We start from the raw sequence: 72,089 nt of genomic DNA, 5'->3' as shown, positions 1-72,089 counted from the left end.
AAGCAACTAAAATGAATTCTCCAAATGAAAAACGCTGCACCCCTAAGTGAATGAAATACTGCTTGCTTTGTTCTTCCAGTCAAAATAAAAATGAATCACGCATCTTTTTTCCAAAATGTGTACCACCAACAGCTTAAAATGAAATGCACAGTGCAACTCCATTTTCCAAGCAATGAATCTAAAAGAAAGAAAAGATGTGGATGCAACCCGTGACCGTGAGCAGCTCCCAAGAGAATTGGAAATTAAAAATGCTTCTAAAATGAAACCCTCTGGCCGTGACACACTTGCCTTCTTCAAGTAAAAACCCAAAACTTCTTCTCTCAAAGTCAACCATCGTACACAATACACCTACTCCCATCTAATCACCTCTTCATTCTCAAGTAAATAAAGGAAATGAGTGTTACATATTCGGCTGCCAACTCTCTTGGCACATCCCATCATCCTAGACTCTCACCTAATCTACTTCTCATTCCATGAAAGCAAAAGAAAATCTAGCACGTTCCTTTCAGCAGTTGTGACACCAAGTGCTTTTCTTTCTATCAATCCACGCCCATGTGCATAAAGGTAAGTGTAGTAGAAAATGAAAGAAAGAAATGAATCACCCCTTCGTGAATCAGCACTTCATTCTTTCTAGCGTAACAACCTTCCACCATCTCAGAATTCTCAAAGAAAAGAAACATCAAAGATAATGAAGTCCGCACATCCTCTCAAATTGAAAAAAAATGAAAATCAATGTAATAGCAGCTGAATAAAGCGTGTGCACACCAACGCTGGAATCAAAATGAAATAAAGAACCAATGCCAAAAATAAATGCTGGCCAAAAATAGCGTGCTTCTCTCCAATTCATCCCATGTCTCAAAACATTCAAGAAAGCTAAGGCTTTTTTCTAAGGTGGCGCTTGTTGCTTTCTCCAAGGTCGTGAGTTTTCTTTAATGAGGGTGGGTCCACACAAAAAACCCTAGGGTGCCAAGTCATTCATCCCCACTTTTGGGCCTAGTTCATTTTGCCAAAATTTTGCTCAATCTACAAAAGTTAATTCAAAAACATTCGACACTATTAAATTACAATTTAATTAATTCTAAAATGTGTATGTGGAGAGTCTTGAATTTATTTGGCATTCTTCCTGATGTTCCAAAATGTATCTCCAAAATTTTTCCTGCAATCAATGATGAAAATAATTAGCTCAGATAATTCAAATTAATTAAAATAAGAATTTCTGGTCAAATTAAGCACAGTTACCAAAAATGGAAAAATACCGGACATTTAAGCGCAATTCCTTGATTAATTCTAGAACAATAAACTAAGTGAAGTCAAGAAAATATTGACTCATCAAAATAGACCACACTTAGTCTTTTGCACTCTTGGGCAAAATCAAGATGCAAATCAAGGAATAGTTCAAAGGACATCAGGGAAGTGACACAAACTCAGCACACAGAAAACAAAGACTAACAAGGACAGAAACAAAATTACACAGTTCTCAAGGAATATGGACCAAGAAAGGAAGTAGACAATACGCAACACAGAATCAAAGAAAGCAGATACTCACAGAAATCATCCAAGCAATTCCAATCATGAAAAAATGATCAATCAGCTCAAAAGGTGAATCAAAAGTAACAAAACCTCACAAATGCACTATCACTGTATCTCTCAAGTGTCTAGGATAAACAGTTTCAACTCAATGTACTCAAGAAAGCAGGCAACAACAGACTTGGCAAGTCTCTAACCTCAACACTCAAAACATATGCATGTTCACATCAAAAGGTCTTTTCATGGTTGTAATACGGCCAAGGACAAGGGAGGATAACATATGGATGAGAAGCTATAAACCAAAAGAAATAGAGGAGCAATGGGGAATAAGTGTAAACATAGTCAAATCACACCCAAAACCTTTAATTCAATCCTCTTCTTGACTCCATTATTTACAATTTTTTTTTCTCATTTTTCTCTATTTTTTTTCTTTTCTCATCCTGTCTCTTTTCTTTTCTCTCTTTAGCACACAACTGTAAGAGACAAGATATAAATCATATTTCCAAAACCAAAACAAAAAGAGGAACCAACTAGCTCATTCATCAGAATCCCCAAGGAGACCACACTTGTTCCCAAGACACTTCCAAAGCTCCAAAATTCCATAAGGTTAAGGTAATCATGGTTTTTCACTTAGGGCTAGGTTATGAGCTTCAAAACAAAGAAATGGGGAAAGTATAGGCTCAAAAGGGGTTATCAAAGGATTAGAACAAGGTAGGCTTATTTGGCTAGAGAGGCTCAAGAACAAAACTGCCTTTATCACTTCCAAACATGCATATCAATCAAGAATTATCAACAAAAGTCAAGCCAAGGCATATGTTCAAGCAATCAAGAGACATATCACACACAAGAAAGAACATAAAGTGGCTCAAATCTCACATAGGGTATTTGTCACAATCAAATCAACCTCTCAAACATCATAATCATCTTTCCAAACAAAGAAAAGCAAAGGATTTCAAACCAATAAGTATCAATCAAGTGAAGGAAATGACAAGTCTATAACCCAAACAAAGTCCAAAAAGCAAGAGAAATAGGCAAAACTGTACACAAGACACAACAAAAACTACCTAGAAAACAAGACCTAAACAAAGAAAAATCTCCCCTAATACACCACACTTAAACTACACAATGTCCTCAATGTGTCACAATCATCAGATTAACAAACAGAACAGTCAAAAGATATAGATAAGTGCAATAAAAGTGAGGGAAGGAGAAAAGAGAACTCCCTGAGTCAGAGGGGAAAAGAGGCGGGGTCGACCAAAGACGTCTCCTCCAGCACTGCATCCAACAAAGAAGGATTGTTGAGGAAAGGCTTCAGTCTGTGCCCATTAACTTTGAAGCTTTCAGCTGCGGATGGACCTTGGATCTCAACTGTACTATAAGGATAAACATTAGTCACAACAAAAGGTCCAGTCCACTTTGATCTCAGCTTAACCCCCATGAGTCCGAGCCTAAAGTTATACAATAAAACCTGTTGGCCAACCTCGAAGTCCTTTCTAACAATTGAACTATCATAGAACTTCTTTGTTTTTTCCTTATAAAACTTCGAGTTCGCATAGGCCTCCAACCGGATCTCATCCAATTCATTCAGTTGCAACTTTCTTTCCTCTCCAGCTTGGTCCATGGAGAAGTTGCAAGACTTCACAGCCCAATATGTCCGATGCTCAATCTCAATTGGTAAATGACATGCCTTTCCAAAGACAACCCGATAAGGAGACATCCCTATAGGTGCTTTGTAGGCAGTCCTATGGGCCCAGAGAGCATCGTCCAACCTATTACTCCAATCTTTCCTATTGGGCTGGACAATCTTCTCCAAAATCCTCTTTATCTCCCTGTTTAAGATCTCAGCTTGCCCATTTGTTTGGGGGTGGTATGGTGTAGAGACTCTATGCACCACGCCATATTTCTTAAGCAAAGCTTGCATGGATCTGTTGCAGAAATGGGTTCCTTGGTCACTAACAATTGCTCTGGGAACTCCAAACCTACAAAAGAGGTGAGATCTAAAAAAATCTACAACAACCCGAGCATCACACTTCTCCTGGCAGAGTTGTTCTCTTGGCAAAAATTAAATGACTTGTCCAATTAGTCCAATTAGTTGGCAAGCTGAGCCAATAAGAGACTGCCACATGTCATTCCCCTTTTCACTCAAAAGCTTTATCACACTTCTTCATCTTCTTTCATCACTATAATCATCGTCACCATTAACCAATTACACTTCTTCATCTCCTTCCATCTTCTTCGGTTTCTTTGTTGCTTGAATCAAGGGTTGACGCTAATTGAGAAGAAGAATTTAATGTTCTCCGCTGTGAAATCCATAATGGCACGCTGCTTCCCAAGCCCCAATACCCTTTTCCCCTTTTTGTGTTCAACGTTGAGGTTTTGAGATCAAAGAAATGAACTTTGCTTGGGTTTTTTAAGCTTTATATGTAGCTTCAGTTCAGAAATAATTTAACCGATTTTTATTTGTTTACTCAATTGTGTTTTACTAGGATAAAAAACCTCACTATCTTCCAATCCTAGTGTCTCACCCTTGCCGTAAACCAACATCGTCGCCGTCACGTGCGCCTCCGCTCTCTCCACTATTGTGTCGCGCCCCATCTTCCTGCCCTTCCGCACAATCGCCACACAACCGCTCACGTTCACTCCCATCGCACCGGCGCCCGGTAGAGGAGTGTGGTGTAGGTCGCCGTGTGGGTGAGGGCACCAAAACAGTTTCAATCAATACAATCTCTACGCATATACGAGAAAGAGCAGAGTATTACAAGATATGGAAATATACAGTGGCACAAGATCTGAGGAAATACAGTATTACAAGATCTGGAAATATACAATGACACAAGTTCCTTTTTCCAAATTTAAATTCAATCTCAACCTCGCTTTAATCATGCGCCACTAAGATGAACTGAAACTATATCAGAAGAACAAAAATGGAAAGTCGGGGAGGACTACTTCCACTCTAGCAATTGCAGCTCTACCTATGTTTATGTCTCTCTCCTCCCTCAACACTTCCTTGTGCCTCTTCTCTTTCACGTGTTTGTCTCATAATACCTTTTAACTAAATTTGAAAATTAAGTAAATAATTTCCTTTTAAAACACAATTTTTTTCCGGCGAGGTGAGGGTGCAAGGTGAGGGCGTAGAGGTAGGAAGAAATGGTGGAGTTTGAGGAAGTGGAGAGAAAAAGGTTTTCCACCAGAGAGAGGTTTTCAGAGGAGGAGGAGGAGGAAGGTGTAGAAGAGTGAGGGAAATGCAAAGCAATGCCACACAATAAGAAATTGTACAACTCATTAAGGTTTTGCTGGATAGGCAACTCTGCTGTTAATTTTTTTAACGTCGTAAGAAAAAAGAACTAACGTGAACCGTTTTTGCAAAATATAAGACAGTTGTGAACTTTTGAAAAAAAGGAGGATAACTTTGAATACACCTTACAAACTGATGGACCAAAATAGGTATTAAACCTTTTTTTTATTTAAGATCAAAAGTGTTTTTACTTGGACATCAATGTTATATTTATAGGCCTTATAGCAATCAAGCCCATTAACTAATCATTAATACCGTATATTCATATTTAATATGACAATCAAATCATTAATGTGTATATTCAAATTTGATATGACAATCAAACCATTAATCATTAATACCGTATATTCATATTTAATATGACAATCAAATCATTAATGTCGTATATTCATATTTGATATGACAATCAAACCATTAATGTTCTATATTTATATTTGATATGGCAATCAAACCATTAATTAATCATTAATATCTGCTAATATACCTATTAACTGCCCATAAATGACCGTTGCTCTCTTAATTAGACTTTAATTACCTAAAGTTGTTGCCTTGACCGATCGGCTACCCCCTATCGGTAAGTTGATTCTCATTGTAACGTCGACCAATATTTTCATATAGTACAATTGTATTGAATCAAATACTTTGTAATTTTTCTTTTTATACACTAAATGAAATTATATTTTTTTTACAAAGATTCAAGAATCATGTACCAATGCGCACGAGAAGTCTATACAACATTTCAGAACAACTTATGCAAAATATATAACAGAAATGTTCAACATGTGAAACATTTATTTGTAAATTGTTTAAAGTGTAATGATATATAATTGTAATTTATATACTATTGTATATAGATTATGGCTAATTCTCATTGTCATTTATATAATATGTTAGTTCTTGCTATGTATAAATTTTGTCTAGATTTGATATTTAAACAGAAAAAAAATAATTCAAAAAACATTTACACTAGATTTCACCTATTACTAAAACTAAAGCATAAGGATTAGACTTCGATTATGATAATAATTAAAGTTTAATCCCTTTTTAATTTTAAAAGTAATTTAAGTTTAAGGATATTATATTTCTTTTATATAAAAAACTGAAACTTAATATACCTTTAAAATTAAATTATTTTTAAAATAAAAGAAGTATTAAGTTTCCATTATTAAAATAATCAAAATCTAATTTTTTTTGTCATTATTTAATTATAATGTCATGTTTCGGTTTCTTCCAAAATCAAAGTCTATAAAAATTTAGAATTCGATTCAAAAATCTACATGTTTCTACTTCCCGTAAATATGCTTTAGTTGTTATAACGAAGTACAATGTCCGAACTCATAATTTTTTCTCCAATGTATATTCATTACCTGGTTAAGTGGTTCCAATTAGTAAGAATGAAAAGTTGTTCACACCATGCAAAACGTCCCCACTCCTAAATGCAATAATTCATTGCTGAACCTTATATTAATGAAAAGAAAAATATGATTCTGTAACTACAATAGGTTATTATATATATATATATATATATATATATATATATATATATATATATATATATATATATATATATATATATATATATATATATATAAATATATATATATATATATATATAACGATAGATTATGGAGCCCACGTTTTTTATATTCATATAATCGCAAGAGTCTATCTTTACACATTGAAATGCACCAGAATCAAGATGGTTCTGCTTCATAAGTGTTCAGATAAACGCAAATATCCATTTTTTTTATTTCAGTGGTGAAAGTGCTTAACTGATAGGGAAAAAAATTGAGGAATGAAAAAAGAAATTATATGTAAAAGCAAAAAAAAATTAAAAAAATTATAAGCTAAGAGTAGATTACACTATTTGTAAAACATGAGCAATGTTTGCAAAAGGGGACAGTTAATTTGAACTATTGAATTAAATTTATGCCCTGTAAATCAATAATCACATCAGTAAAGACCATGCGACAACCTAGCTGTTCTTTCCTGAATGAATACCACCATGCCATGCTTAACTTGTTCATAACCTAATAATAACCTAAATAATGGGTATAAGTGGTAGTTGCTTAAAATAAGGTTATAAACAACCAAAGGCTCCTTCAACCTCTGACAAAACTGTAAGCCTCCCGAAGATCATACAAAAACTAGGAGATAATGGATACAATGAGAGAGGAAAAGAAAACAAAAAACCATGTGGCTGTGGCTTCTAATGGTGCTCTAGAACTGTCAGGGAATGGAGTGCTCATTCCAGGAGTTAGTCCACCGCTATTGCCCCCTCCGTAGAGTGGTGTTGTTGTTGTAGATGATGGCACATTAGGGTTGTTCATAGGAGGTGTTGTTATTGGTGTATTTGGTCCTCCCGCAGTACTGAAAATCAAATAATAAATTTCTTTTGTTAAAAGTTTTGACTAACATATTCAGCTATCAATGCAAAGCATTTTCATGGCTTAACACAAAATTCAGTTCCCTAAATCTAGTTTGGAGTTAACCTTTCCCACTATGGAAAACTGTTTTAATTAACATTTCAACTTATCATTTGAAGGAAAGTTGTGATGCATCTAACTTCTACATTGTAATAACCATGTGGGTGTGATCCCTCTACAAAGAAAATAAAGATTCATCATGACACGTGAGAGGACAAAAGAACTAGACCAGCATGCCATATAGTTGTCCCTGGTCTTGATCAGCAGTTTTTTACGCGTTGAAACATGAGAAATCAACACAAAAGGGGTCAAACACATCCCAAGCAATGATTAGATCACACCCGGCATCTTCATGTGATCCCCTATTGTGTACAACAGGCATGATTCCCTTTTTGCTCTGTCTAGGTGAATACGTTTTACCACATCAATTAATTAAACTTGCTAATCAAATAAACATTTAATTGATTATTCACATAGTTCATAATAAATCACCCGTTATGTATCTAAATGTGATTATTCATCTAAATATTCCTTTCATGTAATGTAAGTCACCTTACTACCAAACTTTACCTAACTGTGTCATGTCAAATCCTACTAGGTGCTCTATCTTCTTTTAGGCTTTCTTTCTTTCTTTTATCAGTTAAATTTTGATGGGCTTAATTTTACGTTATCAAAAGGTATATGGAAATTAATCTCAGACACATTTGTTTTTATTAAATTGCGTTTCAATAAAGTTGATGTTTTTACAATCAATATTTTTTATTTCAATTGGATCTGTGACTCCACTACACAGTCCTGATTTCTAGTAAAAAAAAAAGTCAATTATATCTTTTCTTATCATACGCAAATGGATTGATGCTATAGTTGCTATAAAGACAAAAACCTGAGCAACTAGAATCAAATATATGAAAAGTGTTGGTGAGTTCATTTCACCCATTGATGCAAAGTACTCATCTAACAATGTCCATAGAATCATGTGTGGATGAGTCAATTTCAGGATCGAGAAATAACATCCGAACAAGGTACTGGTATGGTATACCATTTTCCTTAAATTATTTATTAATGTCCGAAAACAACATCTGACATAAAAATCAATTACTGAAACACTAAAATGTTGCATCAGATACACTCACTTTACCATACCACACCATAAAGCAAATACGCATTCTTTTTTAAAAGCAAATACCATAGATAATGCATGATTCATGATTATGAAGCTCAACAGCGTACGATAATGGTGAACCTGAGCCGTTGGATGAAGTGGGCCACGCAGAAGACTTATCCAACGGTCCAATGACAAAATGGAGAAAAAGTAACCAACACATTCTGGGAGCACACAGTGTGTCAGTAAAATAGTACCATCAATAATATTGTGCAGCCCAAGATTTTGAAAATTTGAAGAAGCAAGAGCACAGATGCCGTTTGGTTCCAAAATTAAAATTAATTCGACGCTTTTTTTTGAAAGCTTTTACACAGTAATATATATATATATATAATATTAAATTATTTTTAGTGGTGAATTTTAATACAAAATTAAATTTTTGATAAAATTTCATTTAAAAATTTAGAAAGTAAATAAACATAATATTTTAATTTAATTATATTAAACTTCTTTAAATAACAAATACATTTTATACCAAAAAAAACAGATTTAATATATACCCACATTTTCAAGATTCAATTTGAGTACTAGAAGAAAATTATTGTTAATAATCAAATTTCAATTAAAATGGTTTTTAAAATAGATAATTATAATTGTATAAAATTTTGCTTTTTAGTCGCATGCTTTAAAATAAGTTCTTTTAGACCTTATTTATAATAATAAGGTTAAATAAGAAATAGCATGATAGAGAACAAAATGTTGATATGCATGGCTGTTAAAATAAATAATTTTTAAATAAATGAACCCAAATGTAGAGTTTACAAAATAAAATTATAGCTAATAAAATATGTCTAAAATAATTTAGTTTGAAATTTCATATAAAATTGATTGAAATATGAAAACTTCAAAAAGGATATTTTTATTCTTAAATATGAATTTATCTTTTATTTCTAAAAGAATTCAACAATCATGCTACTTTTCTCACCGAGAAACTGTTAGTTAAAAAAACACTGGGATGCAGCACAGATACAACAAATTTTGAACAGAAAAGAGGAAAATTAGGCTACCATACGACAGGAGTCACAGACCCATCTTCCTCAATCCACTCATTCATTCCCATTCAATCCACTCATTCATTCCCACTCAAACAAACAAATCCTCTCTCTCTCTCTCAAAACAGCCATTTTCTCCACCACCATTACGTGTTCCATGTCCTCTCTATCGTATCAGACACGCCATATCAACCAGACAGACGAAAAGGTACCAAAGAGAATGAATGAATGAATGAAAGAAAGAAAGGTGAAAATAAACCGCAAAAAATACTGACAACAAGAATGAGAATCCACTTACTTCAATGTCAAGAAACACAAACGGCTCCACTTTCACCAATTGTAAATAAATACACTCTCCAAACCATAATAAAGTAAAACTCTTCGTATCATATAATAATATCAGCAGTAGACACATTTTTTATTAACATATCTTTAATATTAATATAATATTAGTAACACAGTGAATTTAAACCATACAGAAAAGGCCATACCTTGCAGTAGAAGGATACACACAAGATCCATAACCTGCAAACACCGAAACAAATCCGAGAAACAAATGAAACTATTAAAAAAAACAGCTTAAGAGTAAAAACATGTAAAATCTCATCGATGTGAGATGCCCTTGTCAAACTCAGGAGTAATCGATGTGGGATTCCAACCCAAAATAGAATGACTGAGTAATAGAAAAGAATGTAAATGAGAACAAGAGAGGAGAGATACTGGGATCACTGGTGGCGATGGTGGCAGTGCCAGCAAAATCACAGGACCCAGGAGCTCTGGCTCTGCGCTGATAGTAGCTGTTGAAGGCATAAGAAGCGTGGGCCTGAATGGTGTTAGGGAGAAAACAGAGTCCCTCAGCCTGAAGAGGAAGACAATCAGCACCAGCCCCACATGCATAGTCCAACGCCGTTTGCAGTGCATCATTGCTAGCATCACTCCTGGCCACACACCAACTCGCTGTACCTTGACCAACCACATTCTGGACTCCCACCATCGTGGTTAATAATAGCAGATAAACAAACTTTGCTACTGCCATTGGAGAAAGTTATAGCTGAGTGTTTTGCTTTGCTTAGTTGGTAAAGGTTGAGAGAGAGAGAAAGAAGAGGGAAGTCTTTGGAGAAAAAGAAGAGATTATATTATGGTGAGTGAGAGAATGGGGAGATGAGAATAGAAGCCACTTTCGATTTCTTTTTCGACTCTCTTTTTCTTATTATCACTACACAACGCATCATAGTGCATCTCGGGTTTCTGTGTTCTAACGTTAATGTCTGCCCCCATCATCAAAATCAAACCTCGCTTCGTATCTTGTGAAACCACTATCAGCTAGTCTTTTTCTTTTCTCTTTATTCAGGAGAAAAAACAAATGTCATTTACCCGAAACCTGTTTCCTAATAAATACTGTCAGCTTTTATATTTTTTTCTCTTTGGTGCAATCGCTCTATGGAATTATGTTTTTATAAATTTTGACATAATTATGAACATTTCAAAAATTAATTGTATATTAATATTTATTATTAGACAATATTTAAGATAAAAGTAAATAAATATTTATAATAATCTGATTATTAGTGATGAAATGAAATGATTTTAAAAGTTTACAAGATGTCTCAAAAATAGTGTCTTTAGTTTTCCTTAATTTGTAGGTTTAAATTACGTTTGAAATTAAAGTAACATGCGATTTAGCTTTAAAATTAAAATGTTTAAATTAAATAAAACCAAATCAAGTTGTATACTTCAATTTGAATTGGTTTTGCATTTTTATTTTATAACTTTTATTTCAATTTTATCATTTTTTTTTATGATAAATAGTTTTAGTTTTAATTAGTTTTTTTTATCCTAATATTTTTTATATTTATTTAATGTGATTTTTTTTAATTCAATCTTCATAAGTATAAAAAAAATATTAATGTAGTCGTTATATATATATATATATATATATATATATATATATATATATAAAAAGTGAAATTAATTTTTAATATTTGTTTTCATAAGTCAAGTTAGTGTAAACTCAGAGACGAGGATTAGACTTGACACCAAACAAGTAGGATGTGTATGGTGATCATGAAGAGTTGACATTCTCTTATAATAGGTGCATAAGAATGTTAGGAGATCAAGTTAGGGTTTTCTCCTTTTCAAGACATCTCATTTTGATTTAGTTTCTAGAATCTTACTTGTGCTTTTGCTTTTGCTTATATACCCTTTAGCTTTGTGGTTTTGCTAAGAGATCATTTATCATCACCTATAGAAGAGACTATTTTATGTAGAGGTTGAATATTTGGAGCAAGATTACCTTATATTTGACTATCTTTGTGAGTATGCCCTCTAACATCCCTTTAGAATGCTACTAAAAACTTAAATATTTTACATGCATATACTAAAAGTAATTATTTTTTTATCATTAAAAAAATATTAAAACATTCATTTATTTGATAAAATAAATGTTTTACTCATTAAAGTTTATTCCAATAATAAGAAAAAATTTAAGAATACTCAATCATTAACGTTTGTCTAGACACTAGTGCAAGAAAATGTGCTTCCAAAGCAATTCCCACGCTTCTCACTATTGTGCATCTGAACTACCATCTACAACACTATCTACTTGCGAATAACACAAGTCATACAATTATCACTGGTGGAAACCACAACCATAAACATACAAGGATGAACTAACTTAAAAGAAACATAATAATTAAAGCTTATAAATAAATAATAATAACATGTCCTAACACAACTTATTTAATCTTTCGTTAATTTATAAATAGCACATTATCAAATATCATCCAACAAAAATGAATCCATGCATAGACTCGGCCCAAGAGGTTCAATTATCAACCTAGTCCTCGCTCGTAGCTTACCATCCAAAATCAGTTTAAGTGTGATTTCCCATCACTCTTCTAGAGAGCTTCCCTAAGCAAGTACACCTTTAGAACTACTATGTCGAGTCCACCACTCCCTACTACTTGTTTAGAGACCACAATTGGAGTCATCAAGGTCAGGTCCCAAAGCCTCCTCACCTCTAGCAGAGACACATGTTTCTCATATGCCTCATCACATCACATATGCAGGCAATATGTTCATAATAACACATATTTTATATCATATTATCAAACAACTACATAATTTATACCTACATTATTACTACATGCAATATAGAAATCAAATCATATCCTTCAACATATTTTAACTTGTTAAAAAATGAGTGCTTAGTTTCTCACACCAAGAGGGGGTGAATTGGTGATGCGTAAAAACGTTCGCTTTCAAAATCTTTTTCGCAAAGAAGGATGTCTTTGAACTTTGCTTGAAACGCAAGCAAGTTTGTATGTAATGCAACAATAAGCTTAATCAAATACAATGACAAATTAATCGATTATATGCAAAGATAGGGATCAGAGAAATCAAACACTGATTTTTATACTAGTTCGGCCAAGCCTATATCTAGTGTCCTTCCAATCAACCTGAGTTAGAAGTTAATGCACTATAAAGATCTATATTTTTACAACAAGGTTTTTACAGCGACCTCACGTAAAAATGTAAAACACCTCTCTAACCCACTAATCTAAATATAGGCAGTAAACAATACAAACACGCAACAAGAACACCCTCTTCTATTATCAAACCCTTTGAGTTACCCTCAAAGTCAAAAACACAGTTCTTCTTCCTGTAATCACAACAGGGAACACCAGCCAATCTTCATGATTGCAGATTAATTGATCATGCAGTGCACACCTCTTTGTGTAGATAGATCAGACGTTCAAATCCAGTAAACCTTGCTTCGCAAGAAACCTTCAAGTCTTTAATCACCATGGTCAATCTTTGGTTCTTGGAGCTTTTCTTTCCTCTTTAAGATCACATAGAATTTTCTGAAATATATGAAAGTGTTAACTGCCAAAAGTTCTTACAGAATTCAAATCAACGTCAATTTATAGTATTACACACATCAGACGCATTTTAATCGATTTAGCTATTAATGTAGTCGAATACATTTGACAGTTGTAACAAAATAATAGTAATCAAAAACATTAATTGAATACACATTTAATATAATCGATTTGTCATAAATGCTTGGTCAACATATTCAAAAATATGATCGTTGTTACAATTATGTCAGGCATTTAAGCAATTTTCAAATCAACAAGAAACTTAGTTGAATACACATTGCATGCAATCGATTAAGTGAAAAAACTTAGCACACTTTTTGAAAACTTTTTGATAGAAGCGTCCTCCACCTTCAAGAATGGAGTGGCTTCTCGGTCCAGAAGTAGCAGCGGAATTAAGAATGGATGGAGATATTCTGGTGCTTGCAAGGTGTTCGATGGAATGTCTGGCAGTGTTTGGATGTGGTGTGGTGAGGAATTCTAACTCAGACGGCCTTCCAAACGGGAAGGGAGCTAGAGGGAGACAAGCTAAATCAACTATCAGCAATGAACTTGAGAGAATAGCTGGATTTCAGCAGCATTTCATTATCAAACTCAAGTTATCTTTTACAATGAATCAAGCTCTCTTTTATAGAAGAAGAAAAGCTTGGAGAAGTACAAGGAAAGCTACATATTGAACACGTGCATGAATCTAAAAGAAGTATGCAGGAGAAGTGTCACGGTTGGGTTGCATGTTTCATGTGCAAAGCATTCAAAACATGTTCAAGGTGATGAAGTTGGTCTACTGTCGCTGAGCGGTAGGTGCGCTGTGCGCTATTCGGTGGCAGCAGATGCACTCTTCATTGCTTCCTTTGTTATCCTTTGCTTGGCTAGCCTCTCAAGGTGTATAGGCATGGTTCTCCACCTTTATTGGTAACCTACAAAACAAGGTAAAGATATTTAGTTTAAAGAAGAACATGCTAAGACTTAGAAAGAAAAGATCCTTTTGTTTATTGAACTCCCCTTTCTTAATCTTAAGTTGATACTTCTTTGGATGGGAAGTCCCTAAAGGGGTTGCCATCATTCCCTCCCTCTTTAAAAACGATTTGTCCTCAAATCGGGAAGAAAAAAAGAAGCACAACTGTGGTTTTTATTTTCCACCTGGGTCAAAAATATATCTACAAAATATAACAACAATTAGTATGATTAAAAGGATGTATGCAAAGATGAAAGAGAAAATGAAGGCCTTTTGACAAAAATTTTATTAGAAGTCTTGGCCTTTAATATAGTTTTGGTTTCACTTTGTTTTGAACATTCGCCATGAGAAAATGAAGAAACAAAGTGATGTTTTTTAGAAGAAGAGTCAAGGTATTTACTTATTAATGAAGAAGTTAACAACATGCATACCTTTGTCTCCTTCTTCTTTTCTTGAGAAGGTTGCTTGTCCAACCTATTTTCTTGTATTCTTTCTTTTTCAATTTTTTCTTTGATTTTTATCTCATCCTCTTTCACTTGTTCAGGTGTTAGAGGAATCAATGTGATTTTATTTCCTTTATGGAGGAAAGTTATTTTGTTGGTATAGCCATCATGAGTGGAGTTATGATCATATAGTCACGGCCTACCAAGTAATACATGCCCAGCATTCATTGGAACAACATCACATAAAACATTTTCTTCATAGTTGCCAATGGATATTGGTATGGTTACCTGTGTATTCACTACTATTTCTTCATCCTCTGTTATCCACTGAAGCTTATAAGGCTTGGGATGAGAAATAGTAGGTAAGGCCAATTTGTTCACCACTCTAGAACTACAATAATTGCAAGAGGAACCACTATCCACAATCAATGAACGAGTGTTTTCAAAGATTTTGCATCTTGTTCTGAATAGGTTTTCCCTTTGTGATTGTTCTAGTTTTTGGGATTGACTTCCAAGAAGTCTTCTTACCAATAATAACTCACCTTCACAAGGTAAGGCTTCTTCCTCAAATATAGAAGTATCTGAGTCACTAGAAGAATTTTCACTTTCATTTTGATGGTCTAAGAGATAAGTAGACCGTTTATGAGGACACTTAGAAGAATAATGTCCTCTTTCTCCACACTCAAAGCATCTAGTCTCTCTACCCCTTGTTTCTTTTGAAGATTCTTTGTGAAAGGTATTTCTTTCTCGCTCTCTCTCTTTTTCTTTACCTCTCACTTTCTCTTTCTCTTTTTCTTGAGGCTTTTCATATCTCATTGAACTACCCTTCCTCTTAAGATCTTTCCTATACTCGGAGGTGGTAGGATAATTCCTTTTAGTGGAAGTTTTTCTTCTAATTTGTTCTTCCACTCTCACACATTGCTGCACAAAGTCATTGAGATCTAAATAAGGTAAAAGCTCTACCTTATCTCTGATCTCATAGTTAAGACCGCTTTGGAACCTAGCTATGGTGAATCTCTCTTCCTCTTTGATTCCAGCTCTTAACATGAGTAATTCCAACTTTTGTCTATATTCCTCAACACTCATGTTTCTTTGTTGAAGTCTATGGAGCTTGTCCATGACCTCTCTAGCATAGTAGGCTACAACATGCCTCCGATGTAAGGCTGCCTTTGACTAATTCCAGTATTGGATGGTATAGCCGCCATGCATCATTTGATCTCTAATTATGGAGGTCCACCAATATAGGGTTGCACCTTGAAAAGTCAAGGTGGCTAGGGTCACTCTCCTCCTATCATCTATGTGGTAACACTCAAATATTTGTTCAACCTTCATCTCTCACTCAAAATATTCATCCACATTGTCTCTGCCATAGAATGTGGGAAGGTCTAATTTGGGTTCCACATGATGGTCTCTATGATGGTGGTGTCTCCTAGGAGGGTGTTGATAGTGATCATAAGGATGAAAACTATTGTGATCACTATGTTGGGAATGATCACCATGATCATGGTGTTGCCTATGAGAGTGTTCCTCATGATTTTGTCCTCTCTGATTGAGAGTGAGGTTATTAACCATCTGTTTGAGTTCATTTAACTCAGCTTTAGTTCTATTAAGTTCCTCTCTCAATTGCATATTGTCTTGATCATGATGAAAGGTACCTTGAACACTAGAGTTACTCATACTTGTGAAGTAGAGAAAAGATTTTCAAAAGAGTTTTGAAAGGCTTCACAAGTGTTGAGTCAAAAACTTTTAAAAGATTTGTTTTTGTATTTTTGGTGAATTACTTCTAGAGAGATTCTAAAGGTGAAGAAACCGAATAGCTTCCAGGAAGGAGAGGTGAGTCTCCATGGACAAGCTTAAAAACCTTGTCCTTCCTTAGCCAGAGTTTCTCCTGTTTCTTACCCAAGTTCCAATGGAGAAGTCTTTCAAAAACTTTTGGAATGCAACAATGAGATGTGCCTAGAAACCAAAAGAAGGTTTATCTATATGAGCGCGCACCTAGATATCACGGAGACTTAAAATAGAAATTAAACATCAAGCAAAATTATAAGAAAGAATGCAAGTGGAAAGAAGGAATGAGACACGGCCCTAAGTGAAAGTGCAAGTGACACTTGGAGCCACTTGACACACTTTCACACTAAGATGCGTGTACTAAACTATTACAATTTTTAATGGAGTACTTGGAATTGCTAACTAAGCATTTTTCCAAGCCACTCAAGTTTTAAAAGTAAAAGAAAGTTGAACTCAAATGTTCCGTGATATAAAGCAAAGTACAATTAAAAAGTGTTTGCAAATGAAGAACCAAATGTGGCTACTGTTTCAGGGTGCAAGAATGGCCAATTTGCTGTGTTTTGCTGCAAAAGAATGGGTGCTGGAACTGGCTGTTGGACAGCAAAAGAATGTGCTCTTTGGAGTCCAAGCTTGTAGCCACTTTAACAAGTCTTCCACTCCCTAATATGCTACCCCTTTAGAGAAGCCATCTGGATGTTTAAGACTTCACCACAACATCACACCAAACATACAAAACCAGCAAAACAGTGAGCATCAACACACTTTAATGCACCAGAGTTTTTCAGTGAAAACCAATTTTATAGCACAATGGAAAGCCAAGAAAGTTGAATTCTAATAAATTTGGGGCTGGAAAAAGAGATAGCACTCAAAGGAAACCTAGGAGAGGATCTATAACAGATTATAAAAGCAATAAAAACTCAAAAACAGTGATGGAGTTGTGTGCTTCAAAACTGTTTGATAAAACTCAAAACTGTTTGATAAAATGCCACAAAGAATAGCAGACTATTGTGTTTTCTGGTTTGTACTTTCAAAACTGGATTGCAGGGAGTAATTGGCTTTTTATATCATTTATTTTCATTGGTATAAGCAGTGAAAAGTATATGGAAACAGAATCCCAGCTCTTGCCAATCCAGAAATGTAAATCAAACAAATGGACAATATAAAACAACAAAGAATTTTTTGATTGCACCAGAAACAAAGGCTGGAAGAAATTTGAAACAATAGCGGTCAACTTGAATGCTACTGTGGTTAATGCTTAATTGATAGTTCCAGCAAGTGTAATATGATGAAATTGAATGTGTGCAATCACTTAGGCAGGAAAGAAAGTAACCACAACAAAATATCACTTGTTCACTTTCAATTTTAGTCAAAATTGATGGTTTAAGAAGTGATTTTGCATATTGTCTGGAAAAGGACCAAATGAACAGTTCACACAAGTTTAAAATGGTAAAATAAACTTGCACAAATGGTAAGAATGCATTGAAACAATCCTATTCATCAAATCACATCAGTTGTAGCCAAAAATGCAGCAAAATTTGGTGGTTTAAAGGTGAATTCTGCATATAGGCATCTTAATGACCATTTGACCAGTGCACACAAGTTTCAAATGACAAAATACACTTGTTCAATTGTTCATAATGCATAGAAACAGCCAGTAGCTTCGTATGACAGTAGCAGTTGCCAAAATTCAAGAAAATTGGACCAAAACTGTATCAGATTTGAAAACTAAGTGGAATCAAAGCTGGAAAGCACAAACAAAGGTTATGGAAGTCCTAATTGACTAGATCTAGCTTTAGAATATGAGCTAGCAGAGATTAGGTGACCTATAACACAGCAAGGAAATAAAGTACGGTGCATAACTTGGATGAAACAGTAACAACACTTTGTTGCAGCATTTTGAACGACTCAACCATACTTTTTGCAATACAATGATTAATATGAGTTGCTACACCTTTATCAATGCTTAACAACACCAAAGAGACTTGCACAAGGCTTAAGAAGAAAGAAATTTGCACTGTAACAGATTCAAACTAGTGCACTAGAGTTGGAAAGTTATGCAGAATTTGTAAAACAAAATCAACTTGTTGTCAATGCTTTAGCTCATGTGATCAAAGCTATACAATGTCTCATTGCTTTATATGATCCATGTATAACTATCAATGCACTGAACTAATTTAAAACGAAAAAAATTAAAGGCTGAAAAGAATCAAACATTTGACATAATGAAAACTGCAACACTTTTGCACATGACAGTGGACAAATTGGAAAATTACAATGCAGGCTGAATTGAACCAAACACAAATGATTTGCACCGATTAAAATGATTGACAAACTCTAAGGAACAGTGAACGAAAACAATTATTCACTGAAACATAAAATCAAATCACAGAATATCAGAAAAAAAATCAAACAGTTGGTGATAGAGAACAGCAAACATGGACAAAACTGGAAATGAATGAAAGAGAAACTTAGCTCATTGAAGCACAGCGTGGAACCTGGATCTGGATGCCAAATGATAGAAGCGTCCTCCACCTTCAAGAATGGAGTGGCTTCTCGGTCCAGAAGTGGCAGCGGAATGAAGAATGGATGGAGATATTCTGGTGCTTGCAAGGGGTTCGATGGAATGTCTGGCAGTGTTTGGATGTGGTGTGGTGAGGAATTCTAACTCAGACAGCCTTCCAAAGGGGAAGGGAGCTAGAGGGAGACAAGCTAAATCAGCTATCAACAATGAACTTGAGAGAATGGTTGGATTTTAGCAGCATTTCATTATCAAAATCAAGTTATGTTTTACAATGAATCAAGCTCTCTTTTATAGAAGAAGAGAAGCTTGGAGAAGTACAAGGAAAGCTACATATTGAACACGTGCATGAATCTAGAAGAAGTATGCAGGAGAAGTGTCATGGCTGGGTTGCAAGTTTCATGTGCAAAGCACTCAAAACGTGTTCAAGGTGATGAAGCTGGTCTGCTGCGGCATGTGCGCTGTGCGCTATGCGGTGGCAGCAAATGCATTCTTCATTGCTTCCTTTGTTCTCCTTTGCTTGGCTAGCTTCTCAAGGTGTATAGGCATGGTTCTCCACCTTTATTGGTAACCTACAAAACAAGGTAAAGATATTTAGTTTAAAGAAGAACATGCTAAGACTTAGAAAGAAAAGATCCTTTTATTTATTGAACTTTCCTTTCTTAATCTTAAGTTGATACTTCTCTGGATGGGAAGTCCCTAAAGGGGTTTCCATCACTTTGCTTCTCAAAATATCTCACAACACACTTGTAAAGTATTTGTGCAAACCCACGAGTTTTAATCGATTTCACCCATAATATAATCGACTTAAAAACTGTTGTTTTGCCACACTTTAAAGTTAAACCAAAGTGCTTGTGGTTTTTCATATCTGAAAACATATGTTATGCATACGCAGATAAAATCACATATCAATCACAGTGGTATGCTTTAATCAATACAATAATGTTCACATATATGCTTTTAACATATATAACACAGTAATCAAAAGCATATTACATGTATAACACTACATACATGTGTTATTATTAATTATGTGTTGTCATCATCAAAAACACAGTTATCACTGAGATTGTGGGTTCAGCTAAACTTGCGCTTCCCCTATCAACAATCTCTCCCTTTTTTGATGATGCACAACCATGATTAATAAAACCATGTTGCACAAGCACAATCAAAGATTGTTCACAATTACAATTCTCCAATTTCATCAAAATTCTCTCCCTTTGGGCATTATCAAAAAAGGTATACAGAGTAATTGAAACACAAATAACCAAACATATAGAGATGCATGAGTTAAGATAACAAAATTAATTTGATACCCCCTATCAATGATATTCACATGAACTAAATATTTTCTCCCCCTTAATGGAAACATGTGAAGAACTTAGCAATATGCAATGCTCCCCCTGTCATTATGCATTGTTTCAACTTCAATTCACAGATGCACAATGCAGTACAATTAGAGTATGTATTAGAGCATATAATAGCATATTCAAGTAATGTATCAAAGCAGATATGCAACAGTAATATCAAAGCATAATCGATACATTTTCAATGACCAAAACAGTTTTAACACTTAATATCTCATGAACATATTCACTGCAGATAAACACAAAGATATAAAATGCATAAACATTCAATAGATAGTAAAAGGTTAGAAGATATAAGATAATAGCAGTTTGGAATCTTCAAACTCAGTTACGAAACACAGTCGATTAGATTTCTATCGTAATTGATTTCTTTGTTACCGAGTCTTGTAGATTTCCCATTCTAGCTCAGTCAGCAAACAATGTTCCTGCATAAACTTTTAGGCTTAACTAGATCAAGTATTTTATTAACAATGCAGTACAATAATCAGCAGAGATAATGTATGAGTATGCAATGATGTAAATGTAATAGTGAAATATATCAAGTTGCATATATACACAGTGTAATCGATTTTGTTATTGATTAATTCATCATTTGCAACAAGTCATCCACACACAGATTGAAAAATAAAAAAATTTGATTTCATTCATGATCAAACAATTATTACAATCAGATTTAACCCAAAACTATGTGGCATATAATGTCAATCATTACAAGTAGAACAAAGCAAAAAATCACAAAACAAAATTATGGCCTTAAACAATCCTAATCTGAGTTAGACATGTCCATGGAATCCTCTTCAGAATTTTGAGTTGATGATTCCTTCCTATCCTTCTTCTCAAGCTTTGTAACTCTTTCAGATATATTTTTGAATTGTTCTACAACAAATCTTTCAAAATTTGTTTCCAGAATGAAGGTTGTGCGATCCTCAATGAAGGCAGGTGTGCTTCTAGAACTTTGAACCAAATTTTCTTCATCTTTGAATCACCATCCCTTCATGGTCTTCACTAAGCCTATGGAGGTAAGGGTATTTTTGTTAATCACATTAGAACCATTACAGGAGCACTTATTTTCCCATTTATATCCACACCTTGAAGAGTCAGGATTTTGTTGATTAACACAACATATGGTATATATCTTGCATGTTTGGTTCCTGCTTCAATCATATGATCCTTTATTACTTCCACCCAATTTGTAGGAACATCATTCTTGATGGCATATAGCAGGAAGACATCTTAAGTCGTCATTCTGTCTTGCAACAGCCTTCCCAGTAGAATCACCTATGCAAACATGTGAACTGTCATCCTCTCTTCCTTGTTTAATCCTTCATGTACATACAATCTTTCAATCGTGTATCTACCTGGAAATCTTAACCATTTTCTGTAAACATCTTTCTTTTTCAACCACATATTAGTCTCAGAGTTGCATAGGTGGGAGAATAAACCTTCATCTTTCAACCAAGCTACTTGCAACCAGACACTATTGTTAATGTAGATATTGACCCCTTTCACTCTAGACGGAATAACTCCATTTACGCTTTTCAGATTATTGTAAAATACCCTCACCATGTCAGGGTACTAGTCACCCTTCATATATACCAGTGTGGAAAGCCCCTGTGTTTCGATCCATTTTGTATAGTGGAAGCCCTCTTTTTCAAATAGTTTGAGGTTCAGATATTTGTGATGAACAATATGTTTAAACTTCGTCCATCTCAGAAATTCTTGACGAGTCTCTTCACCACTGATCCATCCAGCGAGATCAGCATTTCTTGCAGTCACAACAACCGTTCCTCTATTTCTTGAAGGATGAGATGAAGAAGCCATTTGATTTTTGGATTCCACTGACAGAACACACTAAATTGTGTACAGGACTTTCAAATATAACACTTATAAAGGCAGGAAGAAGAATCTTACAAAATCAGTCTCATTTAAATCTTCCAAAATATAAATCCCATAGTAGAGAATTTTAATCGATTTTATAAAGTCATAGTCGACTTTGTGTATGACAGAGTTATCAAAAAACAGAGAAACACATACACAGAACATAATCAACTCTATACATAACACAATCGATTAAAAATCATGCAATCAGACTTTCATACAAATAGATCAATCAATTAACACACTCATCAAAAATGCATATAACAATCATTCATACAAATACTTATGATGCATGAGTGCATGAAAAAGATCAGTTACCACATTCAGAGACTCATCCTTGAGCACTGTTTTTGCTTTAGCAACAACTTATTTACCTACAAAACAATTAAACTGTTTGTAGCTGGTACCCAGATGAACTTGGGTCCTTTCTTGTCAGTTGCTGAGGGTTGTTCCTTAGGAATCCACTTATATTTTCCCTTTGGAACCCCAACCTTTCTGTAGTAGCAATTTCTAACATTATGGCCAATAGTATTGCAGTAAAAACAAGAATTTGTAATAGGCTTACTAAGATCAATAAACTTCTTTGAATTAATCCTATTACTCTTTGCTTTGTAGCCAATACCTTATATTTTAATTGCTCTTCCAGGTTATCTTAACACAACATCTAGATTTTATTTTCCTTGAGTGAATTTAGCTAAAGTGTTGGTTAAGTAATCAATTTTTTCTATGTCCACAGGACAATTATCACAATTCTTTTCAACAATCTTTATTTCAGTTTTAACATTTTTTTTAGCAGATTGTAATGCAGCTTCTAATTTACTTTCTAGCTTTTCATTATCCTTTATAAGGTTATCAATTTTATATTCATAATCTTTCCTTTCAGAAGATAATCGATTCACCTTGCATTGGAGTCGCATGGCCTTTACATGTATTTCTTGAAATGCATCCAATAGCAAGTGGTACTTGTCTTCGATCAGTTCATTCTCGAAATCATTATCACTGTCATCATCAGAATGTGTAGAGCCTACCATGAAACATAAATTTGACTCCTCTTCAACACTACAATCATCATCACTTGAAGAATCTCCATCACTATTTTCCCAGGCTATGTAGGCTTTCCTTTGCTTGCTCTTTTTGTCCTGAGGATACTTGGTGGTTGCTTTCTGCTTATTCTTTAAGTCTGGACAGTCAGGCTTTATGTGGCCATCCTTTCCGCATTCATAACACGGCCCAATGTTGCTTCTTGAACTTTTCTTTCCTCCTCTTGAAAAACCTGCATTGTCAGTCACAAAATTTCTATTCTTCATGAATCTATTAAATTTTCTCATCATCATATTCATGATTTCCTTTTCTGATACTTCTGCATCTGATTCAACTTCAGATTCAGCCTTCTTGAAGGATATCTTGCTTGTGCTTTGAGGGAATCGATTTATTTTCTTCAATTTCTTTTTCCTCTATCAGCCTTCCGAGTTCTAATTCATGCTCGCTAAGCTTGCCAAAAAGGGTTGCCATATTCATGTTAGTTAAATCTCTATATTCTGATATAGTAGTTACCTTTGGCTGCTAGCTTCTGTTTAAACTCTTCAGGATTTTGATGTTAATCTCTTCTTTCTCAAAATATTTCCCGAGAGCCATTAGATGGTTGAAAATGTGTGTAAACCTCTTCTGCACATCATAGATGGTCTCCCCGACCTTCATCCTGAAAAACTCATATTCCTGCACAAGAAAGTTCTTTCTAGCATGTTTTACCTCGTCAGTACCTTCATGTGTCACTTCAAGAACTTCCCACATTTCTTTGGTAGTCTTGCATTGGGAAATCTTGAAAAACTCATCCATAGTTAGTGCATAAGCAATTACATTTCTAGCTTTAACATCGTACTGTGCTCTCCGGTTCTCATCTTAAGTCCACTTAGAAAAAAATTTCAAAACAGTTTTTCCATTTACAATATGAGTGGGTTCAAATTTCACAGATTCAAGAAAAAATTTCATCCTAATTTTCCATAATGCATAGTTTTCACCAATAAATAGAGGTGGTCTATTTGTTGATGCACCTTCACCAAAAGTTTGAGAAACAAAAGTAATTTTTCCCGATCGAATCGATTAGACAAAAATCTTAATTGATTTCTTTTTCAAATATCTTATGAAAACCAGCTCTGATGCCACTTGTTAAATAAGGAGTGCTTAGTTTCTCACACTAAGAGGGGGTGAATTGGTGATGCATAAAAACGTTCACTTTCAAAATCTTTTTTGCAAAGAAGAATGTCTTTGTACTTTTCTTGAAACGCAAGCAAGTTTGTATGTAATGCAACAATAAGCTTAATCGAATGCAATGATAGATTAATTGATTATATGCAAGGATAGGGATAAGAGACATCAAACATTGATTTTTATACTGGTTCGGCCAAGCCTACATCTAGTGTCCTTCCAATCAACCTGAGTTAGAAGCCAATGCACTATAAAGATCTAGGTTTTTACAACAAGGTTTTTACAGCGACCTCACGTCAAAATGTAAAACACCTCTCTAACCCACTAATTTAAATATACACAATAAACAATACAGACATGCAGCAAGAACATCGTCTTCTGCTGCAAACACTTTGAGCCACCCTCAAAGTCAAGAACACAGTTCTTCTTCCTATAATCACAAAAGGGAACACCAACCAATCTTCACGATTGTAGATTTCCTGATCATGCAGTATACACCTCTTTGTGTAGATAGGTGAGACGTTCAAACCCAGTAAACCTTGCTTCGCAAGAAACCTTCAAGACTTTGATCACCACGGTCAATCTTTGGTTCTTGGAGCTTTTGTTTCCTTTGTAAGATCACACAGCATATTCTGAAAGATATGAAAGTTTTAATTCCCAAAAGTTCTTACAGAATTCAAATCAGCGTCAATTTATGGTATTACTGATGGACAAATTTATGAACACCAAAATATGATGTCACAAACTTGTTTTTCAATCGGCAAGTATGACCGAATCGTTCAAGTAATAAACTTGGTAAGACCAAGTATCGTTCTTCCCAAAGGACTCACGGCCTAGTTTAGTTGTGTGGTTTATTGATTAACTAAGACTTAAAGACGAAATATTTGGACTTTATATGCAAAAGACGAAAATTAAATATGTATGCATGAAGTTTTGATCAATGGCAAAAGCAAAAGATAAACACTTTCAATGAAATATATGATGAATATGTTGTTGGGGGTCAATTTCATCTTATCCACTCTCATATATTTTAGGAATTCAACATTCAAATCATCAAAGTTAATGCCACTCTCTAAAGTACCTTTCAAGAAGGCTTCTCCCTAATCACGAGTTCATACAATTCCTAGCATTCCTAATGATCAGTTCATAAGTGCAGAAGCTTAACGACAACCAATATAATATTGGGAGAAATTCCCCGGATCTAGACTTTCCCGTACGCGCCCGTATCGACAAAACCAATAATCATGCATCGAATGAGTTAAACAATGCAAGCATTAAGCAAAGAGGAAAAACCCTAACTAATGATGAAAGAAAGCATAAGTCTTAATTAAAAGATGTAAAAACAGATTCCATATATGAGAGCTTCAAAAGATTACACTGATTCCCCAACAAACATACAGCGTTTAGTTCACCATATTCATGGTGAACCTAGATGAATTACAATGAAAGAATGAAAGATAAAACCCTAAAAAGGTGAAGAGGAAGCCTCAGCATCCAAGATCCTCCTTCAAAGGGGTGGAAGAGAGAGTGTTTTCTTCGTTCCAGCCAAAGATACAAACCCTAGGAAACCCTAAAGCTTATATATTATTCGTAAATTACAGAAAATTAGGTCCAAGCCCATTAAAGTGCCGCTCAGCGGTAAAATACCGCTCAGCGGTAAGTGCCCCTCAGCGGCCATTAAAGTCACGTTTCTTCCCCTCAGCGGCCATTTTGCCCCTCAGCGGTCCTCCCGTGAGCTCCTGAGTTCAGCGGTAAACTGCCGCTGAGCGGTGACTTCGGCTTCTCCTTTTGCACTTTTTGATGTCTTTTTTGATTTCATCTCTCTCCTTCTTCACTTCTTTCACCAAATTCACCTTAAAACCTGCACAAAAACACTGAAATCAAGCATAAACCTGTCCAGCTCTCTTATTTCTAAAAATATGAAGAAAAACATGATTTCAAGCTAGTTTCTAAGTGTAAAGGTTGCTTTTAGTGTCAATTTTAATCATGAAAATAACAGTTTTTCAACTATTATCAATTACACACATCAGACACATTTTAATCGATTTAGCTATTAACGTAGTCGAATACATTTGACATTTGTAACAGAATAATAGCAGTCAAATGCATTATTTGAATACGCATTTAATATAATCGATTTGTCATAAATGCTTGGTCACCATATTCAAAAATATGACCGTTGTTACAGTTATGTCAAGCATTTAAACAGTTTTCAAATCAACAACAAACTTAGTTGAATACACATTGCATGCAATCGATTAAGTGAAAACACTTAAAACACTTTTTTAAAACTTTTCTTCTCAAAATATCTCACAACACACTTGTAAAGTATTTGTGCAAACCCACGAGTTTTAATCAATTTCACCCCTAATGTAATCGACTTAAAAACTGTTGTTTTGCCACACTTTAAAGTTCAACAAAAGTGCTTGTGGTTTTTCATATCTGAAAATATATGTTATGCATACGCAAATAAAATCACATATCAATCACAGTGGTATGCTTTAATCAACACAATAATGTTCACATATATGCTTTTAACAGATATAACACAGTAATCAATAGCATATTACATGTATAACACAGTAGATACATGTGTTATTATTAATTATGTGTTGTCATCATCAAAAACATAGTTATCACTAAGATTGTGGGTTCAACTAAACCTATGCTCCTCTTATCAATAATCTCAACATAACTCAAAACATGTTATCAAACCAACAACACAATCAGGCATTGTTTCACACCCTAGTTCATCACCACATCGTTCAAACTAACAATTGCAATCCATAAACCAAGGCCACATATATGTGAATAACCAAGTCATATTACCACAATGTAATAATCCAATCAGTATGCCTTTCTCACATAACTTCCTATCAGACATGGTTTCACACCCTATTTCATCACCCACATCGTTCAAACAAACAATTGTAATCCATAAACTAATGCTAAATTCATGAGAATAACCAAGTCATATTATCACAATGTAATAATCCAATCAGTATGCCTTTCCCACATAAACTTCCTATCACCTTGCCTGTTCACCAAAGCCTTATAGACATGGCCCTTTCCCTTGCTTTCCAAAAGCCTTATGATTAAAAACTTTATATGTTCACCAAAGCCTTATGGTCAAAGAACACTTACTCAACTTTTCCAAGACCCTACGAGAAAAAATTATGTCTCCTCACCAAAGCTTTATGGATAAAACACATTTACTTAGCTAACACTAAGAGCCTTACAAGTAATACTCTATCTGCTCACCAAAGCCTTACGGATAGAGCGCATTTACTTAGCTTAACAAAACTACTACAAAATTATGAATAAATAACATTTTTTTTTTCTAACAGACAATGTTTTTCAAGCGTTGTTTATTGGCATGTTATCTATTAATATATAACGCTTCCAAAAATGTGTTATCCAATGGTTACTTATAGAAAGTACTTTTTACAAAAAGCATTCTTTTTTAGGCCACCAATAAAAAATGCTTTTTCGAACAAGTGTTGTCTATTGGTTCAATTATTTTTAATAATTTATTTAAGGTTAAAACTCTCGGATGATCATCATATGTGTATTAGAATCTTAATTCAGTCTTATTGTTTTAATTTGTCCCAATTAGGTCCTCATTTTTTAAAATGTGATGCAATTTAACCATTTTCGTTAGTATAGTATTAACGACATTAACTCAGTGCCATGTGTCAGTTTGGAGTTTTTTTTGTCTTTTTCTTAATTTTTTTAATTTTTTTTTTTTCAAAAAGAAACTTTGGCACATGTCAAATGAGGGTCCTACCACGTGGCAAAGATAGTGTGATATGGTAATGACAGTACCACGTGTTACTAATGGGAAAAATGTCATGTGAAAAATCTCAATTTAGTCATTTTATTTGTATTTTATCTCAATTTATTCCTAATTTTTTTTAAAGTAGAGTAATTTCATCCCTCTTCAAAGTAAGAGCAAATTTAACTGTTATATAAATATATAATGATATTTTCATTAAAATTGATATTTTTACTAAATATTTTTAATAATATTAAATTTATTTAATTTTATATTTTATATTGAACTTTATTTAAATTTGGTTTTAAATATTTATATATTAATAATTTCTATATAAATGTTAGAGTTTGTTTAAAAATAACAATATTATAAATTCAAATATAAAATTTTAAAATAGTTTTATAACAATTTAAAATTTAAAAACAAAATTTAATAAAATTCAAAGTAAAATATTAATTTAAATAAACTTAATCTTATTAAAATATTAATTTTAATAAAAATGTCATTATTAAAATTATAACATTTATTAAGGATGGAAAAATGGATCAACCTGACCCGTTTAACCCTAGCTCAATATTAGCCTGCCAAAGAGGGTCGGGTCGTGGTGAAAAGTTAAATTTTAATGAAAATATCATTATACATCTATATAAAAGCTAAATTGGTCTTCATTTGTAAAGGGATGACATTACTTCAATTTTAAAAAACGTGGGCCTGAATTGAGACAAAATACAAATAAAAGGACTAAATTAAGACATTTTACGACACTTTCCCCAATAGTGACACATGACACTGTCATGACAATGTCACAGTATCTCTACCACGTGGTAGAATCCTCAATTAGCACATGGCAATTTTTTTTAGAAAAAAAATAATTTTTTTAAAACTTAAAAAAACACAAAAAAGATAACTACACCAATGATAAACTTATCCTAACTTCACATTAAGGTTAGTGTCTCACAACTTCTCTGTCACCTCCAACTCCTTGAACATCAAAGCAGACATATGCACTCGCCTTCTGCTCAAAGCATCTGTTCTAACATTTACTTTTCTTGGATGATATTACAGTTCAAAGTCATAGTCTTTCAGATATTCCATCCACCTCTGTTGTCGCATGTTTAAATCCTTCTGGTCAAACAGGTATTTTAGACTTTTGTGTTCACTAAAAACCTGAAATTTTGTCCCATAAAAGTGGTGTTGCCAAGTCTTCAAAGCAAACACCGCCACCGCCAGCTCTATATCATGGGTCGGATAGTTTCTTTCATGGACTGTCAACTGACGAGATGCATACTAATGAATCAATATTTTTCTACTATTCACTTAGTTTTTTGTACTACATTTGATTAATTTGACCAGAAATTCTTATTTTAATTAATTTAAATCATATGAGGCTAATTATTTTAATTATTAATTGCAGGGAAATTTTTGAAATATTATTGTGGGACATCAAGAGGGAGGTCACATCATTTTCGTTCATCCACATCAGCATTGCAGTTTAAATTAAAATGTAATTTCATTTTTAGGTATTTTTGGACAGATTTAGGTTTTGGGCCATTTTTGGCCATTTAGGATTAGGCCCATTTGACAATTCTGACCTAGATAGGTGCGCCAAACAGGGAGACAGACCCACACACTCTCCCTCATTCTGGTTTTCACGTTTCTAGCTTCTAAGGAGAGCTCCCATGGAGGTCCATTTTCATTCTCTCTTATCTTTTGTTATGAACTCGATTTTGGATTAATAAAATTCGTTTCTGCCCCTTAGTTGTTTCCCCATTTACGTTTTTGCACCTTAGTTGTCTCTCCATTCCCAATTTCGAATTTCCATTTGAATACGTTTTGTGTTCGGTTTGTTGTGGTTAATTTGCGTTTTCCAGCACTATTTCATTCCCCATTTTGATTACAGATTTCGTTTTAGGGTTATGGCTTTTGTTTCTGGGTTGCATTTCGAATTAGAATCATTTACGTTTTGTAGGTTCTGTTCCACATTTCAATTATGTTTTGCAGCGTTTAATAATTAATTCCATTTCATTTTGGTGTTTATATTTCGTTCTAATGATAGATTAAATCTATCTTGGTTGGTTGTTGTGAGATTGAATTGTTCCATGAGATTTCTGCACTCTGAATTGCCATCTACTGCCTTGCGTTGTGCATTGTTCAATATGTTTTTGCACTTCCAATTAGGACACGCTTAGTGTCTAATTGTTGTTTGATTTTCGCTTAGTTAATTGGACTGTGTGTGTAGAATTGATAGGGACATGTGCAATGTGTTTGCTTAATTCACGTTTTTAAGACCGGATTAACTTTCGCCTAATTGGTTAATTCGTGTTGGACTAAGGGTGAGAGTAGCGTTTAATAATTGTTAATCTGTGATTGGAACATTGATATCAAAGCAGTGACTTTATTTTTGTTCACACAAAACTTTCTTATTCCCCCCGCTACGTCTTTGACTTATTGCCTGAATCACATTTGGTCCTTGAGAGACGACCTAGGAGTCATTTCCTAGTCTATACTGCACTTAGTTGCATATTAATTTGATTTGGGTATAGCCTTAATTAAATTTGGCGCCGTTGCCGAGGACTAACGGTTCAATCTTAAGTTAATGTGTTGTGTTCTCTCTTGTGTGTTTGAGTGTGTGCGTTTTACTTTTAAGTTGTTTTAAGTTAATATTTGGATAATTGGATATTGTTTGTCATGTGTTCACAGAAAACACGATGCTCGTGATTCTTGCAATGAGCGTGGCAATGAATAAGATTTTCAAAAGGAGGCCATTTTCTATTTATTTTTGAATTTTCAAGTTTAATTTCCCAATCCTTCCAAACTTTCTTAAATTCGTAAAATTAGTTATCCTTTGAATTTTTGTTTGCCAATTTTTGTGCTATCATTTCATGATTGTAGGACGTTGCTCACAAAACTTTAGCCCATTTGGATAAGCTTTGGATATGCTTGCAGTTCTACCCCACTATGTTTGCTTGTGTTAACTTTTGCTGATAGAGTTGAGTTAGTATATGACTAGAGGCAATCTTGGACAACTACCACCCCACTATGTTTGCTTGTGTTAACTTTTGCTGATAGATTTGAGTTAGTATATGACTAGAGGCAATCTTGGACAACTACCACTCTTTGATCCTGAAATTGATAGAACTTTTCATAGATTAAGTAGACATTCTAGAAATTTGTCTTTAGAGTCAATCCTACCATTTGAGTTTATACCATTAAAGTCTCAACATCCTACTTCTAATTCTATGTATAATGTTCCATACTTAATGCAGACTGCGTCTGATTCTGCATGAAAGCTTTTGCATTCAATATTCTAATAAGGACATGCCATATGTTCTCAAAAAAGCTATCAATACCACTTAGAATCGGGTGAAACAAGTGGTTCAGAATTTAAATCATGAATTTGAGAGGTAAAAAGTTCTTAAGCTTTATTCCAAGTCATAGTTTTCATGAATTTATGTAGTCCATGATTCTCTTTCCACATCCTGATGCGACAATCTAACATGATTATTGTTCTTAAAAGACAATCGTTTGAAACTAGCATTTCAAAAGTTTCTGCCGACAAAGTTTCCAAATCTTAGACAAACAAAAACGAAAAAAAATTGTCAAGACATGTTTAATTTTCTAAAAAATGAAAATGTCGGAAGTAAAACCTCTCAAGCCAGATGACATAGAAATAAAAGGTCATGCCTTTGTTGTTTTACTTTAGTCACGTGCACATAAACCTGCATTTCCATGCAGAAACCAAAGAGAGAAGGGAAGAAAGAAAATATAACAAGCAAGAAAGGGTAAAGCTCGTAAATATAGAGACAACATTAAAGTCATGAAACATGATGAGCTACTGTCTCTCAAGTAATCATGCCCAATTCAAGACAGATGAATGGTTATGCAGTGCCACCTCGCTCTCATGGCCATAACTATAAATACACATGCATCGTTTTACAAGTGAATAATAGTGTACATAATAGATTAATACAGGAACTTGATTGTGTCACAGCCAATTTTTTTATCTATTTAGGCCAATAGTTATAATATTCTAACATTAGTACAACAGTGGACATTCTTCTCTGCTACTTTAAGACAGCATCACTACTAGCACACATCATGATTTTCAAGTCAATATTGCAGCACACCCTGCAGACAATAAGCAATATTTAATAACAACTGAGAGTAAAAAGAAAGAAACAAAAAATCAAATAAGGAGTAGAGGCATCACCACCATTACTTTCAATCGACAAATAAGGTGTAAAGATATGACTCACTTATATACAATAATAAGACATAACAAGAAATTGCTTAAACTCATCAAGCATAACACTCAGCTGTGTATGATTTAAAATGGCAAGAACTGGCTTTAACAATGAAAATAGATAAGTTCAATTCTGAAAAATATAACTCCTACCGGCATTACATCCTTCACTCTTTTGGTTAACCATCCATCATTATCTTGTTACAGTGAATTAGAATTTGGTAACATTTTCATGCTTCTGATAGCAATATAAAGAGAAAATCAAACAATATCAAAGAAGTGAAATCCAGTCTTATCTAGTTCCAAGACAGTGAAACTGCAGATTCTATTAAAGAGAATTCCAGTAGAATGCTATGTAAAATACCATGTCTTAGAGGATAAAGATTGCTTACTTTGGTGCAATAACTTCCCACTGCCTTGCTCCTATGCAGATGCATTGGGTGGAAACTATCTTCACCGTGTCTTGCAAAGGAAGGTCCAGAACATGTGACTGCAGATTGGTTGGCGCCAGCTACTTCTGTACTTGCAACAGGAGCGCCCTCAGTTAATGAAAAGCCAAAGACTCTGCATCGACTTTTACAAGTGGGAACCAACTCTTGACTAGCCCGAAGTGCTGAAATAGAATCGTGTGAACGTGAACTTTCTAACTGATTATGCAAGTTTGAGACACCACAAGAACTTGTGCCTTCCTGAACTAGTCCACGAAGAGGCTCATAAGGGACTGATAGAAATTTTCCGCCTTTAGCTTCAGAAGTGTATGAAAGTTGTTGATGGACTTTACCTTCCATCATCAGACTGATTTTGCTGTTATAATCAGAGTTTGAAACTGGATTGACTGCTTGCTGGAACACTAACACAGATGATGGAGATGAAACTTGCCCAGATGGAACAGGTGGATGCAAATGTGAAGAATTGTTACTCAAGTGGGAAGACCATCCATTGCTGGGTCCCAGTGTGCGGTAACCATCAAAAGGTCCAAAGCTACCATTTCCACAAGCCTCATCAACAGACAGGGCCCTTCCATATGGTTGGCTTGGAAGTATTTCTTGACCTTGCAAGACCTTCTGGAATATGAAAGATTCCCTAAAGCCTATGCCATTGCAGGAAACATTGGAACTCACTTGTGGAATTCCAATGCTATTTCCAGTTGCAGCAATCCTAGGACAATTTGAGCCAGGATAGCATCTTCTCAAATCAGATAGCTGGTGATTCTGACCACTAATACTATCAAAAGTAGTATTAACACCCAACATTTCTTGACCTTGCAAGACCTTCTGGAACCTTAGTGATTCACCAAAGTCTGATGATCCAATTGCATCTGTCAAAAGAATGGAACAACTCAACAACAAAGCTGTCATTGGTAGAACAGCGCAAAGTAAATAAAAAATAAAGACATACTGGAAACTTGAAAATCTAGCATGGTTGAAGGCAATCCAATCTTGGTCCTCTTCAAACCAGCTGATATCAATTTATTTGAAGTAGATGCAGAACCAGATGGCTCAATCTCCCAAGGTGAAACCCTATTATGCCTTGAGGCTTCTAGGTCATCCCACCTTACCTGCAAATATATGAAAATCACAAGTTAACTTAAAAAGACGTTATATAACCAATTGATCAGATTTCCATATATGTATAAAAATCATTTTAGTTTTTAACCTTTTTAGGCTTATGAGCCAAACACCAAAAAGTACTCATGGTATACTTGAGAAGTTTCTAAATAAACTGGGTAAATGTACTAGAAGAATGATCATTGATCTGAATTGTAATTTAAAATATTAATTAATTAAAGTATACTAAAAAAATAAAGGAATAAATTCTACCAGCATACAAAGCCTTTTTATATGGCATACTAAGCTTCAAAAACGACAGGAAAATTAACCACTATATTCAATACTAACAAAACATATGAAGAAAAATCCATGTTGAAGAAACAATTTTAACTATAAACAAGAATTATTACAAGCTCATGATTGATATTGTTTTAGCACTCAGCATATTGATATTCAACTTCTTTATCTTTACAACTGTATACTCGCTTCAACTGCACATCAATCAATTGTCTCTACACTAGTATTTAGTAAAGTGGATTTGCTTTTCCTTTGCAATAAAGACATATTGTCACCGTACTCCAGCACGCAAATGTGAAGAAAAGAGCAAAATGAGTTCAAACATAAGTAAACACATAATAATGCAACAAAAACAAATAAATAATAAATTTGAAATTTTATTAGTTAAAATAGAAGGGTAAAAAATCCAAAATCCAGGTCCATATGTGGTTTTTAAGTTTGAAGTTCAAATTAAAAATCGGAAAGGACTGCAAAAATGCAGATGACAAAGAAGGGTTTGTGAAAAACAACACAATGCATAGTGAGCCATGTGCAGAGACATTTGAAAGTAGGGTTTGCGAGAGTGGAAAGTGGGTTAGGGTTTCAAAGAGAGCAAACCATTTTCAACTATATTGCAGCATGATTTTGGAAAACCTTGAGAGGAAAGATGGATCACCATATATAACAATTACCCATTCGCACACATTTGAAATCAGTTTTTGCAATAGTGGAAAGTAGATTAGGGTTTCAAAGAGAGCAAACCATTTTAGACAATATAGATAGGAATGAAGGAGAAAAAGTGGAAGGGCAGAGTAGGAAAATCCACCAAGTCTATGAGAGGAAGAAGTAAAAATCCATCACTTGGGACCCACAAGCACACGTCCTTAATTCTGTAATAACAGAATGGCTGACGGAGAGGGTATAAAGATAGGAGAGGGAGATTTGCATGGGGCGAGAGGACTGACCTGGGAACTTTTGGGAGTAGAGAGACTTATAATATCTGGTTTTGGTTCTTTTCTTATTTGTATGAACTCTGAAATACTGAATATAGAAAGTAATACTTTCATTTCCATTGTTTGTGTTCTTATACGAGGATACTTAAAAATTGGTATCAAACCACTTGCTTCTTGGAGTGCATGGTACTTGTCGCACAATGGAGCAACGCTCAGAAGGACTCGAGCAACAACTGGTTAAGTTGAAAAATCTCATCATCTCTCACAGCAATCACGACAAGGGCGGCCTCGCGGCCTCACAAGCGACGTTTGAATAGGAGGAGGGTGAAGCACAATACTACTGATGGTGATGTTGAGAGTGAAGACCTCATAAGCCACATGACCTGAACTAGTGTCGTGAGCCATCACATGATTTTGGAGGGTGAAAACTTAAGATTCCAATACTTTGAGGAGATGATGCGTATGACTGAATCGTGAGGGCTGAAAGGTTTCAAAAATCTGGTCGAAGAAGCTGAAAAACTGGACGTGTTGATAGCCTTGGAAGATAAGGCTTAGTTGGTACCATTGGTGGACAAACCAGAGTCAAGAACTCAGTTCGGAGGAGTTTAAAGGTGCATTGATTTGATGCTTTCAACCGTGGCCGGTACAAAATCCGTTTGGCCCGTTGTTGAGTCTGCAACATACTAGCTCTATAATGAAATACAAGTTTGAACATGAGTCTACACAGCTAAAGAAAGAGAAAATAATGCTGAAGCGAACTTCCTCAACATCTTGAAGGAAGAGATTCAAGCCAAATTGAAGTTATATACGACTGGGTCCCTTCAGGAGTTGATGGATTAGGCCTTGTTCCTTGAAGAGAATAATACTCCTCTACAGAAATTAGGACTAAATTGATGGAGAAGACAGTGGGAAGGCAAATTCACGGTTTCGCAGGCATATTCACGGTTTCGCTAGGTGGGAGAGAGAGGAGGAAATAAGAAGGGAACAAGCAACAAGATAAATGATGTGGATCATTGGCAGAAGAAATCCTTCAGTGGAGGAAAACTTTCTCAAGCCGAATTCAGAGAAAGAAGTATGAAGGGGCTCTGTTTTAAATGTGGAGAAATTTAGGGTCGAGATCATGTTTGCAAATTGAAACACTATCAATTTGTACTCATTTAAGGATCACAAGATGAAGAATTGGAAAGTAAAGAGGAGGAAGATAAGAGAGAGCCTCTGACCAGCAAAGTATTGCAGATTTGTCAAAAAAGCAAAGGATTAATGTTACGTACTCCTGAGTACGTAAACTAGCCAAATAAAACCTTTCACACTCTCACACATAACAGAACAATAAACGAATGAAAATGGATGAATGAATCTCTTTTATTGATGGTAATATCTGAATAAACAAGGATAAACAATAATTCGGAACATAACCTCCTTCAATTACTTTGAGAGCATAACCTCCTTCACAAGACAATAATGTCTGTCACAAAACTCAATAATCAAAAGCATACCTTTAACCCTAGACTCTAACTTTATTTATACTAATTATTTCCCTAGAATATATCTGCATTTAATATAAATATCCCTATATTTAATATAAATATCTCCCCATATATTATCCTATCATATATCTTTAATTATAAATATCTTATATTGAATATTTGCCTGAATATATATTTATTTACTCTAATTAACTTATACTATATTTATTTACTCTAACTAACTTATACTGAATATTCTCTCTGCTTCCCACCGTTTGGCCTGGTCGCTCCCCGCCTCCCAGCGTTCGGCCTGGTCCCTCCCCGTTGTCCACCGTTCGGCCTAACCTCTCTGTGCCTTCCACCGTTCGGCCTTTACGGTCAATACCGTTCGGCCTCACTTCCCTCCTACCTTTCTTCTCCTTCTCATTACCTCCCACCTTATACCCTAACATTACACCCCGCTGCAAAACAACCTTGTCCCCAAGGTTGGATTGGGGGAGCTTGATCTCATGGCTCCTCATCGATTCAGGTCTAGAGGTTTGGGTGGTGGAAATTCCTCCTCGTCCTCTGCCAATATCAGGGCTCTCAAACTCCTGTCCAAGTAGTGGTGACAAGGACCGAACGGTCCCCCACACCTGATACACCTTCCCTCTTTTCTCCATTTTATGGCTTTTGAATAAGGCATATTCCTGGTGTTTCTCCCATTATTATCACTACCTTCCTTCTGTACGGACCCCACACTCTCGGCGACTCCCGATCGGCCTGGGTTACAGTGATTGGCTTTGGACCGCTTGGCGACAACCAATCGGCCTGGGTTATAACGATTTACTCTGGGTCGTGTCTCCTCACTGTTCGTTCGTTCCAAAGGTGACGAGTTCTTTGTCACGCTCCAATTCTCATCCTTTGTCTTGCCCTGGGCCTCCTCGGCATCCCTTGCAATTCTCATGGCGACCATCAACTCCTGCGGATCAAGTAGTAGGATTTGATTACGGATCCCCTCCTTACGCCGGCCATAAAATACCCCATCAGCTGTGCTTCGGGTATTGCTTTCGTCTGGCCAACCAAGATTTCGAAACCTTGGATATACTCTTCCACGGTGCCTGATTGTTTCTAGGCCGCCAACCTCTCGAAGATTGTTCCCCGGCTCCTTCCTCCAAATCGGTTCGCCATCGCCTCCTTCAATCCTCCCCATGAACGGTCCCTGGCCTTCTCTCTTCAGAATCTGAACTAGTGTCCAGCAACTCCCTCCATGCTTATATAAGATAGGCGTAGCTTTTCTTCCTCCAATACTCCTTGTAGTTCAAAGAACTTTTCCGCTCTATTGATCCATTTCAACGGATCAATCCCTTCAAAAACGGGTAAATCGACCCTTTTCCTCCAATTCGGCTGCTCCTCTCGGTGTCCCCCATCTAGCCCGCCATCGTCTTTCTCACCCTCCTCCTCCTTTCTCCCGTTGACAGACCCTTGACTGCCCTCCAAATTCCCCTCATGTCGTCGACCATGCTCCCCCATCATCTTCACTAGCTCTTGGACTGCCGTCTGCAATCCGCCCATGGAGATTTCTATGACCTCCAATTTCCCTTCAATGACATTCACTCTTCCCTCCATGATGATCCGGCAGTTTCCTCCCTTGACGATCCGGCAGATCGGACCAATTGTTACGTACCTGAGTACGTAAACTAGCCAAATACAACCTTTCACACTCTCTCACACGTAACAGAACAATAAACGAATGACAATAGATGAATGAATCTCTTTTATTGATGGTAATATCTGAATAAACAAGGGTAAACAATAATTGGGAGCATAACCTCCTTCAATTACTTTGAGAGCATAAAATCCCTCACAAGACAATAATGTCTGTCACAAAACTCAATAATCAAAAGCATACCTTTAACCCTAGACTCTAACTTTATTTATACTAATTATTTCCCGCACATCTCTTATTAAATATTTTCCTAGAATATATCTGCATTTAATATAAATATCCCTATATTTAATATAAATATCTCCCCATATATTATCCTAGCATATATCCTTAATTATACATATCTTATATTGAATATTTGCCTAAATATATATTTATTTACTCTAATTAACTTATACTATATTTATTTACTCTAATTAACTTATACTGAATATTCTCTCTGCTTTCCATCGTTCGGCCTGGTCGCTCCCCGTTGTCCACCGTTCGGCCTAACCTCTCCATGCCTTCCACGCTTCGGCCTAACCTCTCCATGCCTTCCACCGTTCGGCCTAACCTCTCCATGCCTTCCACCGTTCGACCTCACTTCCCTCCTACCTTTCTTCTCCTTCTCATTACCTCCCACCTTATACCCTAACAATTAACTTCCAATAGATCTTCCAAGGTGGTGGGATTGATTAAGGGAAAGGAGGTGCTAATATTGGTGAATTGCAATGCTTCGACTAATTTCATTTCCAAGGAATTAGTTAAGTAGCTCAACTTAAAAGTGAATGACAAACATGACTATGAGGTGGAGGTAGGAACTATTGACAAAGTGAGGGAATCAAGGAATATGCAAGCACTTAGAAATTGAACTGCAAGGAATTCCTATCAACATTTCTTCATCATGGAGTTAGGAGGGACAAATTGGTGTTAGGGGTGGATTGGTTGGCTAGATTGGGGAATGCCAAGGCAAATTTCAAAAACTTGATTCTTACTTTGGGAGATAAAGGTGAGAAGAAAAGCATGCGAGTTGATCCTTCACTATGCAAATGTCAAGCGTCATGGAAAGCGAGGGTGAAAGCTTTAACCAATCAAGAAGGATATGTGTTGTGATTTCAAGCCACTATGATGTTAATACAAAGGAAAGGACACTCTCAGCCTTGCCTTGGAAGATGTACTTGCAGCTTAGGAAGATCTATTTAGAGAACCTACTTAATTGCCTCCAAAAAGGGACTGTGACCATGCCATCTATCTCAAAGACAACACCAATATTCCAAAAATCAAGTCGTATAGGTATCCTTACTATCAAAAGACTAAGATTGAAAAGTTTGTGCAAGAAATGATGATGGCAAGATTCTTAAGACCCAATAACAGCCCTTGCAGTAGCCCAATTATTTAAGGGTAAAAATTGGAGGATAGAGGTTTTATGTGGACTACCGAGCCTTAAACAAGCTCTTCGTAGTAGACAAGTTCCCCATAGATGAGTTGTTGGATGAATTGGGAGGAGCTCACATCTTTACTAAGTTGGACCTGGAATCTAGATATCACAAGGTTCGAATGAGAGAAGATATAGCCAAAACTTCTTTAACGACTCATGAGGGTCACTATGAGTTTTTAGTAATGTCATTTAGCTCTGTCTATCATCCACAAACAGACAGACTAAAGTGGTGAAGATTGTTTGGAAATGTATCTGATGATAGGATTGAGACCCAAGCAATGGCTTAAATGGCTCAGTTGGGACGAATTTTGGGACAATACCACCTTTCATGAGTCCACCAAGATGACACCATTAAAGGCCTTATATGGAAGAGATCCTCCTCTAGTAGTTTGAGGTGATGTACCAACAACTGCTATGGAAGAGGTGGTTGTGATGTTGCAAGAGAGAAATGAAGTGTTGGTGCTTTTGAAGGACCAATTGGTGCAAGCTCAAAATCAGATGACACAACAAGCCAAAAAAATCAAAGGGAGGTGGAGTATAACATGAGATATGGTCTACTTGAAAATACAACCATATAAGTTGAAGAAATTGGCTAAGCGAGTGAACTAAAAGCTCAGCTTAAGGTACTACATTCCTTATGAGATCATGGAAAGGATTGGTGCAATAGCTTATAAATTGAAATTTCCTCGAGATAGCAGAGCGCAACCACTGTTTCATGTGTCCTTATTGAAACCAAGGGTGGCTGATGAAGTTGTTGTCCAACAACTACCCCCTTGTGTGATTGAAGAATTGGAGGTCAAAGTCCAACCTGAAGAAGTCTTAGGAGTAAGGAGAGACGAAGAACAAACCATAGAAGTGTTAGTGAAGTGGAAGAATCTACCAGGCTGTGAAAATTCATGGGAACCTTTGAGCAAGAAAAGGGAATCATTTCCTAAATTTCACCTTGAGGACAAGGTGAATCTTGGTAGGTGTTGATAAGATTGAAGGACAAAGAGTGGAAGGGTAGAGTAGGAAAATCCACTAGGTCTATGAAAGAAAGAAATGGAAACCCATCACTTGGGGAACCACAAGCACACGTCCTTGATTCTGTAATAACAGAATGGCTAATATGGTGGATGTGAAAGCATAATGGAATAAAGATTGCAGAGGGAGATTTACATAAAGGGCAAGAGGAATGACCTAGGAACTTTTGGTAGGAGAGAGACTCATTCTCTCTTGTTTTGGTTCTTTTCTTATTTGTATGAACTCATAAATACTAAATATAGAAAGGAATACTTTCATTTCCATTGAATTTGTGTTCTTATAACCGATATAAGCACCACATACAGCAACATACCATGCCTTAGGGTTCTAGCTTGTTGTGGAATAGAGGCAGCTTCTATGGGGAAACAGAGGGAAGATACATGGTGTGATGTAGAGTGAGAGAGCAAAGGTATGCTGCAGAGTGAGAAAGCAAAGGTGTGATGCAAACTAAGAGAAGTTTAGGGGACATGTTTGGAGGAAGAGAGTTAGATTGGGAGAGGATGCACACCGAGGACACACAACAGGTGAGAAGACGCATTTTGGTGCCATGCATCAGTGCTATACTAATGGATGTGTATAGTGGAGGGTGAGCCTCGTGTCGTATTGATGTTGTTCCACCTTTTGGTGTTTTCCTTCTATTTGAAGCAAAGAAGAGGACAACTTTATTTTTTCAATTTTCTTGTTGAAATCGTTGTGCATTGACAAGTGTAAAAAAGCTGAATTGCTATTTGTGCTCCGTCTTTAATTATATTTACAAGATACCAAGTATAGATGCTCTCAATCAAAAATAATATGATGTGATGTTAGGGAGTTAATTGTATATAGGAGAAGAGGTAAAGGCAATGAGCCTAACTGCCAAGGCAGTTAGGAAATGGGGAAATGGGTTTCTGTTAATTCTGTTAGTAGTTGGTATAAAAGGGGGGAAACGACTGTATGTGAGTAGTTTTGGAGTCTTATTGATTGTGCAAGAACTCGTGTAGTTCTTTGGGAGAGGTTAAGCTCTCTGAGTATCTTGTATTCACCATTCTTCTTGATTCTTTGGCAATAAAAGGAGGCTGTATAATTCAGAAAACTTGTCCTGTGCGGTGTTTCTAGTGTTATTCTTAGGTTCTTGATTAAAAGAACCTATCATTTGGTCCGACCTGCCGGATCCGATAGGAGGAGAACCAGTGATGGGTAGCGAGACGGAGGGAAGACTGGATAACTTGGAGATCACAGTGGAGGGAATTAAAGAGGAGACCGCGGCAATCAGACGCGATTTGCAACAAATGATGAGATTGATGAGTGGGGGTGCAAACCATCAAGGGGGTGGTTCTGAAGGAAGCAGCAGTTCAGTGAATGATAATCAGGGGAGAGGTGATACTGGGGGAATATCGCACAACTGGAGGAAGAAAGTGGAATTGCCATCCTTTGAAGGCGGAGACCCATACATCTGGATTAATCGAGCCGAAAGATTTTTCGAAATCCAGAAAGTGGCTGAGGAGGACAAAGTGGAACTCGCTTACATTAGCATGGAGGGGAGGGCGAGTTATTGGTTCAAGTATTGGCGGGAGAAAACCAAGAACCGGACATGGATGGGTTTGAAGATGGGGTTGATTAATCGCTTCGGGGGCGGGTCCAGGGGGACGGTCTACGAACAAATGGCCACTATGAGACAGGAGGGAACGCTTGAAGAGTTTGTAAGGAGTTTTGAGATGTTACTGGGTCAGACCCAGGGCCTGTCGGAGGAGTTGATTTTGGGTTTCTTCTTGGCGGGGTTGCGGGAAGACATTAAGGGCCAAGTCAGAATCCAGGGTCCCCCAGACTTGATGGTTGCGATTAGGGTGGCGAGAGATGTGGAGGACGCCATAAACCGTGGAGGCGGAGGAGCGTGGAATGGGATCAAGGCGACTCACGCGGGTACGCGAACCTCGGCGTCAATCGTAAGGGCTGAGGGAGATCGCAGTTTCGCGACAAGGATCGGCGGGACAGACGGAGTGGGTCAGGCCAGAAGAGACGGTTCGGCAGTGGCGAATAGCACCAATGCGAAGGGTAATAACACGACCGGAGGAGAAAACAAGAATCGGATGGTTAGAAACTTGCCCTACCCAGAGTTTCTAAAGAGGCGGGAAGAAGGGAGATGTTTCCGATGCGGAGGTCCGTTTGCACCGGGTCACCGATGTGCGGAAAGGGGGTTACGAGTACTGTTACTCGCGGAAGATGAGGAAGGGGAGTTGGAGGAAAGCGCTAACCTGGAGGTGAAACCCATGGAGCTCTCAGCATGTTCGGCGGAGGGTCTGACACCTCCCAAGACCATGAAATTGACCGGGCTGATAGGAGGAAGACGCGTGGTAGTCTTGATTGACAGCGGAGCCAGCCATAACTTCATTAGCAGAAAACTGGTGGAGGAACTGGGACTTCCGATGGTAGAAACACCCTCCTACGCCGTGAGTCTGGGTGACGGGTGTAAGAGATGGACGAGCGGAAGGTGTGAGAAGGTGGAATTGAAGCTGGGAAAGGTGACGGTGGAGGAAACCATGCATGTGTTTGAACTAGGAGGAGTCGATTTGATATTGGGTATTGCGTGGTTGGCGAAATTGGGGGAAGTGGTTGTTAACTGGAGGGAGATGTCCATGCAATATGTAGTGGATGGCGAGAAGATGAAGATTATCGGTGATCCAGCCCTGGCTCGACAGCTGGTAGAGCCAGGCGCACTAGCAAAGATCACGGATGCTGAGTCATGGTTCTTGGTTTGGGAAATGTGCATAGTGGAACCCAGGGTAGACGGTGACGGGATGGATGATTTGACGGAGCAGCAGCAGGCAGAAATCAGAGCAGTTCTGCATGCCCATTACAAGGTGTTTCAGGAGGTAGGTGGATTACCACCTTCACGTGATGCGCAGCACCGAATAGTGCTTAAGGAGGGCACAAACCCTATAAACGTAAGACCTTATAGGTATCCTTTTTTCATGAAAGAAGAGCTGGAGAAACAGGTAGCGGATATGCTGCGAGCGGGCATCATTCGGCCGAGTCAGAGTCCGTTTTCCAGCCCGGTAATTTTGGTGAAAAAAAAAGATGGAAGCTGGAGGTTCTGTGTAGACTACCGGGCATTGAACAAAGCCACTGTACCGGATAAGTTCCCTATTCCGGTGATTGAAGAACTATTGGATGAGCTTAAGGGTGCCAGGTTCTTCTCTAAGTTGGATCTAAAGGCGGGGTATCATCAGATACGGATGGGGGAAGAGGATATCCACAAGACGGCTTTCAGAACTCATCAGGGCTTGTTTGAATTTTTGGTGATGCCTTTCGGGTTAATGAATGCGCCAGCGACATTCCAAAGTGCCATGAACAGATTAATGGCGCCCTACTTGAGGAAATGGGTGCTCGTTTTTTTTTGATGACATATTGGTATACAGCTCCTCGTGGGAAGAACATCTCCACCATTTAAATTTGGTGTTGCAGCTACTGGAACAGCATGTTTGGGTGGCCAATCCAAAAAAATGTGAGTTTGGGAAACGGAGAATTCAATACTTGGGACATCAGATCTCGGAGCAAGGAGTAGAGATGGACCGAGATAAGGTGAAGGCAGTGCTGGAATGGGAAGAGCCCCGGAATCTGAAAGCATTGAGGGGATTTCTGGGCTTAACGGGGTATTATAGGAGGTTTGTGCAAGGATATGGGGAGTTAGCGAGACCCCTCACGGAATTGTTAAAAAAGGGGAAGTTTGAGTGGTCGGAGAAAGCCAGGACAGCCATGGAAACTCTGAAAGCTGCGATGACATCTGCACCGGTACTGACGTTGCCCGATTTTACACAAGACTTTCACGTGGAGTGTGATGCTTCTGGGAGTGGTGTGGGAGCTGTGTTGATGCAAAATAAGAAGCCCATTGCTTTCTTTAGCAGGGCGCTGTCGGAGGGGTCGCGTACTAAATCCATATACGAGAAGGAGCTGATGGCGTTGGTCATGGCCATCCAACATTGGAGGCCCTATCTTCTGGGGAGGAGGTTTGTGGTTTTTACTGATCAGCGCAGCCTCAAATATTTGCTGGAACAGAGAATAACAACGCACAGTCAACAAAATTGGATAGCCAAGTTGATGGGGTATGATTTTGAGATAGTTTACAAGTTGGGAAGCTCGAACAAGGTAGCCGATGCTTTATCCCGGAGAGAAGAAGGTGGTATGGAGGAAGGAGAACTACGAGCTATCTCCAGGCCTTATTGGCATGATTTCCAAGAGGTTTTGAAAGAAGTGGAAGACGATGTTGCGCTTCGGAAGATAATGGAGGACCTTAAGGGGGATCCAACTAGCCACGACGCATATACGTTGGAGAATGACCGCCTTCACTATAAAGGAAGGTTGGTTTTGTCCGCTAAATCAAATTGGATTCCAAAGCTTCTAGCAGAGTTTCATGTGACGAGTACAGGGGGCCATTCTGGAGTGTTTCGCACCTACCGAAAAATTGCACAATCATTATATTGGCCAGGGATGAAGAAAACAGTGACAGAGTTCGTCGCGGGTTGTGTGATTTGCCAGCAGCATAAGTACTTAGCTGCCTCCCCTCAGGGTCTTTTGCAACCACTACCGATTCCACAAGCCATTTGGGAAGAGATAAGTCTCGATTTCATTGTAAAGCTACCCAAATCACACGGGTTTGATGCAATCTTGGTAGTAGTTGACAGGATGAGTAAGTACAGTCATTTTATAGCGTTGAAACACCCGTATTCAGCCCGTACGGTTGCAGAAAGGTTTGTACAAGAAATAGTTAGATTACACGGAATTCCTATGTCAGTAGTCAGCGATAGAGACCCCTTATTTTTGAGCGTGTTCTGGAAAGAACTCTTCCAGATGCAGGGTACCCAACTTAGTATGAGCACGGCATACCATCCTGAGACGGATGGCCAAACGGAAGTTGTGAATAGAATTTTGGAAGGGTATTTGAGGTGTTTTTGCTCAGAACAGCCGAAGAGTTGGAAGTTAATGCTCCCTTGGGCTGAATACTGGTATAATACCAGTTACCAAAGTGCCGCAAGATGCTCCCCTTTTGAAATCGTTTATGGAAGAGCTCCACCAGCTTTGAGCCGATTTATCCCAGGTGAGACAGCGGTGGAGTCGGTGGTTCAGGATTTGATGACAAGGGATGAGGCTTTGAAACAGCTCAAGGTGCATTTAAGGCAAGCGCAGGAAGCGATGATTAATCAGGCGAATAAGAAAAGGAAAGAAGCAGACATTCAAATAGGAGATTGGGTCTACTTGAAGATTAGACCCCATAGACAGTCTTCCATGCCAACTCAGTTGCATCCGAAGCTATCGGCACGGTATTATGGTCCTTTTGAGGTGTTACAGCAAGTGGGGAAGGTAGCTTTTCGTTTACAATTACCAGAGGCAGCCAGAATACACTCCGTATTCCACGTTTCCCAACTGAAGAAAGCGGTGGGGGAGAAGCGAGTTGAAAAGGAACTTCCAGCGGAGCTACAAGCAGATGGGCCCATGTTTTGGCCAGTGAAGGTATTGGACAAAAGGATTCGAAGGCTGGGGACAGAGGAAATACCTGAGGTATTGATAGAATGGCAAGAAGGGGGACAAGAGAGTGCAACATGGGAAGATCAGGCGACTATACAAGAGCAATATCCAGAGTTCAACCTTGGGGACAAGGTTGTTGGAGGAGAGGGGAGTAATGTTAGGGAGTTAATTGTATATAGGAGAAGAGGTAAAGGCAATGAGCCTAACTGCCAAGGCAGTTAGGAAATGGGGAAATGGGTTTCTGTTAATTCTGTTAGTAGTTGGTATAAAAGGGGGGAAACGACTGTATGTGAGTAGTTTTGGAGTCTTATTGATTGTGCAAGAACTCGTGTAGTTCTTTGGGAGAGGTTAAGCTCTCTGAGTATCTTGTATTCACCATTCTTCTTGATTCTTTGGCAATAAAAGGAGGCTGTATAATTCAGAAAACTTGTCCTGTGCGGTGTTTCTAGTGTTATTCTTAGGTTCTTGATTAAAAGAACCTATCATGTGATATGTTTAGTTCAAAATCCAACTATTCTGAGTACATAAATATAATATTTAGTGCACAAAACAGCCAACAACCCATGTAGTTTTTTTACAACTACCAGATTAAGTGAATTCAATTCAATCACTGAATTATTAGACTGTAAAATTGAATAAAGAAGCTTGTAATTTTGAGAGTATTCCCCTTTAATGTAACATTAGATGTTAGGCACAAAGATTTATGCATATCACATGCCTGATTTCACCAAATAACCATCTGGCAGGTAAGTGTAACAAAGTGTAGCCACAATATTACTAAAACGGCCAAGACAGAAAAAGGCAAAGTATCTACTGACACACTTCAAGCATACACATGATAGTTATATTATACCATTAGGCATCTCCATTTTGATCCAGGCCATCTAACAGGATCCACATCAGTAATTCCAACAATCAATCCTGTAAATCTGCCCAATATAAAACTGAGTAAGATTCTTTATTAATAAGGTCACCAAAACGGAAAACCCATTAGCATGAACAAACCTTCGCTCTGCTGCCTCTTCAGTTTCAAAACGCATCCTGAATCTTGTTCCAACTGAATAAGAATAATCAAGGCTCCTCAAGAATTTCTTAATTGGTATAATGAACTCAGATGAGCTGACCCTATAGAAGCCACCAATCAGATAGCATGCTTGAAAAGAAAGAAAGAAAAATCCATGGAGACTTAAGACCACAGCAATACATACAATTAAATCATGTACTAGAGGAAATCATTTAAACATCGGTAAGTTGCACTAGCATAATAGAACTCTGTAGTCTAATTCCTTGAAAGTTTTTACAAAAGTCTGTTTGTTTGAGAAGTGACTGTACTACGGGGTGCACTATGGCAGAATTCATTGGACTGCAGAGGTGAGTATACAAATGAACGCAACATTAAAATGGAAGGGAAGGATGCATATGCTGTTAGGATATTCACATAATAATAATGTATTTAAGAATTTGAAAGGGAAATTATTCACCAAGGTAAAAATATATGTCTGCTATAAGCTAAAAAAAATATAATGAAAGCATGGAAACCTATTGCAAAAATAAATAAATATAAGATCCAAGGAAAACTTGAGGTTCTACGCACACACAGGAATAGACTAAAGCATCTGCTTGACTTTTATGCGCCTATCTCAGTTCAACTCATACAACAAAGTATACGGAACCAACTAAAAGAGCCTGAAAACCTTGGGAAGTAGCAAAGATTTTGTCACGGTTTTATTTACTGATATCACACCAAATCTCATTTCATGTATATAACAAGAATTTTAGGCTAATAATAATGTGGACAGGCTGATTTAGTAATTGTTTTGCTTCGTAACTATAGCTAAACCGTAAGCATCGATTTGAATAGCATAAGGTGTATCAAATCGTAGCTAATACAATAGAAACAATGAATTGTTGATAGAAATCGATAGTTTCCCTTCAATTAAGTACCTAGGAAAGTATAACAGAATAACTAGAAAAAATACCTTGGATTATAGTGCACACTAAAGGCACGTCTTGCTGATAAAGCATTAACCACATCCAGAAGACTGCTAAGATTCAATTGCTCGGCAGCAAAAGTTGAAATTGCACTGCCACTTTTTAATTGAGCAGCCCTACGAATTCCCAATCTTAGTTCTCCATCCTCGCCCCTGCCATTTAAGTATAAAATGTTGGTCCTGTCTCTGTTATGCTTACTAGATAATATATGATGGAATCGAGGTCTTCATACCTAAGAAACAGAACAGCATCTCCAGATACAAGTTTCTTCTTGTTCACAAATGCACTCCACCCAGTGGTAAGCAAGTGTCGTCGTGGTTGCCCTGCTCATGAGAAACAGTAAATATAAACCCAAACAACCATGAACTATTCTAATTGATTTGTCCATTAATATTAAAACAACAGAGGACATACCCCTATAAATATGTCGAAACCTCCATTCTTGACCATGCAGATCCTTTGCCACAAGCTCCTGCGAAGGTCTCTGTTGACTGTATTCCTAAAGTAACAACGGATTTAAATTCAAGACGCTATGAAAGAGTCATACAGCATAATTCAATGCCATTTGTTACGATGAAATATATCTCCCAAAGTGGACTCGGGGGTGTGGTGTGTGTCAATTCAAAACATATACGAGGTAAGGAGTAACTTTAACTATATCACATAAAAAATAAAAATGATAAAACAGATTAGAGCAATCTAAGAACCACTCAATTAGGTTCAGAGTGCCACAAGAGGAAAAGGAATGCATCGTCATTCGTAATTGTTACCAGAGGTGGAAAGCAATCTTCCGCAGCACGACGAGGCACAGAAAATCCACCGTGGGTGCTAGTATCAGAAGCTGTCAAAGTCTTGCAGAACATGTGGGGTGTGGTGGACTTCATCACAGCTTCAGCATCCTCCTCCTCACCATCAACATCAATTTCCGCTTCCCGAAACTTCTGATGCAGTTGCTGCAGGCAACGACCAAATAAATCACTTCACATACTTTCACATACACATCTTCTGTCTTTTCACAACTCAACAACTTAAAATTTTGTAGTTCCCTTTTTCTCTAGTATAACATTGAGAGACAGAAAACAAAGCAACCAACTAAAATTAAGCAAATCCAATAATTATACTTTGATAAGATTTTAACATATCGTGATTGGTGTTTATTATTATTATTATTATTATTATTGATTATTGAATAATTTTGGACATGTTAAAATAATGTAAAAGTATCATTATCCATACAAATAATCTCAATTGCTGACATTTCACTTATTAGCCCCTAAGATTTAGCTGCTAAAGAAGCCAAGATGCTGAGATAAAATTTGTTTCCTTTTTTTAGCACACTCTCCAAGACCAAACTGTAAAAAGAAGCCTCACCTCACTTTTAGGAGCCAACACCACCTGGCAATACACTTCATCGCTCCCTTCCTCAGCCTGCGAAAAACATAAACAAAACAACAAAAACACAAATACGTTCAATGTAAATCAGCAAACATGAAAGGAAGAAAACCCGACAGCATTTCTATTAGTGCGATGTTTAAAGAAAGGAATGAAGAAAGACCCACATGGAGCTTGACATCGAGAACGCGACAGAAGAGGTGGGAAGGGATGTTAGCAGAAGCAGGAAGCGGAAAATCGTGAAGGTGTTGTTCTAAGTGTCCTTGAGGGAAGTACACGACAAGTGTTCCTTTCTTGGGCAAGGAAATCATAGGACCCGCGCAGGCATGCCAGAGTTCGAGGCAGACGGAGGAGGGGCGAGACGATGGCGTTTCATGGTCCTCGGTGGCGCTGTTAAGATCGATGAGGGCAGGCATGAGGAGGAGGAAAGAGGGAGACAGAGAGAGAAGGAGCAGAGACAGAGGAGGAGGAAGAAGCACAGGAGTAGTGAGTGGGGGGAGATATTTGAAGGTGGTTTCATGCCTTCTGCATTTTCAGTGAGCGTGACCAACTTTGGCATTGCCAAAAGAACCTGACCCAATACTCCAAAAAGAAAGAGACCCGCTTTCTGTGTCTGTCTTTCTCTCCCACTGACCAATCACTCTCTCTTCATTTTTCCCACCCTTTTTGGGCTCTTCACTACACACAATTATGGGGTTTGCTTTTTGGGAAACCCTTTCATTCCCACTCTCTTACCAACTCACTCTACTATTATCCTTCACATTTAACCATCTCTCTTAACTAAAACACTCTCAAATTCAATTTTCTTACTTACAGACTAACACCACCAATGAAGTTGGATGTAATGATGAAAACAATTAGTAATACTTTATAAGGAAAATAAAATTTCAACATTTATCATGGGATTGGCACGTGAAACATAAAAATAACAGCAACGGTTAAAAAAGTGATGTGCTTATTTTATCTTTTATGTGTGTAATGAAAGATTCAATTTTTAAACTAGTGTGCATACAAGCATTCAATTAACGAGATCGTTTGCATGATAGGTATTGTTTCCCAATAAAAGGGTTGATCTTTGGGTCACTTCCCGCAAGATACTTTCGTTGATATAAGAAAAGCTAGAACTTTTTTCGGTATTATTTAATTGTTTTTATTGATATGATATTATTTTTTCTTTTTGCCCTTTTTCTTGTCTGCAGGCTGAGGCGGGAGCAGTGGTGCAGTTGCTGCAATGCTTAGACTGTTGGGTGTGATGTGTGGCAGGGTGAGAGAGATAGAAAGAAAGAAGGGTAGAGGAGAGAGAAGAAAAGAAAGTAACAACAACAAAGACTGTACTGTAGTTGGAGTGACTCACCTTTGTTTGTGGAGGTTATTTTGCTGTCTTGGACTGTACGGTCTCCCTTTATTTCCGGGCGGATGTCTATTTTGTCCTCTTCTATTTCACCAAATCTCACACCTATCCTTCTGCTTATTACTAATAACTATAATCCACTCAAATAGCTTTTTTTACTATTATCTTCGGAATTTGGAGTTAAGGTCATCCTTTCCTCACTTGCAAATTAGATCTCATTTTCTAATTCAGTGTCGGTTCTGTGATGATTTTATTTGTTGACCATGCCATTAATTGAATGTTCTATGTAGAATGTAAATGTTAGATTTGTTAGATTCTCCCACCATGAGTGAGCTGTTTCTAGTACGGAGTTTGGGGGCCTATACACCAGTTAGTATTGCACTATTTTCAGCATTATGATGTATGCGTTTTAACCTCTACCACTTAACTATATTGTCATTATAACTTCATATAATGTTGTATTTTTAAAGGAATAAAATATAAAGAACTTGAGCCAAAATGTGTCCATTATATAAAGCTAATGTGAAATGTCAGAGCTTCAGGTGTTATTAGTGTAGAAAATTATGTTCCCAGGAAAGTGGGTTTAATTGAAATCATGGAGAAGCTGAATCTTTGAGGGCACAGTTTAGTACCTATTACCACTCGTATTGGGGAGCCAAGGGAAGTTAACGTCGACAATTAACCAAAAGACTGAGACAGGTGCAAGAGAGACGAGGTTGGATATAGAAAGTTGCATGCTGCTTTAAAGCTTTTCTCTTTCCTCATTAGAAACACTTCGAATTACTTTGGCTACCCGAGTTTTGACTTTATGGTTAGTGTCATGTCATAATTATTAGCTGTCTTCTTAGACATAGTGAATAATAGGGGGAATTAGTAAATTATTTATTAATATACTCGTTACAGTCTGGAAAGACTAAGACAAAAATAATTTTTTATACCAACTTTTTATACGCTATAATTTATTTTTTTATAAAAAATAGGTTTAATAATTGAGATTTATGTTTACGTATAATCGTTTCGAACAGGTCTTTCTATTTTTTGTTTTTTTTTTTTGTGTAAAATTGAATTTATTGAACTTTTGTCGTCAATTTAAGTAAATAACGTTAAGATTACACTAAGATTGCATGCTTACTTGACAAATATAAAGCAGTGACACATTAAAGGTGGTAGTCACGTAGGTTTGTACTTTAATATAAAATATAATTTATTTTCTCTTCTCCTTAACCAACTCAAATAGATTCTTTCTCCCTTAGAACATACCATTTTCTTTCTCCTCCACAGTTCTGGACAGACTTCGACGGGCCTTGACCATCGATGTCGTCAACGAGAAAGGAGGTCCAAGGCCTAAATCTTTCTCCCGCACCAGATCTGGTGCAAGGAGTGGGTTGTGTTAATCAGGTTCTTGTAATTGCCGCAAAAGGGGTGCCTAGGCGGTGAACGGCACTCTTCTGCGCTTAAGCCTCCAAAAAGGATGTCCAAGCTTTCACTTTGTTTTCCGTATTATCTCATTTCCTGCCAAAACAAGGGAATTTAGTCATAAATTCATCAAATTCAACCTCAACTCTCTTATTCACACAACTTAACAGAAAAACATGATTCCAAGCAAGTTTCTAAGTAGAAAAGGGTGCATTTATTATCAAAATTACATCACAGATAACGGTATTTTCAACCGTTATCAGTCAGCCGTAGTTGTTTCTTCACACAACTATATAAAATGGTTCCACTCTCTAAACTCAACTAACTAAGGTTAACTATTCTATTTCCTATAACTAGAAAATCTACTTTAACTAACTAGTCTAGTAACTAAACATAGTAGAGTCAATCTTGATTAGGTGCAATAGTTCTTTTGAAAGCTCTTTAATTATTTCTTCAGCTTTTAATATGTGCAAACAAGTTATGTATAGGGTCTCCAACATTCAAAACATGAATTAAAGCTTTTACTTGAAAATTCAATCTTTCGGTAAATTATGCATCTTTAGCCCTTTTGAATTTTGGTTCAAATTGCACCCTTGGTGGGTTTCTCTTGATAAACCACTAACTGTAACACCCTACTATTTTAAAGGATATTACTGATAGTAGAGACTAAATTAATTTGATATCTCTTATAAACAATCAAACTTTATTTCATTTAATCCAAAGTACAATACCAAACTTACAAACTTTAAACAATATAGTCTTCACCATTGAAATTTCAACTTATAAGTTTTACACAACATAATCTTCCCCATACAAATTTATTCTTTTACAAAAACCCCTGAAAGTTTTTGCCCGCATCTCTCTCATCTCTAAGCTTGTTCAACCGCATCTGCAACATTATCTAATCACATATAACATGAGTTATATGATCATAGTACAAACAAATAAGGGTAAGCCAACCTTATCATAAAATCATTAAACTTGTAATAAAATATTATAATCATGTATTTTTGCAATTGATAAAATATCATTATTCCGATGTCATTAATTCATCATTATCAAAGTCATCTTTCCCATTTCCATAAATCTTACAAATGTACCATGCTTACTCATGAAGCCTTATGGTCAGACCGCTCTCTGCCTGCTTCCTTAAGCCTCACTTATATACTATGTCTTACTTTCTGAAGCCTTATGGTCAGACCCCTCTCTGCCTGCTTCTTTATAACTTACGAATCATATGTTTATGTCAAAGACTTATGGTCAGACCACTTTCTGCCTGCTTTCATAAACCTCAGGTGTTATTTGCTCATACCAAACTCTCATGGTATAACTCGAACATACTACTCCCGGTAGTAAACATCATTTCATAAGTAATGATTTCTCATATCCACTCCAACATTTCATAAAACCAACAATTCATACCCTCTTATCCACCTAACTCAATCATGTTCATTCTTTAATCAAGAATTTATAATAACCCGTTTTGGTATCAATAAATTAAACATATTACCATATATTATGCTTCATATTATAAACTCATTTTTGCCCATAACGAGTATAACTCAACATATTTTCACCAAACAAAGATCATGGATCAACCAAAATATATCAACATATCGTAGGAACTACATATTAAAGTCTGGGCTCAATGTAATAATAAATAAAATATATATGAAATTTTTACCATGATAATATTATGCATCTACAATCAACTTGTTTTATTTTATTTTCATCCTAGTAGAGATTTTTCTTTACTCCAATTGGTCACCGGAGAGGACCCAGATGTCTGAACGCATCAAACTCACCTTCGACGTCAGCACATATGACTAGTCACAACTGACTGGACCAGGCCAGGGCTGCTCTATGATCAGGGATGTGCCAACTCAGGTTTTTAAGGTTCCTCTATCCTACCAACAAAGGGAGGCCCTCAATAATTAATCAATTTATTTATTTAATTTATCTACCTTGTTGTCTTATGCTCTAAATCTAAAATGTCTAATTTTAATATTTTTACTTCATCTCACAACAACCTCAAACAGTATCTGTATATCTATTTAATACTCATATATAAGCAATTACAGAACCCTTACTCCAGACCTTCCAACAAGATCAATTTCAGCCAACAAACTCATTCAATAAATTCATCGCATCTCAACATGTACAATTTAACAGTTTCAGTTATAACACCCAATATAATAAAAGTCATAAAACAGTTTCGCAAGAGAACACCAGTTCAACATTCGTATATTTATAAATTCATACAAAAATAATTAGTTGCCCTTACCATCAAAATAATATTAATATAAAAATTCAGGGGAAACAAGAAGTTGAATCTGGCAGGGCCGGTTAGACAACTTCTCATCCTTCCACAAAGATGCAATAAAAAAAATAGATAAGACAATAAAATTTCTGGGGAAACAAGAAGTTGAATCTGGCAGAGCCGGTTAGACAACTTCTAATCCATCCAAAAATACAATATAATTAAATAACACGAACATTAACATGTCTGGGGAAACAAGAAGTTGAATCTGGCAGAGCCGGTTAGACAACTTCTAATCCATTCCAAAAATGCAATAAAATAAATAAGTAAAGCAATAAATAGTTTGGGGAAACAAGAAGTTGAATCTGGCAGAGCCGGTTAGACAACTTCTAATCCTTCCAAAATACAATAAAAATAAATAAGGAAAGCAATAAAATGTTTGGGGAAATAAGAAATTGAATCTGGCAGAGCCGGTTAGACAATTTCTAATCCTTCCAAAATACAAAAATAAACAACTAATAACATACAAATGGCATAACATAATCAACATCACATTTTACAACTATCACACTTAGATATCAACACAAAAGCATACTCTCATTTAAATTCAAGATCATACAGAAACAAAATACTCCATATTCAAGATTTAAGATCAGACAAACGCAAAATATAGCATATTCAAGACTCAAGATAATACAAAGGGAAATACTCAAAGTTAGCTCCCCTTACCTCTATTCCAGACTTAGTTTCCTCTTCTCAAACCGTTCTCCGGAAACCTCCAGAATTTCCCCTCTTCAACTAGAATTTACTCCAACTCTCTTCTCTCACAATTTCTCTAGAATTTTGGTGTAAATTTCCAGCCTCCCCCCTTGGCTATTTATAGTAAAAAAATTTACTATTCATTTTTACTATTCATTTTTTTTATTCATTTTACTATTACAAAAATAATTTTTTATTTGCAAATTGGTGAATTCTGATCTCAATGCTACGTGTAACACTTATCCTTTCCAAAAATAATTTTTTTTTTTTTTACTATTCACAATTTACTATTCACAATTTACTATTCACTAATTTTTTTTTTTTAAGTATCTAACAAATATTTTCAAGGATCTTACAATCTCCCCAACAACATTTATTTTCGTCCTCGAAAATTATTTATTTAAACAAAGACTATTTAACAAAAGATTACTTACAAAAGAGATATGGATTTTCGAAAACCATTGCTCTGATACCCAATAGTGTAATACCCCAATTTAGGCGTTACAATTTATTTTTCCACAAAAATACATATACAACTTTTCTTTAACAATTTTCAACACCAACAAAATATTAAGTGATTTATTACAACACAAGTCTTCTAAAATAAAATTTCACACAGTTCATAAACTTCTGAAATTTAAAATTCCACTTATCAAAGTGTTACAACTTCACCTTATCTGACTTACTTACCAAAGTAGTACAAACCAAGTTATTCTCTCTACTTATCAAAGTAGCACCGCAAGACATTATTGTCTACTTACCAAAGTAGTACGGTATAATTAATTTGCCTACTTACCAAAGTAGCATGAAACAAGATCTTCTGCCTACTTACCAAAGTAGCGCAACAAGACAATACTGTCTACTTACAAAGTAGCACAGTATAGTTAATCTGCCTACTTATCAAAGTAGCCCGATTTATATCATTCTCTTTATCTCTTCCTTCATCATCTCATCCTGCCTACTTATCAAAGTAGCACAAATTAACCAAATTACCTTTTTCAACATATTATTTATCGACAATCTGAACCAATCAAACTAATCAACAACATGTTTAGATTATATGGTAAGATTTTCAGTCCAATTCAACGGTTAATGAGGCAGAAATCATCAATTTTGTATAAATGATCCAAAAACATAAATTAAGCAATATTGAAATCCCTGAGAAGTTACGAAATTAATATCCCTAAATCGGTACCTCCGATCTAAAATCCGAACGGTCGAAGTATGTCCCTATCTGTTACGCGCTTCATACTAAAGTTTTCAAGTTAATCTAACGGTTTACTAAGTAGATATGAAGGTTTTACCGAGCTAACTCAGAGACAGAAATTTAAGTGGTTCTCGGTTAAACTCCAAATACGGAATGAATTCTTCTAAGCACAGACTTCTAATTCCAAATCTGAACGGTCAAGATCACCTATTATGTCTTATGAACTCCATACTAAAGTTTGGGCTCAATCTAACGGTAAATGGAATATACATGAAATTTTTACCAATATAACGTAAGAACAGAATTATAGTGTTCATCAAATATTTCAAACTTTCGAAATTTCTTTCTCTAAGCATACACCTTTAATTACAAATCCAATCGGTCACAATGTATTAATATGTCTTAGGGATTCTATATCAAATGTTGAGGTTGATCTAACGGTCAAATAGGTCAGAATTCTATATTTTACTGAGACAACTTAGTAACAGAACTACAGGGGTAACTAATTTACTCAAACTTACAGGATTTATTTCTCCCAGTACAGACTTCTATTTTCAAATCCGAACAGTCAAAGTTTAGTAATATGTCTTAGGATTCACATATTAAAATTTTAGCTAAATCCAACGGTAAAAACAATTAATAGAAATTTATCACCACAGTAACTCGAAAATAAGAAATTATAATCATGAAAACCAAATTTTACACAAGTCAATATATAACTACCATTACCAAAATTTTTTTTTTTTTTTTTTTTAACATATTCATATTCATGATCATAACAATAAAGGATTAGCTCCCCTTCATCAAAGTCAAGCAATTGGAACCATATTTCTAACTACAAAATTCTAGAAATCAAGTTGAGTTAGCTCCCCTTACCTCTTGAAGGCTCAAACACCTTAAACTCTTCTTCAAAGAGAGCAACTCATCTCCTCCTTGCTAGACCAAGTCAGCCTCCACACTTAGGACACTTAGGATTTCGTTCACCTCCCACCAAGGACCTCTCTACTCTCCTCCAAAACTCCAAATCTGATTTGGAATTAAAAGAAGATGCCTTAGACAACTAAGGACCCATGCACTTGGCACTTAACAATAATAAACAACCAATGGACCATTCTAAACCATTTTCCAGCCCTAAAACATGGTAGGAAAGTCTCCAAAGGGTCCCAAAATGTTCTCCTAGTGCAGAACACAACCTACTCACTCCAAAAAGTTGCAACTTGTAAAAAAAATACACCTAAAATTAAGGTTGGACGCTAGCCCCTAGATAGCAAAACTGTCACGTTTTCCCCAGCTCGGTTAGACCCCTTCCCGAAGTCCAAAATATGCGTATGAGTAGTCAAATTGAAGCTCTTTGAGTCTAGTTTCCAATAAAATAAGAATCAACTCAATTGATATTTTACTAAGAATAATAATTTCACTCCCCAGAGTCCCAAAATATTTTCGAAAACCATTGCTCTGATACCAAAATGTAACACCCTACTATTTTAAAGGGTATTACTGATAGTAGAGACTAAATTAATTTGATATCTCTTATAAACAATCAAACTTTATTTCATTTAATCCAAAGTACAATACCAAACTTACAAACTTTAAACAATATAGTCTTCACCATTGAAATTTCAACTTATAAGTTTTACACAACATAATCTTCCCCATACAAATTTATTCTTTTACAAAAACCCCTGAAAGTTTTTGCCCGCATCTCTCTCATCTCTAAGCTTGTTCAACCGCATCTGCAACATTATCTAATCACATATAACATGAGTTATATGATCATAGTACAAACAAATAAGGGTAAGCCAACCTTATCATAAAATCATTAAACTTGTAATAAAATATTATAATCATGTATTTTTGCAATTGATAAAATATCATTATTCCGATGTCATTAATTCATCATTATCAAAGTCATCTTTCCCATTTCCATAAATCTTACAAATGTACCATGCTTACTCATGAAGCCTTATGGTCAGACCGCTCTCTGCCTGCTTCCTTAAGCCTCACTTATATACTATGTCTTACTTTCTGAAGCCTTATGGTCAGACCCCTCTCTGCCTGCTTCTTTATAACTTACGAATCATATGTTTATGTCAAAGCCTTATGGTCAGACCACTTTCTGCCTGCTTTCATAAACCTCAGGTGTTACTTTGCTCATACCAAACTCTCATGGTATAACTCGAACATACTACTCCCGGTAGTAAACATCATTTCATAAGTAATGATTTCTCATATCCACTCCAACATTTCATAAAACCAACAATTCATACCCTCTTATCCACCTAACTCAATCATGTTCATTCTTTAATCAAGAATTTATAATAACCCGTTTTGGTATCAATAAATTAAACATATTACCATATATTATGCTTCATATTATAAACTCATTTTTGCCCATAACGAGTATAACTCAACATATTTTCACCAAACAAAGATCATGGATCAACCAAAATATATCAACATATCGTAGGAACTACATATTAAAGTCTGGGCTCAATGTAATAATAAATAAAATATATATGAAATTTTTACCATGATAATATTATGCATCTACAATCAACTTGTTTTATTTTATTTTCATCCTAGTAGAGATTTTTCTTTACTCCAATTGGTCACCGGAGAGGACCCAGATGTCTGAACGCATCAAACTCACCTTCGACGTCAGCACATATGACTAGTCACAACTGACTGGACCAGGCCAGGGCTGCTCTATGATCAGGGATGTGCCAACTCAGGTTTTTAAGGTTCCTCTATCCTACCAACAAAGGGAGGCCCTCAATAATTAATCAATTTATTTATTTAATTTATCTACCTTGTTGTCTTATGCTCTAAATCTAAAATGTCTAATTTTAATATTTTTACTTCATCTCACAACAACCTCAAACAGTATCTGTATATCTATTTAATACTCATATATAAGCAATTACAGAACCCTTACTCCAGACCTTCCAACAAGATCAATTTCAGCCAACAAACTCATTCAATAAATTCATCGCATCTCAACATGTACAATTTAACAGTTTCAGTTATAACACCCAATATAATAAAAGTCATAAAACAGTTTCGCAAGAGAACACCAGTTCAACATTCGTATATTTATAAATTCATACAAAAATAATTAGTTGCCCTTACCATCAAAATAATATTAATATAAAAATTCAGGGGAAACAAGAAGTTGAATCTGGCAGGGCCGGTTAGACAACTTCTCATCCTTCCACAAAGATGCAATAAAAAAAATAGATAAGACAATAAAATTTATGGGGAAACAAGAAGTTGAATCTGGCAGAGCCGGTTAGACAACTGCTAATCCATCCAAAAATACAATATAATTAAATAACACGAACATTAACATGTCTGGGGAAACAAGAAGTTGAATCTGGCAGAGCCGGTTAGACAACTTCTAATCCATTCCAAAAATGCAATAAAATAAATAAGTAAAGCAATAAATAGTTTGGGGAAACAAGAAGTTGAATCTGGCAGAGCCGGTTAGACAACTTCTAATCCTTCCAAAATACAATAAAAATAAATAAGGAAAACAATAAAATGTTTGGGGAAATAAGAAATTGAATCTGGCAGAGCCGGTTAGACAATTTCTAATCCTTCCAAAATACAAAAATAAACAACTAATAACATACAAATGGCATAACATAATCAACATCACATTTTACAACTATTACACTTAGATATCAACACAAAAGCATACTCTCATTTAAATTCAAGATCATACAGAAACAAAATACTCCATATTCAAGATTTAAGATCAGACAAACACAAAATATAGCATATTCAAGACTCAAGATAATACAAAGGGAAATACTCAAAGTTAGCTCCCCTTACCTCTATTCCAGACTTAGTTTCCTCTTCTCAAACCGTTCTCCGGAAACCTCCAGAATTTCCCCTCTTCAACTAGAATTTACTCCAACTCTCTTCTCTCACAATTTCTCTAGAATTTTGGTGTAAATTTCCAGCCTCCCCCCTTGGCTATTTATAGTAAAAAAATTTACTATTCATTTTTACTATTCATTTTTACTATTCATTTTTTTTATTCATTTTACTATTACAAAAATAATTTTTTATTTGCAAATTGGTGAATTCTGATCTCAATGCTACGTGTAACACTTATCCTTTCCAAAAATAATTTTTTTTTTTTTACTATTCACAATTTACTATTCACAATTTACTATTCACTAATTTTTTTTTTTTTTTTTTTTTTAAGTATCTAACAAATATTTTCAAGGATCTTACACTAACCACCTTTAATTCACTATATTAGAGTTGTTGAATTGCATAGAAGTTACACCATACAAGTTAGTATATTCGTTCTCTAAAAAATAATAAACTAGGCTAAATTAACTACACTAATTAACTAAACAAGTGTAAAATGAGATGCTTGGTTAAGTCAGCTTCTAGCCCTCTTTCCAAGGTTTTTGAGCTCCCAACAAGTGTATTTTGATGTCCGATGAAAATTTCCACAACTGATTTAAGTAAAGGATTTGATTTGCAAAAGGTCAACTAAAAAGTCTAATGTGTAGAAAATTGGTCAAAATTTTCTCACATCCAACTTCAGCTACCTTTTTTTTTCTTTTATTTGCTCTTTATTAGTCGTCAACCAACTCCATTTTGCTATCCTTCATTAAATTTTGTTATCCTTCGTTCAATTTTGTTGTATCAATTCAAGTTACACAAATTAGCTATACAAAAACAATGAAAAACACCTCAACTACGTTCGTAACCTAGTTTATTTTTAACAAAATCTAAAAACTTTTTCCACTACTTTTGTAACTAGTCTAAGTTATCTATATTTTCTAACTATGATTTTATTTGAAGAAAACATATACTAACATAATTGTCATGTATAAACTAATGCTACACTCCTAAGACAATGAAGATTAAGATTCATGATGGTATTTGGTTCAGTGGATATCCTAATCTGTTGAGTTTTGGAAACAAGGGAAGTAGACTTGTAAAGAGTATCAAATACATTTACACATTTACTTTACGTTTACTTAGTTTATCAGAAAGAGATTATTCCCCACATTGTCACCATTTTAAAATTGCTTATTGTTTCACTCATTAAATTTATTAAATAGAATGGCACTGCATAACTATTAAAGTGTAATGCAAATTCTAGAAGAATGAAGAAAATCCTAAGATAGAAGAATTGAAATGTAATACAAATTCTAGAATATTGTAAAGAAGCCTAAGATAGTAAGAAAAAATCAAGAACATTCTACATTGGTAAAAATTTAGGACATTCCACATAAGTTGTGCCTAACATGTTCTAGAATAATCTATGGGTCTATAAATACCCATGTACTCTATTGATGACAATGCTCTAGCTAGGACAAACAAAATCTAGAAGCAACCAAGCCATGTTCATGGTGCTCACGATTTTGATGAAAGAGTGCAGAATTTGTAGTGGTGTGCATGGATGAACGTGTCACGATTTTGGATGGTTATATGGTGAAAGATGAAGTGTTTAAGGGTTCTTTAAAAGAGGTTGGACCAACTCTTGGAGGAAGGAAGCTAGAGGAGGCCACTTGGGTTCTCTAGCCTAGAGTGACCTCAGAAGAGGTTGTGTGCACAAAATGAGAGCATAACTTTACTATAATTTCCAAGGTGATTACATGATGGAGAACACCTCTATTTATAGGCTAAGGTGTCAAAATAGGCTGAAACTTTAACCTAAAATATCCACCTTGGTTGGCTTGGAGAGCAAGGAGAAATCTTTTCCAATAGGAGAGAGACAAGTGGCAAAAATCCTCTCAAATGAGAGAGTGACATGTGGTCAGTACCTAAGGAAAAAATCTTTATTCCTAAAGTGACTCATGTCCACTAACTAAGACGAAAAGCTCTCAAATAGGGTGCTTCCACATGTCTTGGATGAAAATGACTCCTTGGCCTCCAAGCTTGTCCAAAAAGTTGACCTCTTGGTCAACTCACCAAAAAGGACGTCCAAGCAAGGTCAACATTAGGCCTTGGCCCTTTATTGACTTGGTTGGTCAAAACCCTTCTTCTTGGCCCAAAATACAAGGCCCAATCAAACCTAAACCACTAGGCCCAAGACCCAAATAAAATCCTACACTACTAAGCCCAAATACAAGCGAAAAAGTTATTCAATGATGGTCCATGAAAAGAAAAGTTTTTGACTTTGATTTCACCTTCTTTGTTTGACTCTTCTTTTATTTGTTTGGTCATGCTTCTTGTGATGGGACCTTTGGTGAGATGGTTGCCATCATCTACCATTTGATGCAAGCCAACATCTACAACAACTAAGACAACTACAACACTTCTTCCAACTACTACTTCTACATTCTACTATCTCCACATTTTTTCTACATTCCACTATCTCCACATTTTCTCTACATTCCACTATCTCTACATTTTCTCTACCCCATCAACTACTCCTTTGACAACCTCAAAATACTAACAATAACATTGTTTGGTTTCCATATCAGCCTTCGCCTGAATATCTATAAGCATGTTACCGGCTTAAGGGTTTACTTGGCTATTAGATACTTGAGCTTCTTTATAGACATTAGAATGCAAGTCTTATGAGTTTTTTTACTAGGATATTTGCACCACTTCTACTGGCCTAAGTTTACGGGTTTTTAACTGGGTATTCCATAAATTCCTCTTTTGAACTCTATACCCATGAAATTTTAAAACTTTAGAAGTGTCAACAATTGCACACTTAGCGTATAAAATTTATTGAAAAGTACAAAATTTATGATTTTCAATGAATTTCACTCAGTAATAAGGAATGTTCAGAATAGTATGATGTTAGCCTTTTTCGAATCTTACCTTTTCGATTAAAACACACACCCTCCTTTTTCTTCTTCTTTTCTTCTGATAAAAAAAAAACACCTTAGTTCTTCTCTAACAGATTTTATTTCGTTCTTAAGCTATATTTGGATGGAGACTTAGTCTTATCAAGGCAAAATCTTGGGAAGCTATCAATGTTTTGAGCTCTTGCGGAACCTAATATGCTAATTGCAATACTATGTTTGTGCTCTACCTGTACTTTAGTGAATTACAAAGCATGGATATCTTTGTGTTTCTTTTTCCCAATAATGGTGTCACTGCTTTAGATCCAGAATATTTTTCAAATTGATCATGCTTGACTGTTCAGGTTGACTTTTTCTACCTAAATGTGATCAAACCAAATAAAATTTTAGGCAATTGATTCAATTGAACTTATATGGTTTCATATAAATGTTGTAATGATTTGTTAAGAACTAAAAAGTGATAAAAAAAACTGTGTTCAAGAGCCTTGGTTTAACAACTATTGCGGCATAATTTTTGTGATGTTTATACCTTGTCAAAATATCTTGAACGAGAGTAGCTTTATTTCTCTCGCATGGGTGGCACCGCCACATTGTGTTGATTGCATTTCATCTTCATATCGTACATAGTTCGCTGTTCTTGCTTGTACTTGCCGATCACATGTCACTTGCAGTTCTCAGTATTTGGGGTTTGAAAAATTCGTGGCAAGCTTAGAAACTAGTCTAATGTTTTTCCTATTTTGTCTTATCATGTATATTTTAGTCCATTGTTTTAGAGACAAAAAGACTATGGATTGGGTTGAGAAGTGACTATTTGAAGAAGTGAACCAAAATCAAGTGCACGACTCAAGGTTATCAGGCAGACTCATTTATTCACATTCTTTGGTGTTTGATATTTTCTTTAAAATCTAATCAAGCTACATCCTAAATAAGACACCATTATCTAGTAAAAACATCACAAAAGATGTACTTAACAATTACACACACCTAAATTTGAAAGTTAACTAGTTCAACACGGAAAAGATTGTAGTCACAGTGGATGATGTGTTCTTGAGTGGATGATGTGTTCTTGAATAACTGTAAGGCAGAATACAGTGCTAGGCAGTTACATTCATCAGTGTAGAACTTTAGCATAGTAATGAGGCATGGACTTTGGAGTTGTCGTTCAATCATAAAACAGAGAATTTAACGAAATTCCTAATTCAAGCTAGAATATAAAAGGTAATGTACATGAATGAGTGGAAATCTGTAAAATGCATGTAAAGGTAAAATTCTTGATACCAACATGAATCAAAACACCAAACGAACATGTTGAGATGCTAAAATCACTACTTATTCTATGCAATCTTGCATAAATTAAAGAAAGGGATGAAATTACACTATCATATCCCACTCAATATTTGGACAACCTTGCATAAATTACATAGGTTAATATATAATGTACAGTGGAAAAGCAATATCACTGGAGTTATTCTATGCAACAGAGAAATTCATGTTTGGGGAATGAGGAACATATTCAAACATGGTTTCTGATGTTAACATTCTTTGTTCGTTAGCTGTTTGAGTAGAAATCAACATTCAATTGCTGAACATGATTCCTCCTTTTAAATGGAGAATAATAGAGAATCAGGGTTAAGATAGGTGTATAAATAATTACTCAAATACCTTAACGACTTGATGTAAAATTTGTAGACAATGACTTGAACAACTTCAATTTTTCAAAGGAAATTATTTACCAAGTCTAAGTCAAATTTTAACTTACATGAGTTCTGATATTACACAGCGAGTTTTTAGTACAAACTGAGTATACTACAAAGACAATTCATGAGTTCTGGTTTATTGTTCACAGCTGATGTGTTCTTTTGTATCCTGGATCTGTTTCTGTTTTTATTAATTGGAAATAGAGTAGGAAGATGATTCTTTTAATGTTACTGAATACTTTAATACGTAAATGTTGTTGTTTTGTGAATCTCGTAGTCTAGTCACTTTGCTTTGTGCATTTTACTTGTTTTAAAGTAAGCATAATGCAGACTTGGGAATTTTAACTCTGTTTGATAATTTGAAGATAAATTTACACCCTTTTTGTGTCTGAATTAATGTTGTTCTTGTCAGTTGTAGGTTTTGTACATTTCTGTTAATACCCAATAGTTCTAGGCTTTCTAGCTCGGTTCATTCGGTTAGTTTCTTCCTATACGAATATGTTTCAGAGTTCCTTTTCTCCATTTTCTTTGCATGGTCATATTTCTGATTTTAGATAGGTTCATTAGGATAGTTATGCCCTTAAATACCATGTTTCAGTTTTCCGTTTTCCATTTGCTTTGTATGAGCTTGTTTCCGGTTTCCTGATTTGAATAGGAATCTAGGATGGTCATTTTAACATTTGAACAAGTGAATGTGAATTGACATGCTTATGTTTCTGAAACAGTAACCACAAGACACCAAATTGGGCTTGAATTTCCTAAAAGGTCTTTTTGAGTTGTAATTGGGATTCACTTGAGCAATTGTTTGGAATGTCCATCTCTGACTTCCTTTCCTTGCTGTTTCCTTTGAAATGTGTTCCATTTATCAAGTGCATAGAATTAGTCCTTTAACTTCTTTGGTTTTCAGTTTGTTACGTGACCTTGTGTGCATAGTATTTTCCTTTTACTTTCTGTTTTAGATTATTGTTAGCTTAGTAGCTTACCAACAATTATCCTAGTGCTTGACTCACTTCCTTTGCACATAGATGACACCAAGTTACGTTCTGTTTTAGTTTGTTTTGCATAAGTGGTCATAAGCATAAATCTAGGTTCACATTCCTGCCCTATTGCATTATCATTAGGTTGAATTAAATTGTGCATCTTCATTTCATTCATTAGCATACATTGTCCTTTATTTCCCACCTTTGCATACTCCGGTATCTTTCAGCATTGTTTAGTCATGCAAAACTACACTATGCTTTAACTTCACTCCTACTAAAAAATGCATAAAACCTCCCCCTCTTTTACGTGCCCATTTAAGCAAATAAAGCAACAGCTGATAATGAACTACACTTTCTAATTCACCTTGTGCAATTTTTTTGTTCTCCTCTTTATCTCTTTGCCAAAGCAAAATGAAGCTCTATTGTGAATATGTAAGTATATGTCTTATAACCACATTAGAATTGGACTTAACTATGTATCCATCCAAGTTTCATTCCTCTTATCCTTACTCATGTACAATAATTTTATCACATCTTTTCATTCATCTTTTCACTCATATGTCGCCTACTTCCATGCACTTAATTGCCTCTGAATCAAATGTTGTTGACCATGCTATTCATGTATTTTGTTCATGTAGATGGCATCACCTGGTTCTGACCCTCCTCCTCCACCCTCAGCACAATCAAACAAGGGCAAGGGTAAAAGAAAATATGTCGTGAAGTCGTTATCACACTTAAACCATCAAAATGCATCGTCCAACCAACCAAGTATCCCAACCTCAACCTCTACTTGTACATCCATCCCACCTACATTGTCATTGAAATGAAATACTAATTCATCTCATTTTGTTTTGTTAACTAGGGAAGAATTGTTCATCAAGAAGCAATGACATCAACAATGGGGAGAAGAAAGAATGGTATTACCTAGGGAAGGCATATTCATCAAAGAGAAATGACAACAACAATGAAAGGAAGAAAGGATGATAGAGAAATCATCCACTTCATGGAAGGAAAAAGAGAAATTTAAGAAGGATAGAGCTACTTCTTACCCTACCAAACCTAAGGAGAATTGATGGAAACACATTTAGGGAACCAAATGGATATCCATCCAAGGAGCATCAACTTAAGCTAAGGTTAGAAGATTGGAAGTAGAAAAAAGACTTCAAGATTACTCTTGCTTTTATTCAAGCCTTAAAAGACATTAAACCTTTCACAACCATGGTCAAGAAGATGGAACTTTAAGAGGATCACAATTTTTAAATCTTGTTCTTTTATCTTGAATATCTTTATAAATATGTAAAATAGTTTCTTTAGGTCTTTTATTTGGCCAAAACACTTTTTTTATCTTTGAATTAGGAGTTAAGTAGCTTAAGGAGTAAAATAGTGCACCAATAGGACATGTCCTAGGGGATTAGTGACTAAATGCTCTTGAAATGGGTCTTGGAAGCCTTTGGCAACATGTCAACATCAAAGGGAGGCTCTTAGACATTGAACTTGGACATTAGTTAGAGGAGGGAAGGCTTTCATTCCTCCCCCCTTATCATAGGAATCTTCTAGTTCCTTTCTAGTGCATTGAATGCTAGCCTACTCTTTCACTTATAAAAGGAGAGGCAACCTTGTGTAATTCTTTATAAGTTAGGTGAATGTAAAGTTAGTTTACTAACATTGCAAGTCCTTTCTTCCTTAGATCTCACCTAATGAAATGTCTTCTTCTAGACCTCTTCATAATTTATCCTTGAAGGACATCTACCAACACCACTCAACATCAGGATCTTTATCTCTTCATCTAACAGACTACAACTTTGGTTGTTTATTTCCTCCTGCCGGACAAAGATGTACTTGCAGTATCCATCAAACAAAAGTGGAATAAATTTCTATACCAGAGTAAAAGTATATCTAAAGTAAAGAACAAATGAATAAAGCCTTTTGGTATTTTTCTAATGATTTTCTTTAATAAAAATTATTTTCTCTATAGAATCTAAAACTTTTTCTTCACTAGGTGAATAATAAGAGTCATTGAGGCTTCGAGTGTGTTGATCTTTTAAAAGCATTATTCTTTTGTGAGGAAATTCAGAAGAAACGTTCCTTTTTCAAAACACTTGAAGCATTGAACACCTATTGTTCTAGTTTCTTTAGATTTTTCTTTAAAAGTAATAAGACCTACTTTACAAAAAAAAAATTGTTCACCTTGAGTTATTTTTAATGTTAGGCAAAAACAACTCAAAATGTGTTTTTTCAAAAGTTATTAAGGAGTTTAAAACTATGAGAAGTGGAAATGGAGTTAAAAATTCTTCAGGAGTTAAGGTTGGAATTAAGAAATGAGAATCATTAATGCAATTATAAGAGTTTAAAGATGGGAGAACTCCCTTTAAAATTCTTTACTCAATTATGACTGGGGGAGTGGGAGGCTCCTTGAGTAGCACTTCTTCTCTGAGTAGGACTTTTTTCCTCTTCTTTTCTCTCTTCTCAATCTCTTTTTTCTCTTTCTTTTGTCTCTCCTCCCTTTCTCTTCTCTCATTTACTTCTTTCTCGTTCTTTTCTCTCTCCTCCCTTTCTCTTCTATCATTTTCTAATATCTCCTTCTTTTCTTTCTCCTCCCTTTCTCTTCTAGCTTCCTCCTCTCTAACTCTTTTAGCTTCTTTAAATCTTGCTCTTAGAATTTCTTCTTCTGTAGATCTTAAAGCTTCTTCATTTCTATCTCTTATTTCCTCTTCTCTAGTTCTTAAAGCTTCTTCAACTTTAGCTTTTAATATTTCTTCAATTCTAACACTTTTTAACCCTTTTATCCCAACCTAAGTATGACATTGGATCAACTTTACTACTATTAACCATTCCGCTACACCGTTCTGACAAGTAGATTATGAAAAGGTGGAGGCTAGCAAAGAATGACTTACCCTTAAAATTTTGAGGTTAAGAGTTTCATGGCCTAGCTAGTTTCTACAGGAGACTTGTAAGGAAATTTAACACTTTGGCAACCCCATAAATGAGATTGTTAAAAAGAATGTTGGGTTTAAATGGGAATAAAAACAAGAGAAACCCTTTGATGCCCTTAGCCACAAGTTGACTAATGGCCCATTTCTTGCATTAACAAACTTTGCAAAATCATTTCAAATCGAATGTAGTGCATCTAATATAGGTATAAGGGTTGTTTTAATGCAAAAAGGTATCCAATAGCTTATTTTAGTAAGAAGTTAAATGGAGTCACCCTAAGCTATACCACTTAGAATAAGGAATTGTATGCCTTAGTAAGAACGTTACAAACTTGGAAACACTATTTTTCACCTAAAGAATTTGTATTCATAGTGATCATTAGTCTTTAAAGTATTTGGTCTTAAATTTTTAAAAGAAATGTTTCCACGTGATATTGAATTTGCTGAAATTTTTGTTACTTGCACAAATGACAATGGACCAAAACAAACTCCTACATCTATCTTCTTTACACATATGATGGTATTCCTTACTTCATTTTTGGTTGCCTTCTTTAAACCTAGAATTTGCTACCATGTAACATAGTTACATAATCATTTCATTATCGCAAAACACAACACACAAAATTTGAAAGGGTAAGCTAACTAGATACGAATCAGGTATAAAGGAAACAAGCATATAATAGTTCAACTATATCTCAGTCACTCATATACTCATTCATAATAAGAAAACCAAATGTTAACACTTGGACAAGTGTACCAAATCATATCAAGTAATAATAAATGGTAAGACCAAGTATCGTTTCCCAAGAGACTCACGGCCTAAACAGTTATGTGATTTCTTGATTAAATAAGACTTGTAAACGAAATCATTGTGTTTATATTGCGGAAAATAAACATGAATGCAAGTGTTGATCAATTGGATTGAAAGATGCAAAAGTGATTGATGTAAAATATGGAATGATTATGTTGTTGGGGTTTCCGACTTATCCTATCCACTCTCATGTATTTTTGAATTCATCTTTCTTCATTAATGTTAATGCCACTTTCTAATTTACCTTAAACCCGATGTCTTAGTGAAGAAAGCCTAATCCTATAATTACTAGTTCACAATGTCTTGTCTTCTTAGCAATTAATCATGCATTACATTCGCACAGAAGCTTAAAGGCAATTGATCCTCCTATTCATATGTCTAGGTAATATTGCTTCCAGGAGAATTTCCCCAGTTCTAGATTTCCCCGTATGTGTCCATATCGACAAAATCAATTATCATGCTATGAATGAGTTAAACAAAGCAAGCATAGAGTATAGAGGAAAAACCCTAACAATTAATGAAGTAAAGCATATATAATCAAGAATCAATTCAATACATGAGAGTTTCAAAGGATTACATCGTTTCCCCAACAACAATGGAGGTTTAGTTCACCATAGACATGGTGAAACTAGATGAAAATAATGAAAAGAATGAAAGATAGAACCCTAAAAATTGAAGATCGGAGCTTCCGCATCCAAAATCCGCCTCCGAGGGGTGAAAGGAGTGTGTTTTCGCCTCTTTCTGTCCAAAGATATTAACCCTAGGTCGACTAAACCCTTATATAGTTTATAAAAATAACAGAAAATTGGCCCAGGCCCAAGTCTACACCGCTCAGCGGTAAGTGTGACACTTAGAGTGACGCTCAGCGATGGCGCCTAGGCATGAAACAGTGCACTTAACAGCAGACTTTGGCGCTCAGCGGTAGAAATTTCGCTCAGCGGTGACTGCGATACATGGATTAGCCCTCAGTGATGGCGCTTAAGCGTCAGACAGAGAACTCAACAACAAGCTTGGCGCTCAGCGGTGAAATGACACTGAGCGGTGGCTACGATTCTTCTTTTGTGCAATTTTCCTTCCTTTCCTGAGTCCAACTCCTTGCTACTTCAACTTCTTTCATCTAATTCCTCTAAATTCTTGCCAAAACAAGGAAAACCAAGCATAAAATCAATAATATCACCTTCAACTCTCTTATTCTCTTAATTTAAGCAAAAACATGATTTCAAGCTAGTTTCTAAGTCATATAGGGTGTTTTTAGTATCAAAATCAAGTATTAAAATAACGGTTTTTCAACCGTTATCACCAAACATTCATAATAATCAAGCATCATCTTCTAGAATACCTCATGTATTAAAGACCAGTCCTAGAGATCCTACATCTGTAAGAGAGAAAAACAAACACCCTATACCAAATCCCATGGTATTGTATGCCTTGCAAACCATCGTCTTTAAGACATTGTCGTTTTTCATACCATGCTTAGACTAGACAACAACACTCAAAGGGTTAATCTCAACAATCCATAGGCCCATTGTCCTTTTTCTCACCATGTTAATCTCTATGAAGCCTCCAACGACTCCCACCCTCAATTATTTTCTTGTATGTGAATCTAATAGTTAATAGAGTTTAGATGATCTATTGAGACCCTTAATTGAATACATAATACATTTTTCTTTGTTTTTGTTGTTGTAATCTTCTTTCTAAAAATATAATATCTTTCTATTATCTTCTAAATAAATCCAACATCTTATAGATATATTTGTTCATTATCGAAATTTAAAAATATATAAGAAGATCTTGCCAAATTTAAAAAATTTGGTAGTTGTTATCTTTTAATATTTTTATATAGTTAAATAAGATAATTATGAACCTTGTTTGTTTATTTTTTTAGTTTGGAGGACTTATATATATACCACCAAAATATTATGAAATATCTTTAACTTATTTACAAATAATATTTTATAATATAATGACTTATTATCATATTCTAATATATCTTCAAGATATTATGATATAATATCTCATTATATAATTGATAATCTAATTTTCAAGATATAATACTTGATTATCTTCAAATAATTATATCTAATTACTATATTTATTTACTCATCCTATGAAGCCCGTATATATAGCATCACACCACCAGAATATACACTCAACTCTCTTATTGT

At 35.7% G+C, this 72,089-nt stretch overlaps 2 protein-coding genes and 1 long non-coding RNA gene across 5 annotated transcripts; 1 reads left to right on the top strand and 2 right to left on the bottom strand.

Moving 5' to 3' along the window:
- Nucleotides 1–6,706: 6,706 nt before the first annotated feature.
- LOC124843696 (PLASMODESMATA CALLOSE-BINDING PROTEIN 2-like) lies at nucleotides 6,707–10,706 on the bottom strand. Its single transcript, XM_047320501.2, has 3 exons — nucleotides 10,123–10,706; nucleotides 9,894–9,927; nucleotides 6,707–7,192 (listed from the first exon to the last, which is right to left on the bottom strand). Exons 1-3 carry the CDS (start codon nucleotides 10,436–10,438, stop codon nucleotides 6,970–6,972), a joined length of 573 nt encoding a protein of 190 aa, XP_047176457.1. The 5' UTR covers nucleotides 10,439–10,706; the 3' UTR covers nucleotides 6,707–6,969.
- A 19,121-nt stretch (nucleotides 10,707–29,827) lies between these two features.
- On the top strand, nucleotides 29,828–33,020 carry LOC148206113 (uncharacterized). Of its 2 annotated transcripts, none has more exons than XR_015783458.1 (3): nucleotides 29,828–29,894; nucleotides 30,910–31,613; nucleotides 32,884–33,020. It is a non-coding gene; the product is annotated as an uncharacterized LOC148206113 (long non-coding RNA). The 2 variants fall into 2 exon arrangements; XR_015783459.1 differs by having other exon boundaries at nucleotides 29,839–29,894; nucleotides 31,476–31,613.
- On the bottom strand, nucleotides 31,976–50,568 carry LOC124821304 (auxin response factor 3-like). Of its 2 annotated transcripts, none has more exons than XM_088104092.1 (11): nucleotides 49,896–50,568; nucleotides 49,708–49,764; nucleotides 49,107–49,289; nucleotides 48,751–48,835; nucleotides 48,569–48,659; nucleotides 48,324–48,488; nucleotides 47,350–47,463; nucleotides 47,198–47,273; nucleotides 33,851–34,010; nucleotides 32,845–33,770; nucleotides 31,976–32,337 (listed from the first exon to the last, which is right to left on the bottom strand). In XM_088104092.1, exons 1-11 carry the CDS (start codon nucleotides 50,142–50,144, stop codon nucleotides 32,320–32,322), a joined length of 2,124 nt encoding a protein of 707 aa, XP_087960218.1. In that variant the 5' UTR covers nucleotides 50,145–50,568; the 3' UTR covers nucleotides 31,976–32,319. The 2 variants fall into 2 exon arrangements, with proteins under 2 accessions (XP_087960218.1, XP_087960217.1); XM_088104091.1 differs by having other exon boundaries at nucleotides 47,350–47,469; nucleotides 49,896–50,567.
- Between the last annotated feature and the right edge of the window lie 21,521 nt (nucleotides 50,569–72,089).

The sequence above is a fragment of the Vigna umbellata genome, chromosome 1, assembly GCF_029865625.1.
Source record: "Vigna umbellata cultivar VRB3 chromosome 1, Vumbellata_1.0, whole genome shotgun sequence".
Taxonomy (NCBI): Eukaryota; Viridiplantae; Streptophyta; class Magnoliopsida; order Fabales; family Fabaceae; genus Vigna; species Vigna umbellata.
This window is presented reverse-complemented; position numbering and strand designations above follow the sequence as displayed.

Excerpts from the sequence above, each read along its gene's own strand:
- LOC124843696 (XM_047320501.2), bottom strand. The coding sequence starts at position 10,438 with ATGGCAGTAGCAAAGTTTGTTTATCTGCTATTATTAACCACGATGGTG. Across the intron at positions 9,928-10,122 it reads CATCGCCACCAGTGATCCCA|GTTATGGATCTTGTGTGTAT; the intron begins GTATCTCTCCTC and ends CGGTGTTTGCAG. Across the intron at positions 7,193-9,893 it reads GTGTATCCTTCTACTGCAAG|TACTGCGGGAGGACCAAATA; the intron begins GTATGGCCTTTT and ends TTTGATTTTCAG.
- LOC124821304 (XM_088104091.1), bottom strand. The coding sequence starts at position 50,144 with ATGCCTGCCCTCATCGATCTTAACAGCGCCACCGAGGACCATGAAACG. Across the intron at positions 49,290-49,707 it reads TGTTGGCTCCTAAAAGTGAG|CAACTGCATCAGAAGTTTCG; the intron begins GTGAGGCTTCTT and ends CGTTGCCTGCAG. Across the intron at positions 48,660-48,750 it reads GTTTCGACATATTTATAGGG|GGCAACCACGACGACACTTG; the intron begins GTATGTCCTCTG and ends TCTCATGAGCAG.